The sequence below is a fragment of the Mercenaria mercenaria genome, unplaced genomic scaffold (assembly GCF_021730395.1).
Source record: "Mercenaria mercenaria strain notata unplaced genomic scaffold, MADL_Memer_1 contig_2190, whole genome shotgun sequence".
In the NCBI taxonomy this organism is placed as follows: Eukaryota; Metazoa; Mollusca; class Bivalvia; order Venerida; family Veneridae; genus Mercenaria; species Mercenaria mercenaria.
In genome coordinates, this window is record NW_026460232.1 from 1 (window position 1) to 65,665 (window position 65,665).

Below are 65,665 nucleotides of genomic sequence, written 5' to 3' on the forward strand. Positions count from 1 at the left end.
GATCCCGAGATGTAAAGTTATGAGGTTTTTTGAATCATCACATTCTTACAAAACTTTCAATACAGTTAAGTTCGATGTCATTGTACGTGTACACTACCAATGTGTATGTAATTAAATCACGGAGCAACCACCTAATTGCTGTCCTACTGTCACAAAATACAAATGTTTACTTTATTGTTTCATCAGAAATGCAAGAAAATCGAATTGAAATATGGTTTAAAACCTGCATATTTATTTTGATTCAGTGAATTGTCAAAATATGGAAATATATTGTTTATTATGCATGTAACATAAAAGGTTTTAAATTTCACTTGCGGAAATGTAATGTTTTGGCCACAGCTTTCATGTCCAATCCGTTATTGTTATGGTGAATTTATAGGTCTCTTTCACTCGTTTTAACAAGTTGTAGGGTCTTGGATTTTCATGAATTTCAAATTTGATAATATACACTAATTCAAAATATCCTGTTTGAAATTGATGAAACGGGCTAAAATTATTGTATTTTTATTTGTTTTCGACTGTAATTGTTGAAATACCGCCAATACGTCAATTATTCATTTTGCCAGAGATTTGTTTTATGTTCATTAGTCTGACTGGATTAGTTTTGTTTTTATCAAGATAATTATAAAGAAAGACACCATAGGTCTTGTGTCCAAAACTGATTTAAGCTGCTTCAGAAATATTATGTTAAAGTATCGGAAAACCAATATTAAAAGCTAACAAATAACATAGCTAAAAGGCTAACTGTGATGAGTCCTTTACTAGTTAATGTTCCAAGATGAGCTGAATATTAGACCATCAATTCATGATCATAAATTTAAACATAATACAGTACTTTCGCATATTATTTCTTTAACCAGTGTTTCATAAAACGTTTTAAAGCAATATCATTAAACCGAAATCAGTGAAACCATCACTTTAAAGAGATAGAACTATCACATAAGGATTTAAGAGAAACTGACTGTCGTCATAATTCTCATAAAACAGAAAGTTTGGATGAAACTGTGGAAAACTTCTTTATGTTTATAAAAGATAAGCACTTTTTAATTTAGGTAAATCATTGGGCTTGATCCGCCGTATGAAAACTCTAAATTGTAATGCGTGTGCAAAATTAATGTGAGTTCTGCTCAGCCTTGGGCTTGAGGGAAGGGAATGAACAGGCTCTGTCAAATCTGAGTCAGCAATATTTACATACTATCGTGTTGAGCGACCTGTAGAGTTTCCACTTAAAAAATAATGTAAACTTCATGTTTCTAAACGATTTCAAGATCGAAGGCATCTTCTTGTCCGATTCTGTAATTATTCGATATGCCTGCGTCCCAAGTCACACGCGCCCAGCCATCATCAAATCCTGCCACAGTGCCTAGTCCTCCACCGTCCTCAAATAAAAATTTTAAATACTCTCCTGATATATGAAAACAAATAACATGCAAGTGATAATCTCCCTAGGTATACAATTTATCAGATGAAATATTGCTTGTCTCAATTCTAAAGAAATAATGTTTGTATTTACAAATTACAGCTTTAATTCAAAACTTTAAAAATCATTATTTGCAATTTATACCGTTTAAACGAAAATGATGTTTATTTGCAAAACCGTCTTCAATTTTTAAGGTTAGACGATTCAACTCATTTTCCCAATTCCAATCAGGGCCCCGAAGTACACGTGCACCAACAGCAAATTCGAACGGTTTTACTCCTATAACGAAACAAATGACAGATGAATAATTTCTTTTTCATGTTTTACTCTAAAGCAAAAATAATAATACCTCAATGTGTCAAAATCTTTTAATAAACTCCCCACAAACAAACAAACATTGGATTAACTAACCTGCTAGTTAAAATAATTAATAGTCAAACAAAAATATGTAGAAAAATCTATGCGCTTTTTAACTGGAAATATATATATAAATTTCCTTTCATTGTAAATAACTACAGATACAAAGTTGCAATGGTTTCAATTTAGATTGAATCATAGAATCATTGCAACAAATTACTCTCTCCAAATAATGGGTATAAGAAATGATTCGTTATGTTCTTTCTGTAATACAGAAACTGAAACTTTAAAACAATTATTTTATGATTGCCGTTACAGTAACTTATACTGGACTGAGGTCAAAAGATGGATAAACGAAACTTCTCCGAATATTTCCACTGAATGGTCAAAGACAGATATTATTTTAGGTAACGAAAAATTTAGCATTGCATTAATGAATATATTACTAAATGCGAAATTTTTTATATATCAATGTCGAACTAGAAACATATTTCCAAGCTTTCAATTGTTCAAAACACAAATGGAAATACTATTGAAACTTGAACATTTTAACGCTAAAAAAGAAAACAATTTAAACAAATTCAATATGAAATGGAGTGATTGTCTATCTCTGCTTTCACTAGACAACTAATCTTTCTTCTGTACAGCTTGTTTCTGAATATCCCCAGTGCTGCACCACCAAACCCTATTTTGTTTTTGTCCCTTCTCCCCCCCCCCCCCACCCCTTTTTTCCCAAGCTTTCTGGCATAGGCTCTGGTATCTGGTACCATGCCGATCTGGTATCTTTTATTTTTGTTATTTTATTAAGGTTATAAGAAGTAGGTATTACAAACAAGAACAATAAATAACTGTGTTATGATTAGCGTATTATGCTTGTAGGAATTAATTCCCTTTATTTAGCTAAATAGTCTATAGTAATTATATTATGGTATTGCTTTGACCCTTGTTTTGTTTGACACAATTGGTTCTGACTTTGAGACCAGTGTAGATCTTGACTGGCCTGGACAGCAGTGCTGTCTGATCAAGATCTGCGCTGTTTCGCCTATCGGTCAGTATCTTTTGGTAAACATCCTTTAATCACTCGATGGTACTGTCCGAACTGAAGGACAGACAAATTCTTTAAAGAAATCTAACATGGCAAGGGTCAGGGCACAAGTCTTGGATTATGCAAATTTTTCAAACAACTCAGTATGTTATCACCTACTTATATAATATTTCACATATTATATGCTATATGCTATAACCTACTTTTGAGAAATAAAAAATAAAAAAAACCTGCTAGTACATATTTGAATGATGTACAAGTACAAAACAATAAATAGTGTGACTGATGTGATGTTCTTGTTATACATGTGCTTATGATTTATCCAATGCAAAATTAAATTATATTTTATCATGCTGTACTGTACCTGATAGCATGTTGCTTACTTGTATCGAGACCGGAATCAATCTTCAGACTCCCAAACTTTTGTGCAGCTTGTAATATTCCAGAGACTGTCTTGTCAGGAACAAATTCAAATCTTTTCAAAGAATGCTCTTGCTTTATTCGCGTATGCACTTTCTCAATGTCATTCAGTTTAGACTTACAGCTAACTGCATTGATAAACAATGCATTTCCTCCATGCAGCTGCGTGTTTAACTTCTGCTTTACTTCTTCGATTTCAGATGTCAACGATTGAACGTCTTTCTCGAGCTTTCTCTGTATTTGTGTGTTTTCTAAGGTTAATTTTCTCACATCAGATAAGACGTTAGCTTCTACATTATCCAAATATTTATTTATATCTGATCTAAATTGTTGAATTTCTTTTATCACTTTTTCATTCATTTGTTTCATTTCTTCCCTATTCTTTTGAATGGCTATTTCATTGGCTGTATTATACGATTTAAACATTTACAGTTTCGCCATCAATTTTTCGAATTGTTCTTCATAAGGAAATGACTTCGCTATGTCTTTGATATACTCCGGCCTACAGGCTGAATGTCCTAATACTATACAGTCGCCATGCCCTACACTACCATGTAAACGACAATAGGATTTTATGGGTTCGTTATCGTGCTTCTCACTTTTTCTATGTATTCTGTATTGCTATCAAATGGCATTGAAGACATGTCGTCTGTTGGAAGTAATACATAGATTATACCCAATTTACCCTTCAGATGATGCCGAAAGCACATAGTACACATGTACTCTTTACATTCCCGACATGCTCCATTTGCTTTAGTTTCCTTACTTTCAACTTTACAATTAAGGATCACAAAACTTATGTTTTCCTCTTTTGAAGTTCTTTCTCTTACCAGCAACTTCAATTTTAAACAATTAATTATGATGTAAAAGATAACGAAATATGATAGTAAGTGTCTTTATGGTTTTTCGTACACTTTATGCAATAATATCTGAGATATGTATTTAAACATTTTATGTGGTGACAAAAATATTTACAACCGTATACATTAAGCCTTTTATGCCAATTTCCCCCAAATACAACAGCATTTTGTCGCGGATATTGCAGTCTTTATGACATTTTTTGTCGGTCTTATTTATTTACTGGAATGAACTTTTCAGTTGATTATTTTTTTTCTATCCAAGTTGCGATATCAATTAAATTGGTCGGGTGTATTTCCAATTTTATTACTAATATCGCGTATAAAATACATGTAGAACTATCGTTTTCTTCTCTCATAAAATTAACCCAAAATATTAATTCCATTTTGAAGATTTTATTTGAAAAAGAAAAACACCAATACAATTGCTGAAAGAATTGCTGTGCACACAACAGAAGTATTACGAATAATAAAGCACAATCAGCACCAATCTCTCATATTTCTAGAGATCACGACCTCCAAATTAATCAATACTTGAACATAAACGGAATTGCTATATCTAATGTCTGAGATAAATAAACACTGTCATAGTGTCATTTATATCACTGAAAATTCATTGAAAAAGACGTTGAACCAGAATATACACACACACAAACTCAGATACACCCTTCGAATCATTAAAGAAACACATTGTTTTTTATTGAGAAGAAACTTTGATTTTGATATATTTTTTTATTAAATCTCAGATCATCGCTGTTTATGGATTTAACTTGGATTTCACAAGTTTTCATTAAATGTATCGGCATTTCTGTCTAAATTCGTGTTACAGCATTGTTTTTTGAAAGGAAACACTTGTCACTTGAAGATGTATATGAACCCACTAAAACAGTAGAAGTTTTAAAATAAAAAGTCCTGTATGTAGTTGTACATAGACACGGTTTAAGAACAATCGTGTTTGTTTTCATTAGAACAGGACAATACTGATGTCATAGCTCAAAGGGCAAGATCCTGCTTGAATAGAAGTCAGAGATGTTAAACCATTTTCTTGTCTGGTCTTTAAGTTTTATATACACAGAAGGATATTCAAATAACTTGGTACAAAATTTCACCATAACAAGGGATTTTGACATTTAGTAATTTATATAAAGATGAAATAAACATTAATGGTAGTTCTTTGTCTATAAGTTAATATTATGTGTTCTATTGTCAAAGTTCCAGTACCGGACTCAAACTTCCATGTTGTTACATCACATAGAGAGGGCATCCATGCTCTGTCCACACATTTATGGAACATAAAAAGCTGATGCAGAAATAAGCTGGATTATTTATGATAAATAATTATGTTGAAGTCAATTCAAGGAATGATAGGATTAAAACAGATTTATGTATGAGATATGCTGTTGATTATTTCAGATGAGTGTTCCTACAGAACATTTTGAGAAGATCCCTGTGTATACTCTCAGTCCTGTTCCTTTAAGTCCAGAAGTGCTAGAAGCTCTCAAAGTCTATGAAAGGTAAATATACATTTTGAGAAGATCCCTGTGTATACACTCAGTCCTGTTCCTTTAAGTCCAGAAGTGCTAGAAGCTCTCAAAGTCTATGAAAGGTAAATATATATTTTGAGAAGATCCCTGTGTATACTCTCAGTCCTGTTCCTTTAAGTCCAGAAGTGCTAGAAGCCCTTAAAGTCTATGAAAGGTAAATATGCATTTTGTTTCTAATTCAGTTGTGTAGCTCAGGATTAATATAAATCATAAGAAAAATTACATTGCCTTAAAAGTCAAAACAGTCAAAGAAAAGAGACTCATTCATTATTATAATAGAAGATAGCTGTGTTGAGGTAACCCAAAGTGAATGATAGTTGTTTTTTGTAACATTTCTGTGGTTACTTTTACACTTTGTCCTGTTCTTTTAAAACAAAAACATACTTGAAAAGCCATAGCATATGAATGGTATTCATTCTGATAACATTCTAAAATGCATTGTACATACAATATACATTTTGACAGCCTGTAAGTTTTGGCCAAAACCACGAAATCTCATTCATATGAAATTAAATCATTTCACAGTATTCTGAAACTCTTGAGAAGTTTCCCAAATATATACATATTTTAAGCCCATAAACCTTGATTACTGGAAGTATGTCGCGGAATATAAGTTTTCTGTAAGCTATTAGTTGGTCAGTCAAATATCTACAATTGGTTTTAAACATTTACAGCACTGGTTCCGTTCCACATAGCCCTGTCACCAACAGAAAGCTTGCTGAGACAGACAGCAATAATAAAACAGCTGAGGAACCAGACACTCCAGTATCAGAGGAGAATAAAACAGCCACTAGGAGAAAGTCTCTACAGAGGTCACATACCATTGGTGTTGGTGTAGGGTCAAGGCCACCTCCTAACAAGGCATTGTTGAAAGGTATATAGATGCCCATAAGGCCTTGACTTTTCAATTAACTTGAAACTTATAAGCACATCTGTTAGATTGCTTTTTCTTTGAATGATGAATGAGCAAGGCTGGATGAAATCTTTAAGGGTTTTTATTGTTAGGAGGTTTTATTCTACGTTTATATTTTAAAAACTTGCATGGTTTACAAGAAAGGTAAATTAACAGTTTTGATACTTCGAGATATTTTAAATTTCCTGATATAACAAGTGCACTTTCTGGAGGAATTGTGATATTTACACAATGTCATGTGCAATGGTTGTAATAAAACATTACATATTTTGCTGATATTTCGTAGTGATTATTTGTTTTTATAGCATAAGTAATTGATATTTGAACAAATATTGTTTCCGTATTTTACAGGACCTCAGATGAGCATATGTTGTGATTGTAAAACTATGATAATGGAAATAATTCGAGCCAGTAGATCTTCAGTGTCTCTCATTACGGGCAAACCTGAGGCCCAGGAAGGGGATAAAAATAAAGACTCAGTGACCCCTAGGAGCCAGGTGTCTGCAAGATCTTCAGTTGTATTAAGACCAAGACATTTAAATCTTGAAGAACGACCAAGGCCTAGGTCTATGCTAGATAACTTCAAGTCATTTAATTTTTCAAAAACAAGTACTGATGCATAATATACACAATATTTTATCACAGAGGGGGAATGGTCCTATGATGTTTTTATTTCCAGATTTCATTTATATTCATGCAAAAAAAACCCACTAGCTACATATTAGGAGAATTTGATGACATGACTCTCAAAGTTAACTTTAAATTTTTAGTTCACCAGAGCACAAGGTGTTTATGGTGAGCTTTTAAAGTTTGTCAAAAACTTGGCCTCCAGAGCTTGTAGTCATTTTCTGCTATATGAATTTAGTGTTTCGTATGTGTATTTAGAGGAAACTTAAAAAATCTTCCTGTCAGAAAACACTGCCCTAATTGAAGAATAATGTCCATGTGCGATCCCCTATCAAAACTGTTGAGACTCAGGTGAGGGATCTAGGGCCAACATGACCTTCTTGTTTTCTTGCATGAATTTCCAGTTTCTTCACCTCACTGATGTTAGTAAATTCAGCTGCCAAGTTTTCTTACATAGTGTTAAATACGAGACATACATTCAACAGTTCAAAGACATCATTTGATCATTTATAGGCATATACACGCCTACACATTTTTCTCAGAGATGCAAATCAAATATACCCAGAATGCACCACGTAGCACATGGAAACCAAAACTTTCATTGTGAAGCATGACTTGTGACTCCTTGATCTATGTTCCTATACATCAGTCTTAACCAAGTTATGTCCAAGATAGTTACTTTTTAGTGTTTAACATTTTCTGAAATGGGAAATGAAAAAGTTTAGAATAAGGAGAAACCATGTTATGCGGAATCTATGTGTTGCCCATTCTCTGATTATTTAACCAGATACGCACTCCTTTACCTGCTGCTTGTACCTAATTTTTGCTTTGTATTTTATAGAGATATTTCCATTGAACAAATATTTATACACTAACTGCATTTGATCAAAACATGGGTTGTGCATTTTCTATTTATTTTTCTGCAATGAAATGTTTTATTTTATGTCTGCATTTTTGGATTTTTTCCATTTTTAGCTCACCTGTCACAAAGTGACAAGGTGAGCTTTTGTGATCGCGCGGTGTCCGTCGTCCGTCCGTCCGTAAACTTTTGCTTGTGACCACTCTAGAGGTCACATTTTTCATGGGATCTTTATGAAATTTGGTCAGAATGTTCACCTTGATGATATCTTGGTCAAATTCGAAACTGGGTCACGTGCCATCAAAAACTAGGTCAGTAGGTCTAAAAATAGAAAAACCTTGTGACCTCTCTAGAGGCCATTATTTTCAATGGATCTTCATGAAAATTGGTCAGAGTGTTCACCTTGATGATATCTAGGTTAAGTTCGAAACTGGGTCACGTGCCTTCAAAAACTAGGTCAGTAGATCTAAAAATAGAAAAACCTTGTGACCTCTCTAGAGGCCATATATTTCACAAGATCTTCATGAAAATTGGTCAGAACGTTCACCTTGATGATATCTAGGTCAAGTTCGAAACTGGGTCACGTGCCTTCAAAAACTAGGTCAGTAGGTCAAATAATAGAAAAACATTGTGACCTCTCTAAAGGCCATATTTTTCATGGGATCTGTATGAAAGTTGGTCTGAATGTTCATCTTGATGATATCTGGGTCAAGTTCGAAACTGGGTCACGTGCGGTCAAAAACTAGGTCAGTAGGTCTAAAAATAGAAAAACCTTGTGACCTCTCTAGAGGCCATATATTTCACAAGATCTTTATGAAAATTGGTCAGAACGTTCACCTTGATGATATCTAGGTCAAGTTCGAAACTGGGTCACTGCCTTCAAAAACTAGGTCAGTAGGTCAAATAATAGAAAAACCTTGTGACCTCTCTAAAGGCCATATTTTTCATGGGATCTGTATGAAAGTTGGTCTGAATGTTCACCTTGATGATATCTAGGTCAAGTTTGAAACTGGGTCACGTGCCTTAAAAAACTAGGTCAATAGGTCAAATAATAGAAAAACCTTGTGACCTCTCTAGAGACCATATTTTTCAATGGATCTTCATGAAAATTGGTCAGAATTTTTATCTTGATAATATCTAGGTCAAGTTCAAAACTGGGTCACATGAGCTCAAAAACTAGGTCACTATGTCATATAATAGAAAAAACGACGTCATACTCAAAACTGGATCATGTGAGAAGAGGTGAGCGATTCAGGACCATCATGGTCCTCTTGTTTATATTATACATGTATACACTTTTTGCTCTAAACTACCACTTACTATTTTTCATTAATGTATACAAGAGCAATTGTGCTATCATATCAAGTTCAAGTGAAGAGTTAATTGCACACCTTTTTAGGGACTATCGTTCACAAAAATAAAACTTTTATAGAAAGCTTGGAGACTGTGTGATTCAGACCAGTGCTTGTATCAAAATGTCAACTGTTCTCTGTTAGCTGCATAAAATTTCAATATTGTCTTTTCATTAACAAGCAGGTTTGTATGTGCCTGTTGTCAGTATTTCTGTTCTGAGATGTCATATTATTCCTGGAAATAAAACTTTATTTTATGCAATATTTGGATCATTTAAGGTGCTAAATTAATGCTGGTTTTACAGGTTGTTAAGGATTATGTTTTGATTTGTTCTCAAGTTTAATAGAACATTTTTGAGGAAACCCTTGCAGTTGAAACTAGGTTTCTGGATGACCAAGGATTAAGCGTTTTACTTCAAGATAACCGAAATTCGACTTAAAATGATATTTTTGTGTATTTGGTTTACGGATAGGACTTGAAATAGGCTTCAAAATAACAGGAATTTTGAGATAAGTGAGTTTGACATATTGAATTTCACCTGTATTTAGTAACATTCAAGATGAAGGCCAAATTACTGACAAGAGCAAAACTGGAAAGTATTGTTTTTGCTGCATTTAACTTGTTTGAATGAAAAAGATACTAGATTGAACTTATGGCAAAGTTTTTTTTTCAGTTTTAGAAATTTACATGCACAACTAGAAGCCACATTAGGTATTGCTTGCAATAACTTCTATACAGTAGCTTCACTGTCTGGCTTGAAATGTAATTTAGATAGGTGAACTTTCTCTCTCTAAGATACACTGTGATGTATTTGTGTGGTGCCAAAGTCTATAATTAGTAACCATACAGAAAATGAGCCGCACCATGAGAAAACCAACCTAGTGCATTTGCAACCAGGATCCATGCTGTTCGCTTTCAAAGCCTATTGCAATTAAAGGACTTATTAGCGAACAGCATGGATCCTGACCAGACTGCACGGATGCCCAGGCTGGTTTGGATCAATGCTGGTCACAAATGCACTGTGTTGGTTTTCTCATGGCACGGCTCAAATATACACAGGAAGTATGATTTTTTATTTGTATAAACTCATTTTGGTTTTGCAATTCATCAGGATGACCATCCTTGTACATATCCGTGTGATGTACATATTTTGTACATGTAGCTGTATTATAGAACAGTAATATGTACAGGCCTACTCGACTGTTGTGTATATATGAAGAGTTTATTTAGCAATTTATGAATTAGTTTATTGCTTACAATATAGGTTATTTATTGTATGAATGAGATATTTTATGAAATCCAGTAATTATGACGCTTTGCAGCATTCCACATTCTTTTATGATAAATTCTCCGTTTGACATGCCAACGAAATAAGGAAGAAAAAAAAAATATATATATAAATAGGATTCTTAATTTTCAGTTATTGTATAATCTAGAGCTATGAAATTAAATCATATAAAACACCAATTGTAACATCCCTGCATATTGAGATTAATTTTAATATTTACACAAGAGGAATTTGAAATCGCCTGAATTATTATTATTATTATACCAGATTTATATAGCGCCCTTTTCATGATCAATTTCACGTTCAAAGGCGCTTTACATAGTTCAAATGCAGCCACACAGGGTGCATAATTCATCCTCTACTAGTACAGACACAGAGCAATCTGACCAGAGGGACAGAGTGAGACAAAGCCCCCACAACAGAGAGATCAGAAATCAGATACAGGCTTGTCCGGCTAACTTAGCCTAGCTCGTTGCAAATAGACAGCCTGGTTTTTTAACATGCCCAGTGTATAGCACTGATACATGCAAGGATTGCCTGGGTTCCTGACCAGTACACCTCTAGTTGGGTGGGAAACACTGAAAAGTGTTTCTGAAAGTTCCCGAGTAGCTGCCGGGAACCCCTGACCTCAGGATTGGAAGGCCAGTGTGCAAACCACTGAGCGTTTTGTCCACCATATGACACTGATCAAACACTTATAATAACTGATGTGCTTACAGGTATCATCAGTTAAATAGCATGCTACTTCCTGGTTGTGAACAGTCAAGTGACAAAGAAATTTTTACTAATATCTATCAGTTGTATGTGCTACCTACCATCAAATATCCTTATCAAATACCAATTCTGTTTTGCAATACTTTTTACATTCTCTTTCATGATAGTAATTATTGTCTTTAAGACTATTCCAATCAAGATTCATAATGTAATATGCAATGTTTCATTCTGTTACTGATAAGTAGTTATTGTACTTTCAACTTAATCAAGTTTTGCTTCTCTCTATAAGGCAATACCTCATTATATACTTAATGATCATTTGCCCTAATTAGTAATCACTACATTATGTACAACGTGTTCAAATACTGGCCTTAGTAGACAGATTGTGTTCTAAATAAATCTTTTCATGTATGTATTTAAAAAAAAAACTTTTGGTTTATTCAGTTTGTCAGTAAACTGATTGTCCTTGAAGAGGAACTGTGTTACCAATGTATGTACTTTACACTTTAGTATGAATATTTTGGTGGTGATTCCTCCATTTTCGACTTGTGCAAGCTGTTTTTATTGTAATTTACCAATCATGTTAAAACTCTAATTTGGCATAAACTATTCTCGGAATCATACAAAATGCTAATGTTTTAGTCAAAGTTCCTACCTGACGTTTTGTCGAGAAAATATATTGTTTAATGCAAATGCACTAATTTGATTTAGGAACAATGAAGTTAATATTTCCTATTGATAACTAATAATCTATTATAGTAATCTGCTTTCCACACAAGCCAATAGCCACACTGATCAATTTTTCTTCCTTTCCACTTGCATGTCAAAGTTATTATCTTGCTATTTTCTTTACATACATGTACTGCAGTTATTTATGTAAAGAGAAATTGTGTTCTTTGTATGAATGGTCTTCGTTGAAAAAAAGACATAATAAAATAAAACTGGATACTAACAAAACACAGTCATGTTGTGTTCTTTGTATGAATGGTCTTCGTTGAAAAAAAGACATAATAAAATAAAACTGGATACTAACAAAACACAGTCATGTTGTCTTGTCTGTTTCTATAATTTTATAATATAATGTTCCAGATTAAAATGAACCTTATATAACAAAACATGTATGTGATTTACATAGAGCAAAATAGTTTACCAGTAAACCAACGGGTGCCTCCGTGGCCGTGTGGTTAAGATCGCTTGCTTTGAATCACCGATGTTGGTTTGAGCCTCACTCGTGGCGTTGAATTCTTCATGTGAGGAAGTCATCCAGCTGGCTTACAAGTATCTTCAGTTAAATGTCATGTTACACATGAATGTCGATAGTTCTACCCAGGTGCCCGCCCGTGACGAAATAGTGCACGGAGCGGAACCTTTGGTCTCCACCCATGGAAGGCCCCATATGATCTATAATTGTGTTACGTTACCCCCCCCCCCCCCCCCCCCCCCCCCCCAAAAAAAAAATGTATGTTTTGATATTTCCTATTTACCTGTTTTTGACACTGTTCAGACTCGATACAGAAAGTATTGACAGGTGGTAGTTGAGACAAAGTTTACAAAATTAGGTAGTGTATATACAAAGTCGCATATTTACAAAAAGTAAGGGATTGTTTCTGCACATTCATTTCAAGTGTTTTTCCCCTTTGTTCGTTAACAGTCTGCAAGGAAATATGATATATAATGGGAAGGTCCATGTAAAGGAGAGTCAGTGTTCTAGGAGATACCGGTAGGTATATATTATACATGTACTGAAAAAGTTGGATTGGGGAGGATTTTATGGAGCGCAGGGATTCAGTAGGAGATAATTATTTGTCTAAGAAACGACGATTTAGTGATTTCCTTTTTATGCTCGAGTCTAAAGTAAACGAACCACTTTGGAGACATTTTATATTTTATTTTGCTATTTGTGAAAAGACCAAGAGGTTTGCTTTGTCTTGTCGGGATATTGATTACCTGGGATAGACAGTGTTCTTGAATATTGTCTACAAATTGTCTTCGGGAATTTCGCTGGGTATTCAATGTGGGTGTTTATGTTTGGCGCGCCTGGGGGAACTTACCGTCATATTCGTTCAGTCTACATATCAAGAGTTGAAACCTTCACCTTCAAGAAATCGGTACCTATCATATTTGAATACGTTTCAAAGATTTAGTTTTAGTCTGTGACAAGGTGACGTTTAGAAGGAGCCAAAGTGTAGGAAGCTCCGGGATTGCAACACAGATGAAACATTTCTTGAGCGCAAGAAACCTTCCACCTTGTGCATTTATGTCTTGTCATATACTTGTCTTAGCCAAAGTAGGGTAAGTAAGCATGAATGTAACATGAAGTAAACCAACTGTTAGTATGTATATTTCAAATTTGATCATCCTCTTTCAAGCTGAGGAGTTGACGCCAAGGAGCTTGCAATAACACTAACTAGTAAGTCTTGTTTCATCGTTTGTCAAATGCATACATATACTGAACAAAACATAAAAAAGACTGTTTTCTTTTAATGTATGTTCTTCAAAGACTTTAACAATCGTATATCGTAAAGGACCTTCGAATCGGATAAAATTATTATTTTCGTAAGACTTTCAAGAAACGAACATTATTAAATGTCAATGCAGGTTTCTCGTTAGTAAAAAACTAACAGATTGGCAGGAAATAAGTTAACTTCGAGGTGTTCTTATTGAATACTTGCAAAAAGTAAGATCTAGAAATGAACAACAGACAAATTCCCTGATATTATAATCGCAAAATATGTTTTTAGTTGAAATCGTAAACATCATTTTGTACCCGATATAGCCCGCGTTATACGGTTATAGTATTGTGCATTATGATAATAATCCAGCTTAATCAATCCTAAGATAAGATATTCAATCCTTTCTGTTTTTGTACCCCTCCCCCCGCAAAGTTGCCCCACACCCACCACCGGCAAAGTTGTAAGGGGGGTATATGGTTTCAGATTTTCTGTCTGGTCGTCTGTCCGTTTGTCTGTAGACACAATCTTGTGCGCACCAACTTTCCTAATCCCCTTCACACAATTTAATGAAACTTCACACAAATGATCAGTACCAACCCTAGTTGTGCATGGGGCACGTTAGATTCTTTCAGAAAAATATTGTAGAGGTATGGGACTTTCTTTTTTGTTACTATACTATATACATAGAATCTGTATATGCAATCCTAATCTTGTGAACCCATGCACACAATTTAATGAAACTTCATACAAGTTATCAGTAGTAACCCTAGTTGTGCATGGTGCATGTTCGATTCTTTCAGAAAAAATATTGCAGAGTTATGGGACTTCGTTTTTTGTTAATGTACTATATACATAGAGTCTGCATATGCAATCTTGTGCGCACCTAATCTCTCGAACCTTTGCACACAATGTAATGAAACTTCACACAAGTAATCAGTAGCAACCCTAGTTGTGCATAGTGCATGTTACGTTGTTTTAGATATATATTTTGCAGAGTTATGGGACTTTGTTATTGTTACTATACTATATACATAAAGTCTATATATCTACATAAAGTCTATATACATGCAGTCCACATAATTATGCAATCTTGTGTGCAACAAATTGCAATGTACTGTGTCAGTGCATGCGGGGTGTACATTCTAACCTTCAGTGATAGCTCTAGTTTTAAACCTGCCTTTTGTATATTATCTGATTTGTATGAGAACAGTCATTTGCTAGAACTAGTTCAGTTAACTGAAAGTATTTTTTTTACTTTGCACATCCAGTTTAGTTAGGGAACGGTTCAAAGTGACAAGTAAATGAAGTTAAATGAAAAATGTTTGACATTTCGTTGAGTAGATTGTGATTTCGTTATGCGTCCACAGTGCTTATTGAAAAGGGTAAAGGTTTATTGTAGAAGATCAAAAACATATAGCAAGCCTACTGTTTCAGGATGTTGCAGAATTCAGCAAAATTGATAATGTTTACGCCTGTAGAGGAGAATTTGCATTTGTGGAAATATTCCTATATCAAACATAGTTCACCCGAGTCAGGTGTGGGTAAGATAACATATCCAGTACATTCGGATTTGAAACAAGCTAAAAGGTCAATTTTGACTGTCCAGGTGTAAAACGTAAAACAGAAAAGACGCCCAGGACCTAATTCTGGGTAATATTCTGCCAAACACCAAAGCGATGGAAAATGTACCACTGACAATTAAAATGTGAATAGATGCCAGTATAAGGATTTCTGCAGTATTTGGTAATAATATTATTGAGAGAATTTGTAACTTGGTTTACCAACGTTACCTGAAAAAAACATTAACGACCTGCTGGCAACAGAAACGCACTCGTTTACTGATACATGAAATGTCTCTTACATGCAATCTAGCATAAACACTGACGTTTTTGTCACTTTTCAGGAACAGGTAGATTTACAAGCACATGCGTATACGTAATTCGGCCCCATAACGGATAATTCAATAAGAAATGACGTCAATGTTAAAAAGAACGCTTAAATTCTCGCGCATTTTATGAACATTTAATTACGTTTATGAAAAATATGTTTTGTATTCTAGATTTTTACAAGATTAATGCTAGAATAGCTTTTGCGCATGTCTATTTTGTGTTATAACATCAGCAAAATCCATCGGAATACGTAACGGGCTTGGGTACAAACCAATACGTCGGGATTCTACACATGTTGTAACACCTAAAACATTGTGTAATCCCTACAAATTTTAATAAAGAAAATGTCCAACCATATATTAAGTCATAATGTCATAATATATGCATGTCAAATTGTAGACAGAAAGCCGTGACAGAATAATAAGTCATCATGAAACATGTAACATTTAGATTAGTGTAGTTTGCTATGTTTATATCATCTGTGCAGTTGTAGTCACTTATTTTAGGCCGAATACCACTATACTGTCAAAAATAACTTAAACAGTCACAAATGTTAATTTGTACGCTACTTTCGTTTTCAATGACGGAAATAGTCCTCGCATTTCTTTGCGTGACCGACATCCATACACGTGATGTTGGCTTAGAAGACAAACGTATTTTGACACATCCTAGCTTATTTTACATCGTACCAGTTCAGCTTATAGAGTTTATTTATATTTCGCTGTCATGTACTGATATCGATTATCAACGACCTTGTACTTTAGAATGTGTAGTCATATTTAGGTTTAGCTATTCTGCGTATAAAGTGGATTAATGTGAAAAATAAAGCCGTTTTAACACATATAATTGAGGTGAATTGCAGTTTTAAATGGAAGTCGCCGGTAGAAAATTAGAAGCTGAAGAAGACAATCCAAGAGATGAACGCGTGTTTTGTGAACCATGTGAAGTTGAAAACACGAAAACACAAGCAAACGGATCATGTAGGGAATGTAAAGAGTACATGTGCACCACATGCTTCCGGCATCACCTGAAGGGTAAAATGTGTAGAAATCATGTGCTACTGCCCATAGGAAAGCTGTCTTCAATGTCACTAGATAGCAGTAAGGAAACCGTTGAAAAATGTGAGAAGCACGACAATGAACCAATAAAATTCTATTGTCGTAAACATGATATTGTAGGGTGTGGCGACTGTATAGTGTTAGGGCATGCAACTTGTAAACCAGAATATATCAAAGATCTAGCGAAAACATTCAAAAATGGAGACGAATTCAAAAACCTAGTAAAAAAGCTGGACATGCTGGAGGTATACAGGACAGAAAATGCTGGAACAATTAAAAAGAATAAGGATGATATTAAATTGATGAATGAGAAAGCCCTGAAAGAAATTCGACAGTTCAGATCAGATATAAATATCTATCTGGACAAGGCAGAAGCAAATATCTTATCTCAGGTAAAACAGATAGCCGCGGAAAACACAGAAATGCAGAGAAAGCTCGAACAAGACGTAAAGGGGTTGACATCAGAACTTGAGGAAGTAAAACAAAAGTTAAACACACAGCTTCATCATGGACATGTATTGTTTATCAATGCAATTAAGTGCAAGTCTAAACTCGGTGACATTGAAAAGATGAATGCAAAAATAAAGCAAGAACATAGCGTGAAAAGGTTCGAGTTTATTCGTGACGAGAATATCGCAGGGATATTAGAAGCTGCACACCAACTGGGGAAACTGAAGATTGATTCATGTCTTGATGAAAGTAAGTATGATAATACGATTCATAAAATAAAAAGACGTTGCACAACACTTTGGAAGTCTAGGAACTAGAAAAAGTAAATGCTATCTAGCTTGGTTGACGGGTGTTATGACAATCGTTTCTCTAGATGGAACTGGCTCTAACATTTTATAAAGTAACAAAGCTTTTAAGAGAATATTTCATTGATCTTATTTTGTATTTTAAAACATGAAAAGTGTTTCAGGAACTATCTGCACCAATATTAAAGCTGGTCGTTCTTAAAGAATATTACGTACATGGTGCTTCTGAATTCAACGATCAGTTCATATTAATAGGTCTAATTACAATCTAATTTTTTTTTGTAAATCCGAAATTGCCTCTGCAAACCAGGATAGCAGACGAAAATCCTTTCCGAGTAGTTACGGGTAACCGCGAAAAGTAAAGCCGGAGTATTTGAAGAAATGCTCAATGTACTCACTAAAATGATAAAGGATTATTAACTTTAAAACAAATATTGAATACTTTATTTACATTTTTAGGGGCACCGTTTTCTTTATTATTTGCGGAAAATTTCTCCTTTTATCTGTTATATTTGAAGAAGTCCCGCTTGCTACAGAGTCTATATGAACTGAGGTCGGTCTATCTAGAGATAATAAGGACCAACCTAACATTACAATATTTAAAAACAAGAGCTGCCGGAGGACAGCAACGCTCGACTATTCAACAGCCATGTCAATTGAATGAATACAAAAGTCGAAAATGGGGCATAATTTTGTAAAAATGCAAAACAGGGTTATGGAACCTGCACAGTGCTTATCAGCTCATGACAGCGGATAAATGTGTGAAGTTTCAATCCATTCCCATTAATGGGTACTGAGATACCAGCTAACATATAAGAATTTAACCAAAAACTGATAAGTTGAAAAAGGGGCATAATTTTGTGAAAATGCAAAGTAGAGTTATTGAAACTTTGCACTGCATGTCATATCATGACAGCGAACAAGTGTGTGAAGCTTCAATCCTTTCCCATTGGTGGATACTGGGGTACCAGCTTACATACAAAAACTTAGCCAAAATCTGCTAAGTCGAAAAAGGGGCATAATTTTGAAAAAATGTAAAGAAGAGTTATGGAACCTGTACAGTGTATTTCAGATCATGACAGTGAACAAGTGTGTGAAGTTTCAATCCATTCCCATTAGTGGACACAGATACCAGCTTACAACCAAAAACTGCTAAGTCGAGAAAGGGGCATAATTTTGAAAAAAAAAAATAGAGTTATGGGATCTGCTTAGTGAATGTCAGATAATGGCAGTGAACAAGTGTGCGAAGTTTCAATCCATTACCACTAGTGAGAACTGAGATACCAGCTTAAGTACAAAACCTTAACCAAAAATTTCTAAGTCGAAAAAGGGGCATAATTCTGTAAAAAAAGCAAAACAGAGTTCTTGAACCTGTGCAGTGTAAGTCAGTTTATCACAGTGAATAAGTGTATGAAGTTTCAATCCATTCACACAAGTGGTTACTGAGACACCAGCTTACAAACAAAAACTTAACCAAATCGGGAATCGGATGCCGACGCCGACGCACGGGCGAGTCCAATAGCTCTACTATTCTTTGAATAGTCGAGCTAAAAATATTCATAAAATCCCGAAAAATGAAGGTCCTTTCTCTTTAATTTTAAGTTATTTTGTCCTTCTTTGTTTATATAGACAAATTTATCGATTAACCGTTAAGTCGATGTTATGTAATGTAATGAACTTACTATTCCGTGTTGAAAATATTTTAATCACGATGCAAGTTTTATATCAAGATGTGTGACCTGTTTTTTTTCTTTAGGAGTCCGTTCCCATGAGTAAGGCCATTTTCGGAAATGTGTCAGTGTTGTCAGCAGATAGATATATGTATAATTTTTAAACAATTGAAATGATGCGTTCATAGTGACGGCAAGAAAATACTTTGAAATGATTCGATTTTGTACCTGAAGAGACAATCTCTGCAATATATATATATAAAAAAAACACACAAAAACAACAGTTTGGGGGTCTGATGACTGCTTCCGGTCTCGATTCAAGTTAGCGACATGCCATAAGTTTAAATTTTAAAAAATCATATAACTGATTTGTTTTTCATTTTAAATTTGATGAAGCATAAAAAACAGTCGCGAGAAGAGCTCCGCCTAACGGCACATAATGCGCCGGACAGGGCATTAACTAAACTTAAATTAGCGAGAGTGGTTGAGGGCGTATATGTTGGGTGGTGAATATGGATACAAAGGACTGAAATAAAAAAGGAAAATTCTAGGCAGAGAGGGACGTTGGCATATAGGTGTTGGAGCGGTATAATGTGGATGAGGGGTGCTAGGATAAAATATCTAGAAACTTATTTTAAAGTAAAAAAATACTAGGGTGGAAAATATGGATGAAGATGAGGGATAACAAGACACAGTATCGAGAAATACCTGCGCAGAGGTAGGGGATGGATATTGCGGGTTGGCAGGATGTGAATGAGGGATACTGAAATACAATATTAAGAAAACTGAATTGAAAGTAAATTAAAAGAAATAGTGGTATTAGGTTAAGAGGGGTTGAGGTGGAATCCCTGTGACCTTGGCGTTCTATTGTTCCCAAAATCAATGAGAATTTTTCTTCAGGTGTTACTTAGTCGTTGTGTGAAATTTGAAAGTTGTAGCTGTTATGGTTTCTGACTAAGAGCCCTGGAACGAAATAAAAATACTAAAGTCAGCTCCAGGGGACCTTGATGTTTGACCATATTAACCCCAAATTCAATAGAGATCTTTCTGCAGTAGTTCTTAGTCATTGTATATAGTTTGAAAGCCATAGCTATTATACTTTCTGACTAACAGCTCGGACACCATTTTCGGTCTCCTGGTTACTGTGACCTTGACCTTTTTCTACTGACCCTAAAATATCAAGCAGTTGTAAGCCATCACGTAAACTTATGCTTGTTGACCTATTGACGCCCTAAACACAATAAGGATAATCCTCAAACAGTGCTGAGTCATCCTATAAAGTTTGAAAACTTTGACTTTGTTACTTGGTTCCGGAAACGCAAAATGTTGACGGACTGACGGATGGATGGACAACAGCATTCCATAATACGCCCCTTTTTCAAAACGGGCTTATAAAAAGCATAATGCATTGACCAAATTAGTTATTGTTTTCTACATCTACCAGATACTAGCGGTTCTGTTTATCCAATATGTTTTAAAAATGGGATATCATAATCATTTTCTTAATGAAACATAAAACTTTTTAATTATTAATTTTGTCCCTTGTTTCGTTACAGAAGTGAAACAATCCGATTTTGTTGTTGGGTTACGTGTTCGTCGGGGCCCTGATTGGAAATGGGAAAATCAGGTAAATAGTCTAACCAAAAGGTTTTATCAGTAAAAGACATGCAATAAACATAAAATGTATCATTTTCAAATACACTTATTTTTCAGAATACTAGTATTTCTTGCATGACACTCGTGAAATTTCAGCTGAACTATTTTTACAAAGATGGAGAGTACTTAATATTCAAGACTATAATTTAAAGTATTTATATTTAAGGACAGAGGAGGACTAGGTACTGTGATAGGATTTAATCGTAATGGCTGGGCAAGAGTGACCTGGGATAAAGGGGGAACTGATAGTTACAGAATCGGACAAGAAGATGCCTTCGATCTTGAAATAGTTTAGAAACACCACATGCATATAAAAACTACGTGCTTAAAACACGTATTGTTCATGAAAGATGTTTTCCACAGTGACGTTGAAAATGATTCATCAAAACCTGACTGTTTTATAAGGATTACGACAAAGTCAGATTCACTGAATTCCTACGGTATATTTTATTTTCATAAGATAATGGTTTTACTGATTTTTGTTTAATCTCACTTGCCTTAAAACTTTTTTTTTTATAGAGCACCGGTTTAAATAATAATTTCTCGCTTCGCAGCAGAAAGAAGTAGTAATAGACATTATTTGTCTATCCGAATATCATTTCTTCCCAGTCTATATCCTGACCATATCAGAAATTGTATAAACTGGCAAACATTTTACACAACGTTGGCTCCGTTTAACCCTGATCATGCTGGACTCGAATGATTCTGTTTTTGCGACCAGTGCAGATTATGAACAGTTTGCACATCCGTGCAGTTTGATCATGACATGCAACTGTTCGCCATTCAGTCAGTATCATTTTGTTTTTTGCTAAGCACCCCTTTTAACAGTTAGTGGTACTGTCCAAATTGAAAGATGGTCAAGTTCATTATAGAAATGTTAAACAAGTTATAAAATGTTATAAGAAGTGAGTTGACGATATTTATGTAAATACGTCTGAACTTTTATCAGCCTATTCTTCATTTTCTAGCAGACTGTTAAAATGATATATTTATTCTGTGATTACCTCACCATTACCAGATTATATTCTAATAACCTGTAATAATGATAAGAGGAAAATGTGCAAGCAGGTTCATAAATTTGGTATACAGTTCAGTACGATAAAATATTTTGGGACGCATCTAATAAAGATGAATTTCTTAATGCTCTTAATTGTAAAGCGCATTTATTTGATGATGTAACGGATAAGCTTCTGTCTGGAGATTATGATATAAATGAATGTATAAATTGCTTTTCAAATCTCGTCCATGGGGTATCATATAACTGTTTCGGAAAAACTGATACGAATAAACCTAAACAACGAAAGAAAACTGTTTGGTTTAATCATGACTGTAGAATTGCTAAAGGAGATTTTTTAAATGCTAAACGAAAGATGTTGTTAGAAAATTCTGAGGTTAATCGAGTCACTTTTTTAACTTGCAGGTCCAATTTTGCCAAAGCAGAGGGAAGAGCTAAAAAATATTTATAGCAAGGAAAAATATAAACTATCCAAACTTAGCAAACAATCACCAAGAAAATTTTGGAACTATTTAAATAAATTTCGAAAATTTAAAAATATGTCTACTGATTTAAATATTGATGACTTTGCAAAGCATTTTTCTAAGTTCTAATAGCAGGCCTGATGATTTAAATATTGAATCGGAATTTCAAAGTACACGTGATAATGTGTTAGATGTTGAGCAGCTTGATTGTGTTATCAGTATAGAAGAAATTCACAAAACAATCTCGTTGTTGAAAAGAAATAAAAGTAGTGATATTGAAAATAATGTGGCTGATTTTTTTATCGATGCGAAATTTTTTATATCGCCTTATTTGTGTACCATATTTAATTATATATTCGATAGTGGTAGCTATCCCGATGCATGGACAAAGGGAGTCATTGTGCCTATAGTTAAAAAAGGTGATGTAATTAAATGATTGTTCAAATTATAGAGGCATTACCCTTGTGAATGTCATAGCAAAAATATTTCTTTATTACTGAGAAATAGAATTAACAAATGGTGTGAGAATGAACATGTTTTTAACGATTCTCAGTTCGGTTTTCGAGATGGTCACTCTACTTCTGATGCAATTTTTCTGTTACATGCTGTCATTCAAAAGGTTTTATCTAATAATTCCAAGTTATGGTGTATATTTGTAGATTATAAACGTGCTTTTGATACTGTAAGCCGTGAGGCATTATGGGAGAAACTTATTAAATCAGGTATAAGTTGCAAGATGATTAGAATGATTAAGTCAATATATAACAATGTTCAGTCATGTGTACGTATGTCAAGCTCTATGAAAATGTCAGAGTTTTTCAATGTCACTATCGGCTTAAAGCAAGGAGAACCCTTGTCACCGATAATGTTTATTCTTTTTGTTAATGATATAGTTGATAATATTGATATGAATTCTTTGACTGAGAATGACTTAGACTTATTGTCAGAATATCTTATTTTATTTGCAGACGATATTGTTTTATTCACCACAGATCCAAAGAGTCTGCAAGCACAAATTGACAGTCTATGGCACTATTCTGTTAAATGGGGCTTAGAAATTAAAATAGATAAGACTAAAATCTGTATTTTTGAGAAACGAAAATGCAATGATAACTTAGAATTTTTCATAAATGATAAAAAAGTTGAAATTGTTGACAGTTTTATTTATTTAGGAATTAAATTTACACGTACAGGAATTTTCAGAGATGCTGTTAAGCTTCTTCATGATCAAGCTCTTAGAGCTTATTTTAATCTTCTATCCTTATTTGATCGTGTGGATATGGATGTTAATACAAAATTGTCTTTATTTAATTCAATGGTCCTACCTATTTTACTATATGGCGCAGAAGTTTGGGGTGTCTACAAGTTAAAAGAAATTGACAAGTTACATGTTCGGTTTTGTAAATACCTTCCAGACCCCAAATTATGCGGTGTATGGTGAATTAGGGGTACTACCTTTGTCTGTTGTTTGTAAAATAAGAGCAATGAAATTTTGGTTAAAGATCATGAAGGACCCTAATACTGCTTTATATGATATTTATCTTGACCAGTGTAGAACTATTAACGGTATTTGCTGGTCAAATCAAATTAACTCTATTATAGATCACCTTGGTTACACGGATATACGCATGAACTTTGATAATAATGTGAACCGTATTTCCCGTTGTTGAAAAACAGATTATATGATCAATTCATTCAAGAGTGGAGTGAATCTATAAATGCTATGCCTAAATTGGACAGTTACTGTAAATATAAAACGTCATTCTGTTTTGAGGATTATATTGTGAAATTAAAAAATACTGATTTACGAAAATTGTTTACTTGCATGAGATTAAGTTCTCATAAGCTTGAAATTGAGATTGGTAGATATAATAATATAGATAGAAGTAACAGACTATGTAAGATTTGTAACCAAAATGTTGTGGAGTCAGACTATCATTTCATTCTTTGTTGTAGTAAATATACTGATATTAGAAAAAAGCACCTTGGTAATACACAATGGCCCACTGTCCAAAAATTTAATAATTTAATGTCTTCAAAAAATGCGAAGGTGCTTGTTAAGCTTGCTAAGTTTATTAAAGAAGCCACGCAATATAGAATTGATACACTTAAAAACAATACTACATAATGTAACGTAGATTATTGTATATGTTTTGTTTGTTTAGATGTTTTCTAACATTTTTGTTTTTCTTCTGTAATTTATATGTTTGTTTATTGTATGCATACACTTTTACTTTTTTGAACTGTATATGTATACATGTATTTGTATCAATTGTTAATATGCCATGTTCCTCTTATATTTGTTAATGGCCAAAGGCATGTGTAATGCCGAATTTTCCGAATAAACCTTGAACCTTGAATTCATCTCACGAATGTCGAGCTGATTTTCAGCTTATATTGGATGAGTAAACAATAAATGCCTTGTAACAGTAAGCTTTAAACACTTTTAAACACAAAGTTTTTATGGTCAGCTTTGATGTTCGACTGTTCGTCTAGCACTGGTTTGATGACACTTTGATTTCCACATTTTTGAAGCAGCGGGCACATCCACATTGTATAGGTATAATAATTTAAATGACAAAGCTCATTTTTTCAGTTCTTTGTCTTTGATAGTACAGATACTAAGTTTGCGCGGTCTCTTTATCTCTTGATAAGAAAACAGAAATATTGCATGTTACAATAAGGAACAACAAAATAATAATGTAGCAACGTGGATAACTAACGTATTGACAGTACTTCAACAACAATAATATGAGGTTATTTAACAATGTTGAATATAATACTGAATTCTGTTGGACGAGTACACAGCAGTTATTACCCATATTTAGGCGAGACGAGCCAATACAATTTTGTCTAATTTGATCAAATGACCTTTTTGGACTGTAAGTTTCGGAAATTATTGTATATTATATACTTAGAACCGTGAATACATATAAGATTGCACAGTACGATACTTGTATATATTGTATGGTCACGTGACAGAAAGCAAAGCTTTCAACTGTTTAAATTTATATAGGCGATATCAAATGTCCGCATAAATTTATCCAAGGGAATTATAATATGTTAAGGTCGTGTCAACGTTTCAGCCTGTATATCTTTTTTATTCATTGGTCAATTTAAGATAATACAAAATGTCAAACTCGTTAAAAGTTTGAGTGAATGGAGTAACAGATTTACCATAACACTATCAAAGTTAGCAAATAAGACGTTATTATGAAGTTATAATATTTTAGACAGATGCAGTATTTGTCTTCTTCTTTATTTTCATTTGATAAAATATCACTTGAAATGATATGTTCAAGTTTGCTTAGATGTATTGCTAAGTAAGAGACTCATACCCACGTGCCGATGGATTCCATTAGGAATGAGGTCTCGAGAGTAATTAATATAAATGCGTGTTATAAATTCTTATCCTATTGAAAAAGACCAGCTACGGAATGGTATATATATGCTATATGTTTATTTCAGCGTAATGGGGGCAAGGGTCAGTGTTGATAAAAGCGCGAACATTATTTTTTTTAAAAATCCAATTTTGAGAGTGTCAGGGAGGGGGAGAGCGATTTTTTTACATATACCTAGCACTTCATCATGTGACATTTCCAGCCTGCCGATATGATAAAAACGAATAAAAGACACTAAATTTTAAGGCAAAACTGGCCCAAATTGCACACCTTACGCGACCTGTTCCGTATTATCTGCAAATGACTGACCTCAAACATATATATATATTTACAGCATGTGCTCAGGCGAAAATAATGGTGGTCTGAAAAGTATCACATAACCGTTTTTTTTTTCGCAAATTTGAGCTGAATCTAGATGGATGAATGACCGTTTCCGTTTCGCCCGACTTCTGTTACCTCAGCTAAGATTTTAGACCCGACCGTCTACACGGAGCTAGGAAAATTGATTCAAGCACTTATTTATTTTACACAATAATTACTCGTCCGCAGAAATACTTAGTTCTATAAACATAATAAATAACCATTTGAATATAAATGCCTTAAAGTACATCTACCTATTTTATCCTATTTAGCATATTTAGCTACCTATTTTATTCAACAAAAGTTTCAAAGTTTCAAAGTTTATTTATTAAATCCAGAAGGTCATTAGACACATGTGGCACAGATTAGCAACGTCATATAATTAATTATAAATTTGAAATACGATACATAAGTACATGTATTGTAGATGTATACATGTAGTTAGCATAACCACACGTTTAGACTACAAGCTAAAAAGTTGTTGAAGCTTATTTCAAGAACTAGAAACTAAAATGTGAAGCTATATTATGACCAAAATTCAAGATGGCCAACAAGTTTTACAAACTTTTATCTTGGTGTGATTAAATCAGTTACTTTTATCTTTTATAACACCAAAAAGTATTTCATCATGCAACAGCCATGCTTACACAATTAACAATAAGATATATGATTCAATGTGGCCACCAAGATTCAAAATGGCCTCAAAATATTACCAAAATACATTTTCAAGTCAAAAATGTTTCTATCTTAAAAATATTTCATTTAATGATTTTCCACACAGAATAATATCGTTATATATTTTGGATGAAATCTGTCATACCGGAAACACAAACAGACACGTTTCTTATATCTTGAACGCAATACGTCAAGCTAAAATTGACAGTGGAGGGGTTTGAAATGAACTTTAACGTAATTTCATAAACAAGATCTGCACCATCGTTCCGCCCATCTTGTCCGAAAAACGAAGCGACAAGGTTGACAGATGGCAAATCCGTTTGGATGTTGTGGCACTACATTTTAAACAGGACCTATGCATTTAACTCTATAAACAAATTCCAAACAAAACACAGATAGGGTTTATTATTATTATTATTTACAATATTTGTATCATTATAATAACATTATCTACATGTATTCATTATGGTAAATACAGTAAGCTACCTATTAGTTGAAAAGCTTTTTCAATGTAACATGCGAGATGTTTTACGAGTTTGGCATCTTCTGAGTTTATAAGTTGTACAAATTTATACATACTAGGTCTTTCCAAAATACATCTGGGATAAACTTTTTTCTTAGATCATTATATGAAACACGTTCAATAACTAAGTGATATGCATCTTCCAAACAATTACAGATTATACATTTTCGTTCATTAACCGGAATACTATTTGGTTGGTTCCACCTACCAGTTTCAATGCAAAGTCTATGCGAAGATAGTCGAAGACGTGAACAATTTATACGATATTTTGATACATTTAAGATATCTATCAACAAACGTACCTGAGCCTCAATTCGAAGCTGGCCCCTGCCACTTAAGCGTAAGATATGTTTCAGTGAGTGAACACTAGATGCCGTATTTTCACGAGTTCTGTAGCCACAAAACGAAATTTGCGCAAGCGAAAATATAAAACATTGCGTTCATTAGTGAAAGCACATTTTGACGTAATATGTAAAATCAATTTCTTTCACATCTTTTTTTTTCCGATAATTGTAACAAAACATTATACATCCAGCTCGCGCAAATCGGGGAACAAAAATTTGATATTTGTTGTGTAAAATTGCCAGATAATTTGTATTTTTTCTGTTATATTGTAATGATCCACTGAAACACATGTCATAAAATATGCATTGTAAAGATTAATATCTGAACCATATTGCAGTTGAACATTTGAATAGATTCGCTTGCATTTCCTTTTTGAAACAATAAAAAACAATAAACTACGCAATAAACTCACATTTGCATTTTTTGAAAGTAGAATGGAAGACCGTTGGTGTCTATGAAATGTACACATGCAATCAATTGAAGTGCGTTGTTGATGTTAACATATATATCATTTGTAAATGTGCTTACGATGAACTGTGTTGAGTGAAGAGATCAGCGAGATCCAGAAGCTAAGATCAATAACTTAGTGAGGAGACATAATGTTATATCTTAAACGGTAAACATGGATTAGCATACAGCAAAAATGGAAGTACACCTAATAAAGCGGTGGTTGACGGAAACAACAGTGCACACTATAGTATTTCATTATTAAAAAGAGAATGCGACTGTTAGACTAAGTGCATCTTATGACAACGCCATTTATTTATATCAGCAGACGGCAAAATAAAACTTGTCGCCGTAACTCTGTCATCGAACACCTTTCTTACCGTCAGTCTAATGTCATGATTAACATAAGTAATTTAAGTTGTAAAACTTTTTCTATTTGTATTTTCAGTGATTGTGATGTGAAATTTTCAAACAATGTGATAATTTGCTACATAAAAAATGACTGTAGCATTGACGGCAAGGTTGCAAATGAAACAGTATACAGTGTATATAAAAGTTCTTACGTTTCCCATTTGATTGTTTGAAACAGTGAAAATATCAATTTTATTTCACTGATAAACTTCCTTTCAATATCAAGTGTAGGTGTCCAGTTCTCATCTATTTCTTGGCCTGTTTTCAAAACCTCAAATTGTACCTATATAATACTAGGACGTTGTGTTTCTCTCTCTTTGTATTCAATGAATTTTACAACACATGATGCACCATTTGCGAAGCCATCTTCAGTATTTGTATTTACAGTAAGATCATACAACATCCCATGAACGACATCCAATGAGCAATGAAGATTTGCGGTTCTGTTTGGATCTGTTGGTAACCTTTTGATTGCTTCATCTTGTTTTTCCTTTGATAACTTTGGTTAAACAACAGAATTATGGCAGAGTATCAAAACCTTGTCTTTGTTTGAAATGTTTATGAGTGTCTTATTGAAAATATGCATGTAATAGTTCTTAGCAAATAAATGTTGAGAATTCTCCTGGTAATTGTTTGCACTAGAATCAATCTCACACCCTTTAAGAACAATCTTACCTTCAGCTGATATATAATTGGTGAGTCAGTTCTGAGTCTGTTTAATAATTCTGCAAATGGGAGAAAATAAAAGAAGCCTTTTAAATATTTCCATTTTATTGTTTACTGAAATAAGAAACTGTTGCAAATCTCTTTATATGCATCACAGCAATAAAGATGCGCCCATAAGTTGACTGGTGTAGATTTCAACTGTTTAGATGTATGATTGGTTAACATGTACGTCCCTCTGGATATTCAAATGTAAATACCATGAGGCAATTGATAGACATTATCGAAGAACACGTTCTATAATAAGTAGTGAACATTCCGGTCAGACTAGACAAAATAAAGTGGAAAGCCACAGGTCGCCCGACACGACATAAGCAAAACTGTTGCAGGCTCGATTTGATTGAGCCTGTTCATGGACGGTAGTAGAAATGCAAGCTACCGTCCACACCCTCTAGCCCCGGGTTGAGCAGAACTCAACATTTACACATGTTATACTAGAACATAATTTAGAGACATCATCCGCAGATGTATTCATACGGCGGTGCACATGGAACCTTCAATGATGCACAGAGTGCCTTTCTTTCATTTTCGCAAATAACACATCGCCTGTCAATAGGGTTAAAGGAATGTCTCCAATTAATGACAAATATCTTTCTCATACTGAATCCCTTAAAATATTGTAATGGAATTCTCCCTTACAAAATGAACGTCATGAAATTATGTGACAAATAAACATTTAGCATACAAGTAACTGCTGAACTAGAGTAATTTAACTTAATACAAGGACTGTTTTCAATATTTAAAGTGTTTATATACGTCATACCTAAGTAACTTTCCTTCAAATGGACTGTTTCCTACAAAGATTCTTCATAAAAATTAGAATGTCATCGTTGTTGACATTTCTCCTTGTGAGAGAGTACTCTGCATTAGGATACGTAACTCTTGCCATAATTAGTACAGGAGGCAGATGGTTCTTTTAGCGAATAAATTAATTACTCTCCGACACGTACAGGAAGAGATTTTTACCACATCATGACTATCTACATACGTATTGGAACATTTCTGACGCTGCTGCCTTGTGCCATTTACGGTATTTAAAAATGGCGGACACGGAACTTTGGACTCCTTCTACATTTTAGGGTCTGGCTTTTCGTGAATGTATCTTTGTTATGAATGAAACTTTTAGGGATTCATATTTATGCTTAAATAACTTAAAGCCTGATGTAAGCCGGATATTTCACATCAATTTTAACATTTTACTATGTATGTACTGTATATTGTTAGCGTAACAAATTTCGTCTGCATGTATCACTACGCTCAGCATATAATGCTCCGGCTTTTTGTCAATATGTTATTTCATAATGTATATCATGTATAATTATGTGGCTTTTCTTTTAAGCCGTGCTTGTAGTACTCGAGCCTGAAATGTAACACACTTTTAATGTTCTCATTGTTAAATGTTGCTTTGGGCGTATCACAGTACCTAGTCTTAAGCCGGGATTTTCATTGGTCAAAGCCGTTGCCATTGGCACTCCGAAGGCTATAAATACGGGTGTCTGCGTTCAGTCGGTATCTTCTTCTCAACCGTAAAACCTTAAGAAGTAAAACTCACAGACGAGTCATTGCTATCTAGAAATACATTTTTCTATTCAGAAATACATAAAAAGCTCATTAGCAAGGTAAAAGAAACACTTATTAGGCAGTCTTAACTTTATTTTAAAGAGCAGAAAGTCAAATTCATAGAATAGGCACTTTTAGCCTTACAGAACAACAACAATAACAACAATATTATGAAGTAAATACAAGAACATGTAAAACCGAACCTTGCAGTATGCCTAGTCTGAATTACCACGTTATGGCAGAACCAAAGAGATGCATTGGTCTACGTAATTCTACTTATAATCACATATTATAATGCTTTGTACTGATGTAGATTCTATATATAACTGCTTTGACTGAAGAAGATCCCATTGCATAGGCCTAGGTCCTCCATTATTAATCTGTGACGATGTATTTATTTCCACGGTGTAATATCATTTCTACGATGCCATATTGTCAACTTCTGGAACGTACTTTTGTGTTATGTAAGCGTTATACGATTATTATGATGTCGCAATATTAAAGAGCTATTTTTAATCGTTCATCCGAGTTCCTGTGGTAATTTGAAGGTATTGGTGTAAACCAGAAAGCTGTACCTGTATATATGCACTTCATCTTAACTGATAGTGATGTATGTTTATCGGTTATCATTTTGGTCCGATACCCTGACTAGATAGGACCGAAAAGGTTTTCCCAAGGTATATGATATATATACTGACGCATTTACAGAGATTGTCCAATATCGACGCATCCAAAGAGGTTGTCCCAGGTATCTATTTCAACGCATCTGGTGTTAATCCCAACATACACTTGTATTTGCATGCTTTATCAGGGGAGATGTTGATGTGCAAATACCAGTTATTACTAAGTAGATCGGTATCCTGATTAATAAAGATGTGCAACTAGCCAGGGGGTAGGTCCTTACAATATAAAGGCCTTCCTCAACCCACTCTTCAATACATGTTCATCCATACCCCACTATGCTCCTTTTCATATCATGGGAAAATGTGTAAAATAATATTGGATTTCTAATTTACGAAGTGATGATTACATTTTTGATGTGATTAAGATTCTTGTTTTTGTTTTATTCTAAAACGCTCGAAATTTGCTCTCCGTTGGCCCTAAGAAACAAAAATGTTCCAAGGGAGGCCCCCGTACCCCCATCAGCAGGAGGGGGACACACCTCCAACTGGAGCCCCCCTGCCCCTGGAAAAAATCCTGGATCTGCCCCTGTCTTTGAAATCTATTTATTCAAACATGCATTTTAAAATTGCTTTCAATAATTGTAGATCATTGCATAAGCATTTCAGTGATGTGAAACATTGAAACATGATAAGGTTTTGATGTCCTGTGATATTCTTGTATTTGCAGAAACTCGATTACACAAGAATGATGATGATACTTATTATCAGATACAGGGATATCATTTAGTACGCAATGATCAGTATTACAAATCAGCATCAGATCTAGAGAGACCTCCGCATGGGTTGGCTATTATGTCAAAGATGATGTTGTTATAATATCTACAGTCAGATTTAGCTCTGCAAGTTTTGAATTTGTTCTTGCAAGATAATTAAATGAAATGCAAGTTATTGTGTTTCATAAATTACCAAAAAATAACAGATACTGCCCTTCGCTCTGTTTTGACAGAAAACCCTTTCCCACTTCTGGTACATCATAAACGTTTTATCATTCTGGGGGATTTTAATATAGCTGTTTCAAAATGCCATGGAGGTGTTTTGCAGTATTTGTATGACAAGCTTGACTGTAGATTACTTATAAATGAACCTATAACTGATAATCTGTCTACATTAGACTTAATAATTACAAATGTTGATGCCACAGTTGGAACTTTAGAAACTTACTGGTCAGATAATAAAATTGTGTACAGTACAGTTGTTCAAAAGGAGTCTTTTAAAAATAATTTGTGTGAAATCATCCCTTTGGTTTATCGGTATATACAATATATACTCATTTAGATAAGTTGGTACTATATGCTTCTATAACAGTAGAGTGGTTTGCACCATATCTTTTAACATGATTTCTCATTGAGCTAAACCAGAGGACTACCATTTAAATAATAAAAAGTTTCATATTACTCAGGTGAGCGTTCAAAGGTCATCATGACCCTCTTGTTATTAATGACGAAGTAATACTTTTAGTGAGTAGGTTATAGGAAAAAGATGTTTCCTTTTGTGAAGAAAGCACCAAACTTTGTATGTAACTATTTTGAAGTATGCTAAATCCAAAAAAAAGGAGGAGACACGCTGTTCGCTAACCTCAGTTACCTTAAAATTAGGCCCCAAAAAGGGACCTATATTTTATTTATTTTAATCATATATTTTTGTAAGCAATGTCCAAAAGGTTAATTTATAACCTAGATAAGTAACTATAATTGACATAATATTTATTTTGTTACATTTTATACACATATAATATATAGGACACTGACAAATGACATAGACGAGGCCCTAAAAAGGGGAAAATTGTTTAAAAATTTCATTTACAGGATGACTTTAGTTTTAAGTGTGAATATTATATCCCTCAGGTAAACAAAACTAATTTTAGTATTTAATTATATCAAAATATTATTTAAACATTCTTTACATTTTGAGGTTCATTAAGGGTATTTTATAAAACAAGTTCACATATAGGTACATACTGTAATACTTCACATGGAGTACCGATAGTTCGATTTCCCTATGAATATTATTAAGCATTCAAAAGAGTAGCTAAAGAAGGGTGTAAATTCAAGAACTAATGTAAATTCATATAAAACATATTATACAAAACAAATTTCTGTTTTTTTTTCAAGACAAATAATGACTTCAAGCTAAAGCATATGATCATCCTAATACTTCCTTTACAACAAAAGAAGATGGAATGTGAACTAAATGTATTGTTGTATTTATTATTGCTATTTATACTATATTCAATGATACTAATTTATTTGAATTTGATTAAAATTTCAAGTTTTAGAATCAGTCTAAATTCCGCTTTCTTAAAAATAGCACTGGTATGGTATGATAGATTAACCTTTGTACGGTTTAAACCAACAACCTTCCTATTGATCTGACAACACCTTTACCACTAGACGGTCTCTCTCACTGAACCACTCCACAGAGCAGTGATTTCCTGCAGACACCCCAAGACCGCAAATAGTCACATATAAAAATACGTTTAAGATGAAAATATGATACAGAAATAAAAAAAGTCATACCAACTTGGAGTAAGATGTAAATTTTTAAAGGTAAAGATTAATCGATTAGTTTATAAACAATGTCTCCTTAAAAAATACTGAGCTACAGTTATCTTGCATATTAAACCTTTTGATAAATAACGAAATAGTGTATTTTCTGTCTTAGGTTCCAAATCGGCCCATATAATAATATCATGTATCTGATAAACTTACAAAAGTTGAAAGAAAAGTTACGATCAGGTTACCCTAAACAAACAACTTTTTCATTTTATGCATAACAACCCTTTCAATATTTAACTAAAGCTGTAATTTGTCAGTATTTCTCTCTCTAGCACACATGTTTTCAAAATGTCTAAGTACACAGGATTGACTTGATGCATTTATATCTGACTTTGTATGTATTCTTGTAGTTACATTGATGAGTTTCCTCCAACTTATAGCAATTAATTATGAAGCATATTGCATAATTAAAGCCAAGTACCAGTTCTTTTGACCATTTCCAGTTGACAGGATTAGCAATGTCAATGTATGCTATAAATGCCTGTCTACAACCTGCTTGATACAATGTTATTTGCTACATACGTGAACATCTCTTATGGAGTTGCTTTCATTACGTCCAATTGCTTAAGAAAATATATTCTCTGGCTTCATTTTGATATTTCTTTGCATGATAGAACAACCTATCCTTCCAGTTGTCATGTGCACTTCTTGAATCTTTTAAAACGGCATAGCAATAAGTACAGATATCCTATGCCTTGCAAACGTATTGAGACAGAATCACAACAAGATAATGCATTAAATAGAATGTTAGCTTTAAGCCTACGTTCTTGGATGTGTCTTTTCCTGTTGGAATTTTGTCCTTGTTTTTATGCCAAAAGGACGGCTTACTACGGAATTAGTGCACGACATGTTGTGACTTCAACTTTTGGAACAATACATGCCATGATGGTCATGTTATAAACAAAGCTATCAAGCTGTAAGTCAGTAAATGGTGCCAGATACCATTCTAGTTCCAAAAGGAAACAGACAGCATGAAAACATCTAAATTACCTGATGTTCACATTTCTAATATTTATATACGAAGCCATGTTTGGGGAGAGACATTAAGGTATGAACATACTGAATGGCTGGCCTTCTTTATTCCAGATAAAATTGACAAATTCCAAATGGCTACAGCACAGAGCAGGACCCGTTTTAAATATCTGTGGCTTACATTTTTACATTTTCTTAAAGAATATTGTCAGTGCTGAAAAAAAACATCAATAGAAAATTGGGGCTCATGTACTTCAGTCAAACAAACCAACTACAATATCACCTAAAAATGATAACCCAAATTGTATGACGTACATTTCCATAATTAATTTGTCATGTTATCATATTATTGCGAAAATGCTTCCTATATGTCAAGGATAGATCTATTATGTGATTTCAGCAAAAAAAAAATGTAAAAAAGGAAGGAAAAAAGCTCTACAGAGCAATGCAGGAGGACTTTTTGAATGCGCCATTATGCGACTACCATGATTTTTTCCGAGCCAGTTTTCTATCTAGTTTCTGTATACCTTAATTGTGACCCTTGCATTGCTTAATTCTGTTGAATCTGGATTGACTAATAATGACACTTGACTTTCATAACTATGTACACTTCATAGAACCAATCAAATGCCAGTGCAATATATAATAAACACATTCATGTAAATATAAATTTGTCAAACAAATGTATTAGAGAAGTACTGGAAAACCTATTACAATTCTTAGATATCTATTGAATGAGCGTAAATATAAGTTTCTTTTATTTTATGGGTTTTTGGATAAGTCATTTGGTTTGTAAACACGATTATTTCATATACTGTTATGTAACTTAAAAATGGTCCATTGAAAGGCCTCTCTTTTTTATTTAAATCTATTGCCCTAATAAATCCAGATATATAGGTTACCTCATGGACCTAAACATGTGAATATTTTTACTTTTTTTTAATATTTTATATATAAGATCCATGAATTCTGTCTCTTTACTTATGTTAAGTTCAGTAATATGATATTTTAACAAATGAAATGATAATTTGCCCTTAAAATGTGATTTTTAACAATTTTCCCTTGAAGAACCTCGTATTATTTTTCCTGAGTCATGTATATTGAATGCGTATAAGATCTAATTGAATAAATTTTGTTTCAAGGGTTAAAATTGGTTAAGATAATGAATTAATATTTTTGAAATTGTTCTAGATATGTTTAATTGAAATAAATAAAAGGTAGTTCCCCTTTGGGGCCTCATGTTCTGGTCTATTCAAGTCAACAAATCATATATGTAGTCCATTTCTGATCCAGAATACTTTATAACACTTAAATACAAACTTTCATGCTTTCTTCATAAGAAACATCTTTTCACACGCAGTTTTGAAATAAAACATACAGTAAAATCTGATTACCTCCCTTTTTTAGTATGTATCTTGAAAAATAAGAGTATTTTGTAGTAAACTTTGTATATTTGTCAATACCAAATGGTTGTTTGTCTATGCTAGTGATATGTTATCCATGTTTAGATCATATGAAACATTACTTTATAGATAAATTTCAATTTAAAGGAAAAAAAAACATTTTTTAAGACATTTTTACCTCCCTTTTTTAAACTGATTTAAAAAGAGGTTCCAGGGCAGATATAGCGTGTCTCCTCCTCTTGTAGGATTTGGGATACCTTAAAGTAATTTCATGCAAAATTTGGTGCTTTCTTCACAAACGGGAACATCTTTGCCATTTTTTGTTCCATATCTTACTCGCTATTTCTATTTCTATTTCTAGCATCTTATTAAGTGCAACTGTGTCCATGGAGTAAATAACTAACAAAGAAAATCAACTGATTATATATATATATATATATATATATATATATATATATCAACATTTCCCCAAACGTATGAAACTCTGAAATTCTAAATAAAAACATTCAAGTAGCTGGATTGCAAATTTTACGATTCCTGTGTGATAATTATTCATTTTATCTTCAAAATTGAAATATAATACTTCATGTCAATACGGCATAATGATATTTAAAGCAAAACCACGAAATTAACAAATGGCTGGATAATGAATCTTACATTGTGAATATCTTTGGCTTAGAAGTGTATGGTTGTAAAAACAAGTTTTAAACATCCCGGTTTATTTTATATAGTGTCAGACAAACCATTTAAATGCTTGTTATCTTCTTTCAACTTTTGAAGTTTATTAAGTATATCGCTGTCATGCAGTGATATTGATTTTCAACGACCTTGTACTTTGCAATGTACAATCAATCGTGAAGGAACGGGTATTTTCGTTTCACTGTTATAAATACGTGTATTGCGTACCATAAAAGCCGAGGTGATCAAATTGACTTGTACGACCATAATCGTAACTATGTATATTTGGTTTGTTTATTCTAGTTTGAAAACTAGGTTTTAGTGAAAAAACAAACAGTTTTAGCACGTCTAATTGAAGTGAATTACAATTTAAATGGAAGTCGCTGGCAGGAAGTTGAAAACAGAAGAAGAAACTTTAAGCGATATGTTTTGTGAACCATGCCAGGTAGAAAACAAGAAAACTCAAGCAAATGGAGCATGTCAAGAATGTAAGGAGTACATGTGTACTACGTGCTACCGGCATCACCTTAAAGCTAAACATTGTAGAAATCATGTGTTACTTTCTACAGGAGAGTTGTCTTCAATGTCACTGGATAGCAGCACGGAAGACGCGGACAAATGCGAGAAACACGATCATGAACCCATAAAATTCTACTGTCGTACACATGAAATCGTGGGCTGTGGCGACTGTATAGTGCTAGGACATACAACTTGTAAGCCAGAATATATCAAAGACCTAGCAAAGACATTCAAAAATGGAGACGAATTCAAAAACTTAATGGAGAAACTGAAAATGTTTGAATCGTATAAGAAGGAAAATGGGGAGACAATTAAAAAAAGTAAGGACGAAGCTAAATCGATGTATGACAGAGCTCTGAAGGAAATTCGGCAGTTCAGATCTGATATAAATATCTATTTGGACAAGGCAGAAGCAAATATCTTATCTGAGGTAGAAGAGCTAGCCGCGGAAAACACAGAAATGCAGAGAAAGCTCGAGCAAGACGTAAAAGCGTTGACATCAGAAATCGAGGAAGTAAAACAAAAGTTTAACACGCAGCTTCATCATGGGAATGCACTGTTTATCAATGCAATTAGATGCAAGTCTAAACTCGATGACATTGAACAGATGAATGCAAAAATAAAGCAAGCACATAGCGTGAAACAGTTTGAGTTTATTCGTGACGAGAATATCTCTGGAATATTGCAAGCTGCACAACAACTGGGGAAACTGAGGATTGGAAGTAAGCATGAAGTTGCGAAGTCTGGAATACAAAAATCTGTATATCCATTTGGTAGTCTAGGAGCTGGAAGTAAGTAAATGATATCTAGAATGAATGGATAACGGGTGTTATGACAATCGTTTCTCCCTAAATGAAACTAGCTCTTAAATTTTATAAAGTGATATAACTCTTAAGATAATATTTTATTGATCTTACTATGTTTTCTAAAACTTGAAAACTTGTTTATGATAATTGTGTATTTAATGATACTAGGTTACTGACATTATCATTCATTTCCTCTCATTAACACTCAGTCCAACAAAGTCTGTAACTAGTTTAATTTGTTGCGTTTTATCTTTTTGTATAGTTTTTACTTAACACAAACTGATGTGTAAGGAATCAAGTTATCATGCTATACCGTATTTAAAGTATTTCAGTAGTGATACCGGCTTTATATCAGGATGTGATACCTGTTTTTCCTTTGTTAGCCAGTTCACATGAGTAAGACCAGTTTCGAAAATGTTTTAGTATTTTCTGCAAATTTTACAACTCACAAAATTTTGATAATTTGAAGGGATATCTTTTCTTCCAGATATTTCAACTAATTAACAAAAAATGCGACTGAACCTAGCTGTAATTATAATAAATTTGTCTAAACTCTGTAACACTTGAGATTAAATCGTTTCATAGGCTGAAGTTTATCCGACAAGGATTCATGTGTGTTTCAAATTACCTGTCATGAACAGACTGAATCTAATTGAGTCTGTTATTATTTTGTTGGCGATCTATGCTTAAAATGGATATGCTTATATATCTTATTGAACCTAGGCCTGCTTGGTCGATTTACAACGACATTGTCTACATAAATATGGTTCAAACATTTAGTATGCTCTTCTGCTATATTGTTTTGCTCATTGTATGTTGGTCTGTTGGTCGGTATACCCTTTGGTTTCCGATCAAGAAATAAAGAATGATTGGTTTCACAATAGTCAAACTTCATAAGATGGATGTTTCTGGTCAGAAGATAGCCCTGTAGTTTTTTGGGGGTCACTGTTACATTGAAATTGTACCTACGGATCCCCAAAAAACTACAGGGCTATCTTCTGACCAGAAACATTCATTCTATGAAGTTTGACTACTCAATAACAAGAGATTGCCTGTGGTCAGAGATGAACCCTATTATTTTGGAAGTCAGTATGTCAAAGGGGAGCAGTAGTCTAGTGGTTAAAGTGTTGCCTGATCAATCAGGGGTCGTGGGTTCGAGCCCCACTGAGGTCACAAACATGCATTCTTAAGTACTGGTTTTTCCAGGAAGCGGATTGGAGTGTTGTTGAAATAAGCTTGGAGCTTTCATCACAATTGAGCTAAAATAAAGTAGCATAAACTAGTAGGTCACAGTGAATACGGACCTGAAAACGGGTTGCGCTCAATACGTAAAAAAACGCGTTAGCCTACTATCATCAAACTTCATAGAATAGTTACCTGTTTTGAGAGTCAGTAAGTAAAGGTCAGGGTCAAATTGACCACCTCGAGAACACTTATATCCTGCTTTTTACCTTCATAGAATTTTTGCCTGTAGTCAACAGGTCGATAGGTCGAAGATAAATCATAATTAAAATTGACCTTGAAAATGAAAACGGTTTCCGATCAATATCTGAAGTACGTTTGACCATTCAGATTTCTTAGAATGATTGTCAGGGGATGAATCATATTGTTTTGGAGTGGGGAGAGAGTGGTGATGTCAAGGGTTGAGGTTGCAGTATAGTACAGTACAGTTTGATAACGGTTTCTGATCAGTTACTGGAGAAAGCTTAATTGGGCCTATGACCACCAATCCTCATAGGATAGTTGCCTGTACTGGCTCCCTGGCTGTATGGTTATATTTTTAATACTGCAAAGATTTTTAAAGTAAATTTTATGCCTCTAAAATAGCACATCCTATCTGGTGGCTAAACCATACAGCCCCTATATCTGAAGTCAGGGGCAATAAAAATGCCTACTTCCTCTGTTTATGAAGAAACTTATGTATAAGAAAAATGACATAGGGACGGGAGCCAGTCTAGTAATATCTGGAAGAAATGAAAGAAGAAATACGTGACTTTTCCTAAAAAACTCTAGAAATATTGGTATTTAAAAATACACTACGTATTCAATTTCCATTTTTACAATTATAATAAAAGGCATGTGCTTAGCCGGTGCTAGGGGGCGTGGGCAGTGTTGCATTTTCCATTACTGCCCATGAACAGACTCAATCAAACCGAGTCTGCAATTTTCACTGTTTGCCTTGTTCTCGGTGCTTCCGAGGGATCTACTTTCCAGATTTTATTAAAATATCTCTAGCGCTTGGATACATCCTATTCAGTTTGCAAAGGAAAATAGAAAAGGAAGATTTGTCCCATTGGTACAATGTAAGGTTCAGTATAACATCTCACAATTCCAGGAGTAATGAAAATGGTTGACATCTGAATTTTTTAATCTGCATATATTTGAAAATAAATACATGTACATCTCAACACGATGACTTGTATAAAGTTTGCAAGAAAGAACATGTACATACCAATCAATTTATCAGTGTAAAGAACGATGATAATAAACCTAATTCTAGTTTGTCAGTCTACAAGAACATAAACTCTGTTGTTCTAGTGGTCATGTGGTCAAATGTGAAGGTCACATCATGCAAAATTACATACCATGTTCTCTCCGACAGGCCATCACGGGAGTATATGTTTTATAAACATGTTTTGTGTGAAAATAGTTTGTACATATATTATTGCATAGAAATAGAATTGAGTAGATAAAAATGATTCAATAACATTTGTTTTTAATTTGTAGAACCGAAATCAACCGACTTTGTTGTAGGTGTACGTGTACGTCGAGGTCCTGATTGGAGATATGAAATGTGTGGAAATCAGGTTAGACATTTATAAAATTTCATGCCATATTAACGCCTTTGATTTATAGTTAACATCTTTACTAGTGTAGTACTTGTTTAGCAGCGTATAGGGTGAACCTTTTTCACATTGAATGTTTTCAAATACTCTATTGAATTCGCAACAATAATTTAAAATAAATTTCGCTGAATTTGGATTAAACTCAAGGACTTTGAAATGAAAATCGGATGCAAGAAGATTTTCGGTCGGTCATCAGAAAAGAATATCGAATATCCTCTTAAGCCGTTAAACTGTTAAAACATAAAAATCTGGGTAGTATTTCAGATGGCGGTGTCAAACATGGAACTCAATAGCGCAGCTTGTCCAGTATAATTTTGGTGTTTGATCTTGTCACGTTCTGACGTTTCAATAAATGACCTTGAGAAACGCCTACATTTGACAAGATAATTTTAATAAATAGACGTTTAATATTCCAAAAAAGGCGGACAATTTAAAATATTGGTTGTTCATGAGATTCTGATCGCCGTGAATAAGTCATAACAATTAAAGGTACATGTAATCCAAATTTCATATTTGAAAACATGACCAATTTCTGAATTGGGTTTATGTTAAAATAAAAATAGAAGTTTCAATATATAGTTACAATACTGTGAATTTACACGCTGTATGGCTGCACCCAAGCAGTATAAACGTGTAATACCAATAAAAAATTCAATAACAAATAAATCTTGATAAGTGTGACCATTTTCCCGTTTGTTCAATCTGCAGATAAAATTAACAAAAACGATATCGTCAGACAGTAGACTCGAACCCACAGACCCGAAACTGGTAGCTCGGAACGCTTAGTCCGCACTTGCGACATGGTCGTGTTAATTTAGAAATGTATATCATTGGTTTTTCAGTTGTATATCATTATACAGGCTTGTACACCTAAAATTAATTTACGGAAATATACGGGATATTCATGAGTGCCAGGTCAATACATACGGACAATACTACACGATATTATGGCGTTTTAAAATTAAACAACCAAAAGAATAACACAAAACTAAGCACATATCCTTAGGACGACAGGCATATTTTCTAAAATCTCGAAAGTCATACGTATGTTTTTGACAACACAGAAAATGACGTCAGACAACTTTCAGCTTTTTCCGGAAGTAAAGAAAATGAAAGTATAGTCTGAGCTTGCAAACGAAAGTCGCATTTGCACTGGTCTATAGTCAGGGGTCATGCGCAGGGTCACCCCGTCTAAATGTATGCACGTGGATATCTTTTTTTTTCTTTTTGCTAATAAAATACCTGGGATTTAGCACGAGATGTCAGCTTTTTATCTACAAAAGATATTTGAACTCAAATCCCACAGAGGTCCGTAGCGGAGCAAAGGTATATAGAGATTTTTGGAACTTCGTCAAACCATTCAAAAGATCCTTTTTGATGTTGTCAGCAACCTATATGTTTTGTTACGTTACAAGTGCGGAAAGGATATAAAACGTTTCCATGCAACCGCTAATTCCTCGTTTGTTGAGCGGTAATACGCCCCGTTTAGTACTTTTTCGTCGTGAGTTCGATTCCCAAACTTGTATGATTTTTATTTTAAAAACTGTATTGGAATGAAAAACATTCATTGAAATCAAAGTTTAAAAAGGGGCACACTTCTGAACTTTACATCATGTCATTTGTTTCTGAATATAGAAGTAGAAGAGATTCATCTAGCGGGTAGAACTTTGTTGGAAATTAGGAGTGACGTTTTGTGCATCAGTGGTGTTTTTGCCACAGACCGTTCCAGTGCGGTGCCGCAGTGTGTTCCTTATTTGCTTTGTGTTACTTTGTCTATGTATTTTTGTTTATCTTGCCTCCTACAAGTTTCTTGCATTTCTATTGGTCAATAGACGTCACGTGGAGACAGGATATATTCCATATCCTGCTAGTATATTTCAGATATGAATTTTGATCAAAACAAAATGGCTGCCACACTGCTGGCGTAATTGAATCAAGTCAGATCATTTATTAGCTCCAACGATAGTATCGTTTTCGAGACTAAATTTAGTGTTTTCTTGCCGATTTCATTCTATATCTAAGTTGAGGCTTGTGAAGTTTGACAAAAGTTAGCCGTAAAAGCGGAATACCTCTGTATAGGATAACGGACATTGAAATCTTGTTTTGGAAGTTAAATAGTTAAATCATCTTGAAATAAAGGAATTGACATATTTGTTATTCAGCAGTTTGTTGTAGGATCATTTAATCTACGTGCAAGATATATGATTTAACAGGAAACGGGATGAAAGCCGAAGTATCAAGACATTTAAGACATCGTGATATCCGGTAACTTTCGAAGGGATGGAACAAGAAGTTTTTTAGTGTTTCTAATCTAAACCAGTTCATAACCTGTGTAAATGAGCTTTTGTGTTTTGTGATTTAACCAAAACACAGGTCTTTGTGCATTTTATGGCTGGTGTAAATCAACTAGTGATGACCAAACAAATGATTTGTAGGAGTCCAGTCTGCACTGTAAGTAGCTTTGTTAGTTTACACAATATGTTGATTATAGCATGTAAGTAAAGGGTAGTCGGCAAGATAAAATCGTTACACTGCTTGTTGGTGACAGGATACGGGATATGCGCTGTCGAGGAAGTCCATATCAGGCGAGAGCTTCGTCGCTCTCGCCTGATATGGATTTCCTCGACAGCGCATATCCCGTATCCTGTCACCAACAAGCAGTGTAACTAATAATATTTTCATGATGTACATATCCATACATACACTTCAATAGGGCTTTGATATGAGCCGGGAGAATTTTTTGAACGTAGCTGTTCTTATTGGATCTTTGTCCGTGTATTATAGACAATTCTAATATGCTTTTCGCTGTTGAAACACTCTTACGCTAGAATGACGTCACGTTAACGTGCGGTGACGTCAATGTTTTTGTTGCGACCAAGAAAGAGCGCTACTATATTTTATCTACTGTTTTAGATTAAGGGCATATTAGAATCGAAATAATTTATAGCAAAAGAGTGTTTTAACATTATTTATACACTCGGGTGGTATAATACGTTGGTCGTAATAATTTCACGAGGGCACAGCCCGAGTGAAATTATTTGTACGACGTATTACCGCCCTACATAAATAGTGTTAAAACACTCTTTTGCTATAAATTATTTCTTAATCTATATTTTCAGGATGGTAGGGGACCAGGTACTGTGACAGCTGTTCGTTTAGGCTGCTTGGCTGAGGTTAAGTGGGATAATGGAGAACAAGGAGGACTTTACAGTATAGGACATGAAAATGCCTTTGATCTAGAGATCATATAGATCTACTCCTGACTGGCTTTTCAGCGCTTTATTTGTGTAATAACAACATTGTAACAACCTTATATCTATCATTACATATTTAAGTTACGGGAAATATTTAGTTCCTTTACATTGATTTGAGTGTCTCTTAGGCAATTGCCTTCCTTTACAGAATACAAATATTTTAGCAAAATTTTTTACTGTCTTGTTTCAGTTTTTTTCCCACAGAAATTAGGGTGAAAAATATATGCAAGTGTTTATGGCGTCATCTGGAACGCATGATTCACCAGAGCCTTTTCATTAACAGACTCAGTTAAAGCGAGTCTGATATTAAATTGTTTAGTTGCAGAGGAACTTCCGGTAGATTTCATTATCATGGGAAATTGAGATTTGTTTATTTACTAAAACATTATTTACTTATCATTATTACAAAACAATCGTTATTATCTCGTAATTATGAGATATCCTATCAATTTTATTGGAAGAAAATTATACTTATTACATGAGATATTTACTAGTTATGACTCATATCGCGTTTTTACGAGAAAATATTTTGTTATTACAACACTACACAATAAATAACATCGTTATTGTAAAAACAACTGTACTGTTAAATCAAGATCATTATGGCCTACGGTAATACCGAAACAAACAGGAAAACTTTTGGGAACTTAACGTTTTTTTCTTTATTTTATTTCATTTTTTTTCTTTGTAGAAGGTCGAAGTTGAAATTGCACATTTCTGGGTAGAACTGCAACAAATGTCAGTTATGGCAATAATTTAACCAATTTTACACGAACACAGCATGAGAAAGATAGGTCTGCAACATTTGAAAAAGAAAGGAAAATTACGCTTTTTAGCTCGACTATTCAAAGAATAGGTAGAGCTATTGGACTCCAATATGTTATTTCTGCCCATTGTTTTCTCGTTTAGGGCGCAGCCATTATTGTATCTGCTTTTCATGGAATTGAACTCTGTGCATTAATGAAGGTTCCGTGTGCACCGCCGTATGAACACATCTGCAGATGTCTGCACCGCCGTATGAACACATCTGCAGATGTCTCTAAATTACATTCTGGTACTTATAACATGTGTAAATGTTCTGCTCAACCTGGGGCTTGAGGGCGCGGACTGTAGCTTGCACTTCCACTACCGTCCACGAACCGTCCACGAACAGGTTCAAACAAACCGAGCCTGCAACAATTTCGTTTATGTCGTGCTTGGTGACCTGTAGTTTTCCACTATTTTATTTCATCTATGAGTCTGCGTCGGCTTCCCGATTTGGTTAAGGTTCAACAAAAGTGTTTGGAGACCATCCCTCAGGTGCATATTAATTTTGGAAATTTATATCTCACAGACCATTACCATTTATAATAAATATACTGAAATGTTCAGAGTAAGTAGGAAATAATTTATTCAAAGGTAAGATTGTTTAGGAATCTGTATTTTGTTTAATATCGCGTGCACTTCGGCTGTCAACGTTCAGTTTTGTAGAAAATATGTAGAATAAACTTCTTTTTCAAACGTATTTTTCTTTAAGTTTGTTTTGGTTGTGTGTGCAACATATTTATCTGGGTACTCCCAGTATTAAAATTTGGTTAACTTACATATTTTCTTGAACATAGCAGTATTTTGTCATTTTGACAGCTATACTTTCACTTTCATTTTGCAATTACTGCAACGTTTTGAAATGCACATGTTTTTAATATTTTCAACACTTGGAGTACCAAAAGAAATATGTTAGGCACACAATAAGTATAGACATAATGTCAAAATATTTTTGAAAAAGAAAGTTTGATATTTTCTACAAAACAGGATATGGACGAGCAAAGTACATGTGATATAAGAGAAAATGTATTATTCCAAACATAACACTTCTCTTGGAAGACACTTCTACTTATTCTGAACAGTTTGGTATACATTTTATGAAAAACAAAGGCCTATGATGCCTAAAAACATAAAACAAAAATTCACCTGAGGGGCAGTTTCAAAACACTTTATATGAACCTTATTCACAGTGATAAATTGGCTTATACTCTGCACAGGTCCCATAACTCTGTTTTGCTTTTGTACAAAACTGTGCCCCTTTTACGACTTAGAATATTTTTATTAAAGTTTTATATGTAACCTTGTATTTCAGTACCTGCTGATGGAAATGGATTAAAACGTCACACACTTGTTCACTGTGATGATCTGATATGCAGTGCTCAGGTGTCATAACTCTACTTTGCATTTTTACAAAATTATGCTATTTTTTTTTGACTAAGCAGTTGTTAGTTATTTTTTTGTATATAAACTGGTATCTCAGTACCTTCTAATAGAATGGATTGAAACTTGCATAATTGTCCATTGTCATGAGCTGATATGCTTTGCACAGCTTCCATAACCCTTTTTGCAATTTTATATTCGACTTTAATATTCATTCAATTGTAGGGCTGGGACGATTTCAAATTTTTGCAAACCGGTTAATCTTTTGTATGAAATCGAACCGAACCGGTTAGTCGGCCGCCATATTGAAAATGCTGTTTTTTTTTCCTGACGAAGGTATCAAGGTACGTCCAGCAGCTGATTACATCAGGAACTTACGAACTTTATCCTTTGCAAACAATGTGATAATTAATAAGTCATATTTTGGTATATTTTATTTTACACATATCACTACAGGTAAATCCGCGAGACTATTGACTATGTTTTGTGTGTTTTAGCGGAAATATACTGCGGGTCTATATGCTAGTCAAAGAAATGTATACAGATAAAGTAAAATTCGTGATGCTTATTGTTTGAGAGCGATTAGCGGTTTTGCAAAATTGAAACCGATTTCACCTAGTAATCGAATCGGATCCGATTAACCGAGAAATCGTCCCAGTCCTATTCAATTGACAAGGCTGTTGAATAGTCGAGCGTTGCTGTCCTCCGACAGCTCTTGTTTTTACATTACGTTGCCTATTTTCATATCTATTTTCGACTGAAAATGCCATACCAGGTGTATATCTGCGATACTTTTCTGTTGCGATTCAGGAGTACACAAAGAGGACTTTACGACTTTCTAACGGTTGAAGATTTAAACTAACATTCGGTATATATATGATTATTTTTGGCACATTGTTTGATTTTCATTTGACTGATAACTTGTGGGGCGATTTAGGTCAAAATCATGCGTTCCCCTTCAGGGTTATTTTACTGCAGCTACAAATTCTGAAAAAAAAAAAATGTTGCAGTTTATATTTCGAAATTTCATAGGTTGATGTACTCGCACCTCTCAACGTACAAGGTTGTTACTATGCCTGTCCATTATTAACCTGTACCTGTCCATTCTTAAAGTATCCATTATTTTAAGAATGGACAGTTACAGGTTAATAATGGACAGGTATAGTAAAATATTCGTGTGTATAGAGCGGTATCGGTACAATAACCTATATAAAGGACAAAACTAACAAAGGATTACATCACAACCGTGTTTTAAAAGGAGGCTAATTTAAGTGATGAAATAGAATGAGGTGATTTAATGAGTGATTTAAATAGAATGAGGATTTGCGTCTTACTTACAATAATAACAATATATTTTATCATATACTAGCAGATTTAATCCATTTGCTGAATCCAATTTAGATATAGTTCCTTTGATGTTTATTGTATGCATTCAGCACATACCAAAAAGTGTACATTTAAACTTGAGGATAAAACTAACAGCAGCGCAATTTGATGTAAATACCAATGTGTGATTATAGCCAATTGAAACAATAATTTTAATTAAGGTTTGCCATGCCATTTCATTTGCACTTAAGTGTCATATACTTCACGTTCCAGTTTCAGATCTACTAAAACTCGTGACGACCGTGACGTTATCATCACGGAAAGTATTTTTGTCACGGGGTCTGTCATTGGTTTTCATGTTTGTATTGTTTTTGCCTCGATGTGAGGTGCTGGAACCTTATTTTGAATGACATCCAGTTTAGCTCTTCAGCAAGAAGGCAGTAGGTATTGCGATATAGCTCTGCAAACATCAAAGGAAATGTACTAGGCTATAGTACAAAACACTCTATACTCACTGTGTTTGATATAATGCACAATGCATCTTTTGCAGGCTTCCCGTTTTCAGCTACATCAACGGTGTTTGTTTATACGGAGGTTATCCCATTAAACGTTTTAATGGCCTGTTATTGATTGGAAGGTCATGCAAGAAGTGAATATTATTATGGCTTTAAATAAATTACCGGTCATAGTTTTTATTAATGACTGGTGTATAATTCACCACAGGTTTGCTGAGCTAAAGTCAAAACTTGAAGAAATGAAATGAAATCTGTGAACATGTATTTATGATGTCATGCAATAAATTTATTATTGAACGGAACGGAAGACTGTTGTTGAGACTCGGTTTGTTTGTGAAATAAACAACGCACTTCTCGCGCCTAGCACAGGGTCTAACAATAAGCTGAGCCTTGGCAAAACGTTTTACTTGTTATAGTAATCAGCTTACAAAACGATGGAAAATCAAGAAGGTTCAAAATGGACTCTTTTTGAATTGACTTCCGTGCTTTCTCTTTATTAAGTTACGGGAATGTCCATCTTACAAACTCATCGTTAATCGCCGTTTTCATACTTTGTATAGACAATAAGTAAGCCTAAATCCATTTGTTAAATATATCAAACATTTCCTGCAAGGAAGGAAAGACAGTATGCGTTTTACTTTGTACGTCAATTAGTATTGCAATAATTCAGGGTTTCGATCTTACAATAACACGACTTTTAATACATAGCTTAGATATCAGAGTATATAGCGTTTACTACACAATGAAGGGCCGGGTCCTGACCCTTAGTGTGTTTGACAGTTTCTAGTTTGAGGGAAGTATGGGCATTGACATCAGCAGGACAAATGATACAGCTTTGAAACAGTTCTGGCAAAATAGAGCTTAATATGAACAGAACAGAACATAATTTTATTTCAGTAACTTATACATACATAGTATCTCGTTACATACATACAGTTTTATATAATTATTTCATGGTCACGTGATAAACACATACAATGTTTACGTAAAGAAAAAAAGTAAAGAAAAGAAACATATAGCAAATTGTAATCACAGTTTGTAAATGGAGAATAGACGTTCACATTTAACAGATGTTGTTCTACTATAACTGCACGACATGATATCATACATTGTAAATATTTTACAAGTTGTACAGTACAATATAACACACTGACCAATTTATTACAAATATCTTATACATGCATTTATAAGACTGACTGTAAAGTCAATTGCACTAAGGATGAATCAAACATAAATAGTATATGGGTCGAAATAATTGAGTAAAATGTAAAACGAACCGTATGTACCACATATGCAGATGTGCCAAGCCGCCAGAAGAGGATCGCATTCAGACCATCTTCATGGCAGCACACCCTGTGTTGCGCAGTGAGCAACACATGAGTGTCCCGGCGGTGTCCACCGTAGGTGTAGTTTCCCCATGGTTGACAAACGTTTTACAGTACCAACTGGAGCGATTCGTTTCTCTGTTTGTCGGCTAAACTAATAAATTTACCTAAATTAACAATAACAGATTTATTGTTTGACTGTAACAGTTCAACTAATTTGTACATATATATACTTGGTCTGGTATAATAATAACGTTTGATAAATTTTCGGCGAAGTTCATTGTAACTAGAACATACTAAAATAAAGTGATATTCATCTTCCACCTCCTCTAAGTTACATAACTGACATAGTCTTTCACGGCGCTGTATTCTATTACGCCCGTATCTACCATTTTCTATGCGTAGACTATGTGCTGATATTCGTATTCTACTAATATTCTTACGGATAGATTTACAAACAATAGTTCTAAGATAGTATTCCATGCAAAACTGTGGTTTAATATACTTATACAAAGTGTTCAATACTTGGTTAGATTCTAAATCTGAAAACCATTTTTGTTTAAAACAATCTATAACTCTTTGCTTAAAACAGGTATAAATGTATTGCTATTGACATTAAACGGGTGCTCCCATATGTCAGAAAATCCAAAATCATTCAGTAGATTCTTTACATCTAGCGCCCAATTTTTTACACCACGTGAACTATTATCTAATGCATTTAGATATATCCCAGGAATCACAGTAACGTTGTGACAATGTTGTTACAACGTTGTGCTGTACGTTGTGACAACGTTAGAAACAACGTTGTTACAACGTAAAAGTGTGGAGTCGTGTCAACGTTGCGACAACGTTGTGGCATAACGTTGTGTTGCGGTCAGATACAACGTTGTGACAACGTAAAAATGTGGAGTCGTATCAACGTTGTGACAACGTTGTTGGTTGACGTTGTGAAACCACCAAAATACAACCTACTTTTGACAGCTCATGTATAAATAAATAAGCAAAACAAAATTTCAATTACATATTTTAATTCAAGATCTAATTATAAAATTTACTAAAATATTCGTTAAGTTCAGAAACAACGAAAGTAATCCCTTAAGCAGTATATGGGAATACTGCACCCCTTGATAATACAATATAGTTTAAAGCATACGTAACAATTATTTAAATCCATCAAATACAAAAAACTTATGTAGTTTAACAATAACGATAATTCAAGTCCAAAATTATAAAAAGATTATGTATTTTAACGATAACGATAATTCAATTTAATTAAATACAAAAAGCTTATGTAGTTTAACGATAACAAAATCTAATACAATGACATGCCCACAGGAACAAGGTAAATACGGACTTCATGGGCTGCAAGTTCGGCAAAGGTGAACTAGAAGATGATTTTGAAGAAAAATGCATGTCTCCCCAAATGCATAGTTGTATAGGCAAGAAGTCAATAGGGGAAAGGAGCAAAAGTCAAAGAGACAATGATGGTTGGCTGCAAAAGGGATCATCTACTTGGCATGTCCAATCATCTGACTAAGTTTCAAAATTCTGGGCCTAGTGGTTCTTTTAAAAGTTATGAAATGGAAATTGTTTCTCATGTTCAGGTCCAGTGACCCCCAAAATAAATAGGGGTCATAAACTCTGCAATAAAAAGTTGCAATATAACCCTTACAGAACAAGGCTTCTCTGGTGTACATTAAGTTTACTATATGTGTACTATTCGCATACAATGAAGTTGCGGCAGGAGTACACGTTCACGGCAACGGGTGCATAGTTCGCATACATTTATTTGATGTTCGCGGATAGTAAACGGGAGGACCAAATTACGCTAACAGTACGCTGCAAAAATTGATAGTATACAAAACATACACAACAGGGACTTAAAATTTTTATTAAACATTTTTTTATTTGCTGAATGTTCACAGCAGCAACTTGAAGTTTTTTTTCCATAGTTAAAGTAAACGACACATACACCGCAGGGACTTAAGATTGGTATTTCATAATTTTTGGTTTGCAGACTGTTCGCAGCAAAAACTTAAAACTTTTATCTGAAACCATATGTTATATACGAAACATACACTGCAAGGACTTAAAATTTATGGTTAATTATATAAGATTTGTTGAAATAAACATCATTACTTTTTCTCCTAGAGTAGATCTAACACCAAGAAGAACATCATTAACAGTAGTTGCATAAATAATATTGCATTTTTTTCCACCTGGCTATTAAGGGGGGATAAATTAATCTACTGCAGTGTATATGCTGCTTATCTCACAACAGGAGATTACCACAGACTGATAAGATCTTGCCTGCTTTATATTTAGAAACTCTACCGGCCAAGAGGTCAGCCAATGAAAATAAAGTCAGTGAACTACTTCTGGGGGCTGTGCATATACCACAAAAAGTAATCCTTAACTTTTTCTTTTTTTTATCAGAGTAATCTTTAAAATTTATGAGTATCTAAATGGAAAAAAATCTTACTGTAGTACAGAAATAGTTTTAACATCCTAGATATATCCTTCATTAGCTGACTGTAAATGACACATTTGCCCAAGAATATCAAAATTTCAAATCTATAAACAGGAAGTTCTTTGAGAGCAGGATGGAGTTATTTTACTAGGCTACAAAGAAGTTTATTTATATGGCTCTTTGTTTACAATGTGCAGTTTATATTTAGCATGGAATTTAAGAGTAATGAAAAGAATACAAATTAAATGGTAAGTCAATATATTATTTATTCATTTTCCAACAGTTATCTAGATTACCTGTAACTATAGTAGCTCTAAAACATATAATTTGTTCATATGTAGCTCAATGTGTGTGAGCTATTTAAATCATGGAAAAATGAAAAAATACTTTGTGCATGTATCAATTTATTTTTTCATGGAACTTTGTAAGAATATAATTATCTTCCTATATTCAAACAAGTATCTGGATTAAAAAAAAAAGATATATGTTATAAGGTCAACTTAAGTGTGGAAGTGAAACTTGATTTATTTAGATTTTATTATTTCATGGTATAACTGAATAAATAATACCTTAAAATATTGGCTTTTGGCAATAAGTAAAATAAAAATGGTCTTAAAGTAAACTTACCAGTTGTGTTTGTGCATACATCCTTTATTTTACATGAGTTTATTTGACTGCAATAATAGTATTGCAGAACCATAACATTTCTGTCTGCTGACATTTTTGTGAGTATATTCTATACAGTTTTTTGTATAGATTTAATAAGGGTGTAATAATTTATTTGATATAACCATTTGTCATGTATACATATATATATATCTATCACCATGCATTATGTTGCCGCGTACATTATGTGTACAAAACCTGCCGTGTACATTATGTGTACAAAAGCTGCCGTGTACATTAAGTGTACAAATCCTGCCGTGAACATTCTGCATACATTGCCTGCTGTTTACATTCTGCAAATGGAATCTTGCTGTGTATAGTACGCGTACAAAACCTGCCGTGAACATTCTGCGTATAATGCCTGCCGCGTACATTCTGAAAAGTTTATTGTCAGCATACATGCCGCATACATTTCTGCGGTGTACACTCCGTGTACGTCTGCGGTGTACATGCAGTGTATATTTTTTGTGGTGTACCTTTTGCAAACTAAAATGTCCACGGGAAGAAATGTATGCGGCAAACCATCAATTTTCTGAAAAGTGTACTGTTGGCGTATGTTTCGTGTATATTAAGTGTATGAGTCGCGAACATCTTATTTTGTATACCGGCAATAAACATATAGTATGCCGAAAGTTCACTGCAATTGTATGCGGGAGACCATTTTCTTCCGTAAGGGAAGCTATTTATAGTAACAACAAAGGGAAGTAATTCTAAAGAAGGGACCTGCGCATAACACTCCGTCTCATGATGGTGTACAATTGTGCCAAGTTACATCAAAATCCCTCTATGCATGAAGAAGAAATGCTTCGGACAAAGTTATTCTTGTATCTGAACTTTAGCCTCTAAGTGTGACCTTGACCTTAGACCTAGGGACCTGGTTCTTGCGCGTGACACTCCGTCTCGTGGTGGTTAACATTTGTGCCAAGTAATATCAAAATCCCTCCATGCATGAAGAAGAAATGCTCCGAACAAAGTTTTCATTCATGTATCCTTTGACCTCTAATTATGACCTTGACCTTAGACCTAGGGACCTGGTTCTTGCGCATGACACTCCGTCTCATGATGGTAAGCAATTGTGCCAAGTTTCATCAAAATTCATCCATGCATGAAGAAGAAATGCTCCGGACAGTCATTATTGAATTTAACCTTTGACCTCTAAGTGTGACCTTGATCTTTGAGATAGGAACCTGCGGTTTGCGCAGAACACTCCGTCTCACTGAGGTTAACATTCATGCCAAATATAAACGAGATTACTCTATGCATGTCAAAGATACAGTCCGGACATGTAATCAAATCCGGACACAAGCACGCACGGATGCACATACACTGAACAGCCCTAGTGACCTGGTTCTTGCACATGACACTCCGTCTCATGATGGTGAGCAACTGTGCCAAGTTTCATCAAAATCCCTCCATGCATGAAGAAGATATGCTCCGGACGTCACCTGCCGGCCGCCCCTGGCCCCATAATACGTCCAATTTTTCAAACGGGCGTATAAAAAGGGCAATAATTCTTAGAAAATGATCCTTGATATAGTTACCTCCTCTTGTCTAACAAATTGGGTCATCACAATAAATTATGTCTAGTATCATGTCAATACCTATGATAAGATATTGGGTAATTGGATTGAAAAAAAAACAAAACTGAAAATTCAAGGTCGAAAAAGGGCAATAGCTCAACAAAAAAATCATTGAAAGTCACCTAGTCAACAGAATGAGGTCACCACTGTAAAGAAGAAAAATACCTTGTTACATTGTATTGAGAAATTGGAGACTGACGGACAGTAAGAGGTATTTACTCTGTAAAAACAAATCACAGGGTTACCTGCATTGCAATGAATACAAGAGCGCCGCCAAGCGGGGCAATATACGCCCGAAGGGTTACATCAGAGGATGGGAGCAAAATTTAAAGAACTTGACTGTTGAAGCCCAAAGGACAGGAACAAAAAAAAAGAAGAAAATCCAGAAAAAAACTCCAAGTCCACAAAAAAATTCTTACCAGGTAAAGTTATGTCAAAATACACCTAAACAATGGAGGTACCATACATGTTGTACCACAGAAAAGTGGTCTCGGTTTTTCCCTATGGCAAATAATAAAAAAGTTTCAAAATAAGCTATTTATAGTAATAAAAAAGGGAAGTAATACAAAAAAAATTATTGTAAGAGAACAAAAAAGGGATCTGCCAAATAAAAACAAGAGCACTGCAATGCAGAGCAATATACACAAAGCAAAGTCATATATGACATTTGACCCCCAGGTGTGACCTTGACCTTGAAACGAGTCATCTAAAACATGCCCTCTGCACGTCGCCTCAGTGTGGTGAACATTTGTGCCAAGTTTCTTTGGAATCCTCCAAGCAGTTCAAGAGTTACAGAGCGGACACGAAACACACTTATATGACCTTTAACCCCTAAGTGTGACCTTGACCTTGAACCCAGTCATCCGAAACAAGCGCTCTGCACGTCGTCTCCATGTGGTGAACATTTGTGTCAAGTTTCTTTGAAATCCTTCAAGGGGTTCAAGAGTTACAGAGCGGACACGAAATTGCTAACGGACGGACGGACGGACACCGGCGTCATAACATAATACGTCCCTTCGGGCATATAAAAATGTGTAAAAGTGAACAAGTTTTCCAAGTTTCAAATGGTTACCTTTGACAGTTTTTGAGAAAAACAAAATTTAAGTAACGCAGACGATCAATAATTTGATTTTCTGATAAAAAATAGTAAAAGAATAAACAAAGAATGTGTTAGAATAAACTCTCTTTTGACCTTTGACCAAAGTGTGACCTTGACCATGGTTATATGGATGCGACTTGTGTGCAACACATCAGAGTGAAGATATGCGACAACAAATTTGAAATTCTCTAAGGGGTCTCAACAACAAGAGCTGTCCGTAAGACAGCGCGCTCCACTATTCGGTGATTTGACAGTAAAATGAATATATGTCTCAACAGGAGACCTCTACTTTAAAAGGAAGATACATCAAGGTGCATAATTCTGTCAAGAACACATATTAGAGTTATTGGGATTGCTACCACACATGCAGATGATGATGATAAAGTGAAGTCACTATCTTTTAAAGTACCAAAGGTATGTCTATAAACGAAGCTTTCCAAAAAATTTAACATTAAAATAATTCCAAGTATAACAAGTTTGTGACCTTAACCTAAGTATAACACCTTGGTGACCTTGACCTTGGGTATAATGGGCCCACCCCCTGTACATACTTTGTTTGTATGCTGGACAATGTTTATGTAAAGTTACAGAAAGATATAAGCAATAACAACAAAGCTATGACAGAAAAACAAAGGTTGCCGAAAAACTTTAACCTTAAAAATAACCAATAATTTAATGTTGAAATGTTGGTGGGGCCATTTCTCAGTGTTGAAAAAGGATCTTTTGATCAAAATTTAATGCTGAAATGTTGACGGGGTCAATTCTCAATGTTGAAAAAGGACCCTTTGATCAAAATTTGATGTTGAAATGTTGACGGGGTCAATTCTCAACGTTGAAAAGGATCTATGGGGTCAATTTTCAACGTGGTCAGTATTTAATGTTACACTGGCGCGTAATAAACCGAATCGAGTCCATTTTTCAACAACTGTTGATTTCTCAGACTTCCAATCAAAAATTCATTGCTTTCCTGTGTAGAAAATACTGGTAACATTATTAAAAAGGTACCATTAGCATTATACACAAACGATCAAGTTTTCTTATTTCAAAGCGTTTGCTGACTTGATCAATTGTGATCAAATATGCTTACTAAAAGGAGACCTCATTCAGTTGCCATGTGATGTTGGTGAGATTTGCTCTATACGCCTTTCAAGTTGCCAATCTATTTTTCTTTGGTATAATATACAAGTTTGGAGTCATGCTGTGAAATATTTAAAGAGCGTGAAAAGTTTTTGACTTGAATGTTCAAAGAATATTAAGTTCTAGATAATATTTTTTACTAAGATCCTTTATGAATACAGGCCCAGATCTAGTTTAACAATATCAATAATTCAAATCACTACAGTATGTTTTTATTTTATGCCTTCTTTTGGTTCATAAATATCATTCAGAGATCAGGCTATATGATTATCTGTATCGAGCAGTGAACTTGTTCACTTTCTACAGTATATAATCATGGACCTATATCACCAATACTGGTATTAAACAAAAGCTCATGACGTCAACAAGACCGCTTCAAAGTTCTTTGAGTTATGTAGTTTGAGCAAATTGTCATAGCTCAATCTTGAAAAACTGACATACTTTCACACACACTAAAACCCTTGTGAAAACTTAAATCACACGCAAGTCCACATTAAAAACATTACAGTATGTCTCCAAATTCTCTGCCTGACCATCAAATCCTCCCTGCCTGCAGCAGACGCACCCGTCACACCTTTCTGTAATAATATTGAATGTCTTGTTTTAATATAATTCATTAATATTAAGTACTTGTGTAAAACAATGTCAATGATAGAATGATTCTGGAGCAAAGACACATTATTTGTTTAAATTGTTTCAGAAACTTAAATTTATGTTTTAAGCAAAATTTAAGGATGAAGATTTGGTTCTTTAATTTTATATCAGTTCAACCATCCTGAATCCTGCAGTAAAACCTGAATCAAATTATGCTGACCTTTTTAGTGCAACACCAAAAACAAAGAAGTAAAGCTGAAGATTATCAAGAGCTCGATCAAGTTACACTTATCTTTAGATACATTTAGCTGTAATCTAAGTCAGTTTGACCTTCAAGCAAGTGCTGTTTTAATGTTGTAAATTTTCTGACTTATCCAAAAAGCATCAACGCTGAACAATAGAAAAGCAATAGAATCTAAGCCTACCTTAAATTTCAATCCACCTTTTTCGAATGGAGCATGTTTTAAAAACAGCATCCTCAGCTTCTTTTTTTTTGTTATTGTCATGAGTTTTCATAAGAGCATCTGAAAAAAAATCATTACAGTGGTGTAAAAGTTGTAATCAAATTGCCGTTATCACAAAAGAGGCATCCACATTAGGCGCCATGCTCACATGTTAATTTAAATCTTATATTATATAATGAAACAAAAAATGAAATTTAAAACTATCTAAAATAGCTATTTAAATGGATTCCCGATTGATTATGATGTTTTAGATAAAACAACAAATGAGACTGAAAAATGGTTTGAGAACACGAGGCCCAGCTGAGCTTTTTCTTTTCTGAATTGTCCTCAGAAAATACCTGTCAGTGATGATGATTTATGTTATCAATATTCTAAACATGTTTTTTTTTTTAATTACCAAGCTACCTACATGTATCCTCTTTCTCTGGACATGTTAAAAACACATTTACTCCACACTGTAACAGTATACAGAACTTACTCAATATTGACCTGCAGCCAGCATTGGCCTGCAGATAGCCAGGTCTTCCAGTTTCTTTTCTCCTCTCATTCCTTTCAGGGAATACAATGACCAAACCTTATTCGATCCCGTAAAACATCTTTGCTACCGAATGTGCAATAATATTGGGACTGTAAAAAGGAAACAGAACAACAGTTAAACTATTGTAAATATATAGGTCCAATCTGTTCTACAGCAATCGTATTGACAAAAGTAGATCGCATTATAAGAACAAGACAGTACTCATTGAATAAACTTTTTATGCCATTAATGGTATCAAATGGTTCAATTTCAGTCATTAAATCTTTAAAATTTAAATAACTAGAGCTATCACTGAAGGTGATGAATACCTCCATATCGTATGGCATCTAAATTGCTTATTTTCTGAAGACACTGACTTTAAAAAGTATCTCAAGTCAAGGTGAAGGTCAAAGTAACATGTAAATGCACGTGTTCCTTGCGCTCATGATGGTGTTGTGCATGTAAAATTATTTGAAAATTTAGAGAGCAGTTTAGGAGACATAACTGTACGTTAAGAATTTAACTTGAGAATTTACATCATGCAAAGCTTGGTATCTACATGCATTTATACCATCTCTCATGTCTCACTTGACATGAGGATCGTACCAATTAAGGTATTCGCCACCTCTCCGTGTGAACAGGCCTGAAGATTGACAAAGAAACATGAGATAGCTTTCAGATTTGAACTGGTTTTACTATGTATGACATACTTAAATATTTACATCATGCAAGTCTTGGTATCTACATGCATTTGTACCACCTCTCCTAATCTATCCTACTTGGCACGAGGATCGTAACATTTAAGGTATTCGCCACCCCTCCATGTAAACAGGCCTGAGGATTGACAAAGAAACACGAGATTTGAACTGGTTTTTACTACGTATTATGACAAACTTAGGTATTTACATCCTGCAAATCTTGGTATCTACATGCATTTGTACCACCTCTCCTGTCCTACTTGGCATGAGGATCGAACCATTTAAGGTATTTGCCACCTCTCCATGTAAACAGGTCTGAGGATTGACAAAGAAACATGAGATAGCTTTCAGATTTGAATTGAATTGGTTTTTTTAACCTATACTGTGTTGGTGTGCCGTAAAACCCAAATAAATTAATTAGTTTTACTATATTGTATGAAGTACTTTGAGTATTTACATCATGCAAGTCTTGGTATCTACATGCATTTGTACCACCTCTTCTTAGTTCTACTTTGCACAAGGATCATACCATTTAAGGTACATTGTATTCGCCACCTCTCCATGTAAACAGGCCCGAGGATTGACAAAAGAAACATGTAATAGCTTTCAGGCTTGAATTAGTTTACTATGACATACTAAGTAGTGACTAATCTTGGTATCTACATGCATTTGTACCACCTCTCCTGTCCTACTTGGCATGAGGATCGGACCAATTAAGGTATTCGCCACCTCTCCATGTAAACAGGCCTGAGGATTGACAAAGAAACACGAGATATCTTCCAGATTTGAATTGGTTCTACTATATAGCTTTCAGACTTGAATTAGTTTACTATGACATACTAAGTAGTGACATGCAAGTCTTGGTATCTACATGCATTTGTACCACCTCTCCTGTCCTACTTGGCATGAGGATCGGACCAATTAAGGTATTCGCCACCTCTCCATGTAAACAGGCCTGAGGATTGACAAAGAAACACGAGATATCTTCCAGATTTGAATTGGTTCTACTATATAGCTTTCAGACTTGAATTAGTTTACTATGACATACTAAGTAGTGACATGCAAGTCTTGGTATCTACATGCATTTGTACCACCTCTCCTGTCCTACTTGGCATGAGGATCGGACCAGTTAAGGTATTCGCCACCTCTCCATGTAAACAGGCCTGAGGATTGACAAAGAAACACGAGATATCTTCCAGATTTGAATTGGTTCTACTATAGCTTTCAGACTTGAATTAGTTTACTATGACATACTAAGTAGTGACATGCAAATCTTGGTATCTACATGCATTTGTACCACCTCTCCTGTCCTACTTGGCATGAGGATCGGACCAGTTAAGGTATTCGCCACCTCTCCATGTAAACAGGCCTGAGGATTGACAAAGAAACACGAGATATCTTCCAGATTTGAATTGGTTTTACTGTAGCTTTCAGACTTGAATTAGTTTACAATGACATACTAAGTAGTGACATGCAAATCTTGGTATCTACATGCATTTGTACCACCTCTCCTATCCTACTTGGCATGAGGATTGGACCAATTAAGGTATTCGCCACCTCTCCATGTAAACAGGCTTGAGGATTGACAAAGAAACATGAGATATCTTCCAGATTTGAATTGGTTTTACTATGTATGACGTACTTAGGTATTTACATTATAAATGCAAGTCTTGGTATCTACATGCATATGTACCTCCTCTCCTGTCCTACTTGGCATGAGGATCGAACCATTTAAGGTATCTGCCACCTCTCCATGTAAACAGGCCTGAGGATTGACAAAGGAACATGAGATAGCTTTCAGACTTTAATTAGTTTACTATGTTTGATGCACCTAGAATTGACATGCAAGTTTCGGTATTTACATGCATTTGTATGACCTCTCCTGTCCCACTTGGCATGAGGATCATACCATTTAAGTTATTCGCCACCTCTCCATGTAAAAAGGCCTGAAGATTTACAAAGAAACCTGACTTAGCTTTCACACTAGAATGAGTTTATAATATGACCTTAGTAATGACATGCAAGTCTTCGTATCTACATGCACGATTAAAAGTAAATCTGTAGTATGTATTCACACAAATTTTTGTTTGCAGACGAGTATCGACATCTATATTTTTTCAGTAAATAACAGGTATCATTACTTATTCATTAGGAAATCTATTACCGGATGGTTAGAAAATCCTTGAGGATTTGCTAGCCGTCTGGTAAAGGGATCTCAGATCGGCTAAATCTCAGACTAGGCATTCGGTAACCCGGACGGCTAGACACATCCTTGTGTTAATTTTGTTAATTCAATCAGGTTTTCTGAAAATTTATTTTCATAAGTACGCAGCTTATCTGAAGCTCTGATTTAATACTTACATGTATATAGTTAAAAATATAAATATAATCTGAAAAGTAGATCCCTTGGAAGCACCGAGAACAAAACAATTTTAACAAACAGTGAAAATTGCAGACTCAGTTTGATTGAGTCTGTTCATGAGCAGTTATGGATAATGCAACACTGCCCACGCCCCCTATCACCGGATTAAGCAGTATTCAATCTTCAAATCTAAATGAGTTGAAATCAATAATCCCGAAGGACCAGAAAATATATCAACACTGAGACGAAGTAGGGGCGACTTTTATGGCCGCCACACAGCACTTTACATCCGCTGTTGTGCTGTAAATATAATCTGAAAAGTAGATCCCGTGAAAGCACTGAAAGACTTCGAAACAGAAATTAAATAGTTGCGGACGCACTGGTCGAGAGGGCTAAGACGCTTTCCTACGGAGGCGAAGGCCCCTGGTTCGAATCCTGGCTACTCCCACTGCGGTGTGTCCTTGGGCAAGGCAATTTATCACGATTGCCTCTGTCGACCCAGCTGTAAATGGGTACCAGCAAATTGCAGGGGGTGAGGTATAATTGGTTTTAACTGTTCTTAATATAGGGTCGCAGAGAAGCTCTAGACAGCTTATGTTAATTGTTTCACCAAGCGATGGTAAATAAAACTTACCTTTACCTTAACCAGTGCTGAATATTATATGGAAAGTTTCTTGTTTAACAGAAGTGGGTGGGGTATGGCAGCAATTTGCATTCGTTTTTTTTCTTTACAGAAACTAGACTTTAGGGTTTTTACTGAATAAATTTCATGTTGCTGTTAACGAACGCATATGTAGGCTATTTGATCTGCAACAAAATCTTGACTTGACCCAAAATTATCTTGGGATAACTTTGCGCCAAAATGAATTCAAGAATAATCTAGAGTATATAAGTATTAATTTATATGTACTTACCTCAGTCTTACGTAAAACACCAGATATATCGATAGTTAATTGAAAGGAGATTTTATTCAGTTGTTCTAATGTGTAACAGTATCACCGAGAGACACCAAAAATACAAACGGACTTTGTAAACATTCCGCGCGCATGCAGATATTCAGGTGTCAGTACATCCGAATCAACGTTTCTTTTTAAGAAGAAGATACTCAAAGTAAATTTACGAAAAAATATTTATGTTCAATGATTTTACAGTATATTCGACAACTTAAATTGAAATAAACGAAATTATAATGGCAAAATATAGATTCGAACCTATCGCTACGAAGTCAGTTTACATAATGAAATACTACAACAACAAAACAACAACAAAATATTGACACTAAAATAGATCTAACCTAATTTATTTCAAGAAACAAGCTTATTTTTCAGAAGTTTGAAGTTCAGGTCATCAGTATTTCTGATGTACCCTCATAAATACATAATTTGCTTAAGCGTAGGTCCCAGGTATGATCGGGCGGGGGTACGGTGGGGGGCAGGGGGCATATTATCCTTCTAAAAATTGGTCAAAACTGCAGGGTTAAACTTAGAATGCATAAGAATGTTTTTTTTGTGTGATTTTCTGTCAATATTATATTTACAGAATGTCCATAAAAAAGAGAAAATTCTAGACCTGCATACAGCATATGTTGTACAAATTACCTATATAACTGGCAATGTTTTGCGGCAGAAGGGGAGTGGTGGTGTTGGAGATAAGGTGTCGGCTGCTTACCACGGAGACGTGGGTTTGAACCCTAATAATGGGTCATGGCAATTAACGTCCTCATTAAACGCCATTCCAAGGTTTTCCCGGATTCGGACTCGAAGCTTTATTCTTCACAATCGAGCGAAAAAAATTAGTATATAAGAGAGTAGCAAAGCAGTTCTCGTATGAGGCAGTTGACAGCTGCTGAGCAGGCGACCTCGGTAGCTCCGCAAGTAGGCAGGCTTTTCTAGGCAACTGTCGGTTTTGAATATACTTTCATAACTACTCTTTCACTGAAAATTGGCAACATTGTAAAAACGTTAATATAACGTTACCTTAACAACGTTGTGATTCAAACTTGAGTAAAACGTTGTGACAACGTTACTTTACAACGTTGTGACAACGTTACAGCACTGTTACGTACACAACGTTGTAGCTCAACGTTTGCACAACATTGTACTAACGTTGTAGATTTTACAAGATTCAGATAAAAACTCAGTGTGTCTTTTTATAGGGTCTTTTCAGTACATTCACACATTGCTTGCATAGGACTTTCTCCTATACATTTCAAATCACTGTTTTGAATAGTTCTCAACGTTGTTACAACGTTGTCACAACGTTGTAAAATAACACAACTAACATACAACTAAAACACAACGTTGTCTTAACGTTGTGTGTTTGCTGGGATTTCCCTTAATATAACATTGTCGGTTTGCAATATCTTAAACCAGTACTTAACAATTTGTACATACCTATTAATATAAAGTGGGTATCTACCCAATTCACCATAAACAGCAGCATTGCTTGCACTTTGTTTAACACCCAAAAGTGTTTTACAAAACTTTAGGTGAACTCTTTCTAGGTCTTTTGACTTTGTAAAACCCCACACTGGACAAGCATAATTCAATATTGAACCAACAAATGAATCAAACAACTGCAATGCTATGTAAGGATCTAAATGAAATTTATTCATATTACTTAATAACACGTTCATATCTTTTAAACCTTTTCCTACTAAGCATCGGTTATTAAGGACGAAAGATCCAGTATAGTTAAAAACCACGCCTAATTAATTGAAGTCGTTGACAACTTCAATAGGTTCACCATTATAAAACCATTTTTCACTCGCTCTGACGGGTCCCCTTTTACGAAATACATATAATAATATGTAATGTTAGAACAATTTAAATACCATTGGTCACACTATACTATGCAAACATCTATATAAAACCCTTGCAATTGGTTCCCCAATACCAAATATAGCATTTATTTGTCATTTAGAGAATACAAGAATGCATTTAAACCATATCATAGCCAAGATGTTTCCAAGACAATGGATGGTAATTACCTTGTTAGGTTCAATAATAGTATTAAATAGGTAATCAATCAGTACTTCCGGGTTATCAGATTGTAGCGGAAAGAAAAAAATCCTCATTTTCCCAGTTAATGTGGCATTTGTATGTCTTATATAAGTCAGTTTCTGTTTTCATTTCATTGTTGATCTATAATTGACATTTTGGTCGCATTTCATTTTCAAGAAGATTTTTGCATTTATAGAAATGTAAACAAACCTTATTACACATGCGTTCATACCCACATATTAGCTGTCAGTTTAGAAGATGTTCCATGGTGTTGACCTGCCAGACAAAACATCTCCCTTAAAAGATACATTAACACTCCTTTTTTGGCGTTCTTGTGGTTTATATGTCATTTATGAACATACGGTTTGTATTTCTTTTTTCTAAAATGGGTCTGGCTATGTGTGAGATTGTTAATCTTGTATAAAACATACAGCCAATTTATTTACTATTGTATTACCTGTTGCCGCACTGATACCATATTATAGGCAATTGGCTGCAGCTTTGACAGTTTACTTTAATTTTGAACCACAATTCCGCTGACAATTTTTGAAACTAGGGGTGTTTGAGACATAACTTTTCGGTATGTATGTATATATTACTGCATTAGTACACAGTCATTTTCCCTTATACAGCTACCTTCTTATGGGTAGCGTCGAAAAAGGGATTAACAAATATGTTAATCTTTTCAGTGTATCACTTTTAAGCTATTACCATAACCAATATTATTTTGTGTTATTTTGTGACATTCCTTTTGGCAGTGTGTGACTTTTGACGAATACCCTCACGTAATTAGACGCTTCGTCATTAAAGTTTTACACAACTGAAAGTGAAATATAGTCCAGAAACAAAATTTACAAAATTGCCTCCCATCGTTTTTTCAAGGAACATTTTTTGTTGTTTTTTTTTTTTTCGTCACTGTGATATATGCTAATCTGAACCATATTGTAACACATGTTGTAACATTATGTTCGAAATGTATTTTGAAAACAAGTAATAAAAGGGATTACCTGAGAGGTGCTTCACGACAAAATAAAAGAAACAAAATTTGATTAAAAGCTATACTCTAAACTGACAGAGTTACATTAGTGTGCTTTTTCAAAGCGCTTCAGTGTACTTTTTAGCAAAAGATTGACTACGACGCTACATAAAACTACATTTGTGCTCTCCACTAAGTCACTAGGTTACTGGTCTTAACTCTCGGAAGTGGG

General features: G+C 34.4%; 4 protein-coding genes and 1 long non-coding RNA gene across 5 annotated transcripts; 3 read left to right on the forward strand and 2 right to left on the reverse strand.

Annotated features, from left to right (window-relative positions):
- Window positions 1-1,419: 1,419 nt before the first annotated feature.
- Window positions 1,420-3,773, reverse strand: LOC128552238 (uncharacterized). The gene is made up of 2 exons (XM_053533269.1): window positions 3,206-3,773; window positions 1,420-1,699 (listed from the first exon to the last, which is right to left on the reverse strand). The coding sequence occupies exons 1-2, from the start codon at window positions 3,666-3,668 to the stop codon at window positions 1,548-1,550; spliced, it is 615 nt and encodes a 204-aa protein (XP_053389244.1). The 5' UTR covers window positions 3,669-3,773; the 3' UTR covers window positions 1,420-1,547.
- Window positions 3,774-4,122: 349 nt separating this feature from the next.
- Window positions 4,123-12,358, forward strand: LOC128552236 (uncharacterized). Its single transcript, XM_053533268.1, has 4 exons — window positions 4,123-4,128; window positions 5,513-5,613; window positions 6,318-6,517; window positions 6,908-12,358. The coding sequence occupies exons 1-4, from the start codon at window positions 4,123-4,125 to the stop codon at window positions 7,177-7,179; spliced, it is 579 nt and encodes a 192-aa protein (XP_053389243.1). The 3' UTR covers window positions 7,180-12,358.
- A 3,862-nt stretch (window positions 12,359-16,220) lies between these two features.
- Window positions 16,221-24,982, forward strand: LOC128552239 (E3 ubiquitin-protein ligase TRIM33-like). Its single transcript, XM_053533270.1, has 3 exons — window positions 16,221-17,496; window positions 20,779-20,849; window positions 21,045-24,982. Exons 1-3 carry the CDS (start codon window positions 16,608-16,610, stop codon window positions 21,171-21,173), a joined length of 1,089 nt encoding a protein of 362 aa, XP_053389245.1. The 5' UTR covers window positions 16,221-16,607; the 3' UTR covers window positions 21,174-24,982.
- A 12,395-nt stretch (window positions 24,983-37,377) lies between these two features.
- LOC128552240 (transcription intermediary factor 1-alpha-like) lies at window positions 37,378-44,665 on the forward strand. Its single transcript, XM_053533271.1, has 3 exons — window positions 37,378-38,403; window positions 41,146-41,225; window positions 44,384-44,665. The coding sequence occupies exons 1-3, from the start codon at window positions 37,467-37,469 to the stop codon at window positions 44,513-44,515; spliced, it is 1,149 nt and encodes a 382-aa protein (XP_053389246.1). The 5' UTR covers window positions 37,378-37,466; the 3' UTR covers window positions 44,516-44,665.
- A 12,662-nt stretch (window positions 44,666-57,327) lies between these two features.
- Window positions 57,328-58,471, reverse strand: LOC128552237 (uncharacterized). The gene is made up of 3 exons (XR_008369020.1): window positions 58,357-58,471; window positions 57,840-57,938; window positions 57,328-57,398 (listed from the first exon to the last, which is right to left on the reverse strand). It is a non-coding gene; the product is annotated as an uncharacterized LOC128552237 (long non-coding RNA).
- Between the last annotated feature and the right edge of the window lie 7,194 nt (window positions 58,472-65,665).

Coding starts and splice junctions, on each gene's coding strand:
- LOC128552236 (XM_053533268.1), top strand. Junction 5,614..6,317: donor GCTCTCAAAGTCTATGAAAG/GTAAATATACAT, acceptor AAACATTTACAG/CACTGGTTCCGTTCCACATA. Junction 6,518..6,907: donor TAACAAGGCATTGTTGAAAG/GTATATAGATGC, acceptor CGTATTTTACAG/GACCTCAGATGAGCATATGT.
- LOC128552238 (XM_053533269.1), bottom strand. CDS start 3,668: ATGTTTAAATCGTATAATACAGCCAATGAAATAGCCATTCAAAAGAAT. Junction 1,700..3,205: donor TGATTCCGGTCTCGATACAA/GTAAGCAACATG, acceptor GTTTCGTTATAG/GAGTAAAACCGTTCGAATTT.
- LOC128552239 (XM_053533270.1), top strand. CDS start 16,608: ATGGAAGTCGCCGGTAGAAAATTAGAAGCTGAAGAAGACAATCCAAGA. Junction 17,497..20,778: donor TGATTCATGTCTTGATGAAA/GTAAGTATGATA, acceptor GTTTCGTTACAG/AAGTGAAACAATCCGATTTT. Junction 20,850..21,044: donor ATTGGAAATGGGAAAATCAG/GTAAATAGTCTA, acceptor TTTATATTTAAG/GACAGAGGAGGACTAGGTAC.
- LOC128552240 (XM_053533271.1), top strand. CDS start 37,467: ATGGAAGTCGCTGGCAGGAAGTTGAAAACAGAAGAAGAAACTTTAAGC. Junction 38,404..41,145: donor TGGTAGTCTAGGAGCTGGAA/GTAAGTAAATGA, acceptor TTTAATTTGTAG/AACCGAAATCAACCGACTTT. Junction 41,226..44,383: donor ATGAAATGTGTGGAAATCAG/GTTAGACATTTA, acceptor CTATATTTTCAG/GATGGTAGGGGACCAGGTAC.